Source organism: Lathyrus oleraceus, chromosome 6 (genome assembly GCF_024323335.1).
Source record: "Lathyrus oleraceus cultivar Zhongwan6 chromosome 6, CAAS_Psat_ZW6_1.0, whole genome shotgun sequence".
Lineage (NCBI taxonomy): Eukaryota > Viridiplantae > Streptophyta > Magnoliopsida > Fabales > Fabaceae > Lathyrus > Lathyrus oleraceus.
The window spans coordinates 322,308,769-322,380,857 of NC_066584.1; the positions used below are offsets into that span (position 1 = coordinate 322,308,769).

Genomic DNA, 72,089 nt, shown 5'->3' on the forward strand with positions numbered 1-72,089 from the left:
TTAGGCTTTTCACATAACATTTCTTGGCAACCTTTTGGTCTCCTTGGATGACTCCAACCAGCTCGTCAGAGAGCGAGTATTTCATGTACAAATATAAAGTGGACAAGGTGGCATCAAACTGATTAAAAGTTGGGCGTCTTATAATCATATTATAAGAAGATGAGACGTCTATAAACAGATAGCTGACCTTGATCTGCTTGGCTTGTTCCCTCACTTAAAAGGTGGTCTTCAATGTTATATAGCCTTTCACGTGGACATACTTCCCAGAGAACCCAACTAGTGACCCCTTGAAATCTTTTAGGTTATTAGGGTCGAGGTGAAACCTATCAAATGCATCTCAATATAGGATATTTGTAGACCTCCATTGATCTACCAAAACTCTTCTGATCTCCCAATCATCACACCTCACGGGGATCACCATGGGGTCATCATTATGGAGATGGATACCCGGTACATCTTTCTCTGAAAAAATAAAATCTAGACCTTCGACGTCTTGGTATCACCTTCTTTCGGATCTGTATATTTAATATTTGGCAGACATATCTTCTTCATCCAGAACTAGTATCTCTTCCCCTAGTAAATCCTACTGCAATAGTGTTGAGGGTAGTGGTAGACATCTTTTTTGTGTCGATTGGCTACAAATCGATCGTCCTAAGATGGTGACATGGGTCCTTGTATCAAGATTCAACTTTATTTCATCTCTTTGAAGGTTTCCTTCAGGTTCCTGTAAAGAAAAGTGGTGCCAAGAATGAAAATATCTAACAAATAATAAAATAAGAAGCCTCATTAAAAACTCTTGCACCCTCATGAGGCACAAGGAAAAAGAGTTTGTCCATAGAAAAATAACTTGTCATTAATAGTGACAAAGCTACAATACTCCACTGGTCAAAAATAATAATAAAACAAATAAACAATGATAAAATGAAAGTGCATCATGGGGAATTCCCACCGAGGCTTCAGTCTAATATCTTCTCGTTCTTATAAGGGGGAACCTCTCCACATTCTTTTCAGCTTTAGACTTTTCACATAACATTTTCTGGCTACTTTTTGCTCTCCTTGGATGACTCAAACCCTCCCACCAGAGAGCAAATATTTCATGTACAAATATAAAATGGACAAGGTGGCGCCCAAATGATTAAAAGTTGGACGTCTATAACCGGATACCTAGCCTTGATCTACTTGGCTTGCTCCCCAATTTGAAAGGTGGTCTTCAGCGTTATATAGCCTTTCACGTGTACGAGCTTCCTGGAGAATCCAACTAGTGACCCCTTGAAAGCTTTTAGGTCATTGGGGTTGAGGCAAAACCTCTCAAATGCATCCCAATAGAGGATATTTGTAGAGCTCCCTTGATTTACAAAAACTCGTATGATTTCCCAATCATCACACCTCCCCGTGATTACCATGGGGTCATCGTTGTAGAGATGCATACTTGATGCATCTTTCTCTAAAAAATCAATTTAGACCTCTGACGTCTTGGTATCTCCTTCTTTCGGATATGTGGGTATATCCTTTATATTTAATATTTGGCGGACATATCTTCTTCAGCCGAAACTAGTATCCCATCCCCTAGTAAATCATCTTGCAATAGTGTTTAGAGTATGGTGTATGATCATGTCGCCATCTTCTTTGAATGATTTCTTTCCCTTATTGGATATGGGTTTCATGTGTCGTCACGCCCGCAGAAGTAGAACATGTCTAACCCTTGAGAGGATTCACCTTTGACATACTTTTGAAGGTGTCCCTATTGCATCAGACGATCGATCTCCTTCTTGAGATGGTAGCAATCTTCTGTGTGATGTCCTTTAACCTTATGAAACTTACACCATTTACGAGGCTCAGGTCCCATTTGTAACTAGTGGCATATGGATATCATGCAAGCATATAACCTTCCGTCATATCTGTTTATGACGAGTGTTCAGGGGCGTGAAGCCCTTCACCCTTTCCACCTCACTTGAACGCTACTTTATCCCTAATTGGCAAGGTGCGGTTGTTCTTCTTCGAGTGTTACGAACCTTCGACACTAGGAACGTAAACTTTTACGTCACATGCCTTCTTCTCGGTGTTACTTTCCTCGCCATTTATGTAGCATTCCACTCGTGTGATCACCCCTGCTAACAAAAATGTGGGCCTTTTAGAGAGGAACTCGTTGAAGTTCCCTACTTTGAGGTCATTGTAAAATGCTTATACGAACATTTCTTGGTTCCGGTGGACGACTTTTATGGTGCTCTCGTTGAAACGGGCGAGATATTCCCTTAGTGAATCTAAGGGGCCTTGTCGAATGTTAAACAGAATGGTGATTGACATCTTTTTGTGTCAATTGGCTACAAACTGATGTACGACTTTCTTCACCAGCTCCTGATAGATAACGATAAAAGCTTGGGGTAGTTCCATATACCATCATAAGACTGCATCCTTGAAAGTGCCAGACAAAATCTTGCATTTCAAAGAGTCGGACGCTCCGATGATGGTCATTTGTGTGTTAATGGAGGCAACATGCTCGTAAGGTTCACTATGCCCATCAAGCTTCGCCACTATATTTGTCAAAATACACATATGTGTAGCACCCATATACTGGTAGTAGTGACCAAAAGCTTTAAGGATTTTCGGTGGTTCAGGGCAAGCTCACGGTTGTGAGGAACCCTGATTGGTTGTGTTTCTAGTGTGGAGAGAGCAAACTCACGTGTGGTGAGAAGTTCTGCATTTTTTGGGTGTTTTGCGTGTATCCTGAATTGCCCCCTCAATCCTAGAGTTGAGTTGAGGTATTTATAGAGGCCCTTTAGGCCTAGATTTTGGGACTCCAGGAAAGTAGTAACCACTCCATTTTGACTGGAGGCGTTGTTGATTGTCTACTTCTTAATGAATCATGGCCATGACTTCTTGCACATGTGATTACAGGCAATGTACACGTCATCATCCATGTTTTCTCTCAGGGCAAACCACCTACTACGTGGGGTTTAGGCTTATGCGACGTACTCTAGGATGGGCGCCTAGTGAGGATAAACCCCATGCCGCCCCTTTTATGGACATATACAAATATAACACTACACGACACATATTCAAATCAGATATGTTTCACCATTTGTCTAAAATCAATTTCGTCAATAAACTCGTACTTTTATCCATTGATGATCCTAGAAACTTCTTTAATGGAAATATCAACTACTTAAAGAGTAATAGAGTTTAATCACTTTAAATAGGGGTATCTCTCAAGTCTAATCACACAATTAATCTACTCATTCTCTATTTACTAACACAATGTCTAACTTAACTTAGCGATCATGGTATATTTTGCATGTAATAGTAAGAAGTTCTCCGTAAAATAGGTGGGAGAGATTCGCATAATATAACCAATATCACATCTTTTGTACAAGTGATTCTTCTAATAAATTCCTAAAAAAAACAATAATAATGTTATTTATGGTCAAATCAAGGGTGTGTGTGTTAAGGATCATGCTAACATGTGTTAACATGGATGTGTTAAATAAAAAAATATGTTTCAAATAATCATATAGATTATCTGAGTATTTTGGCTCGTGTTTTATACAATTAATAATTATTTAAACCTAAAAATAATTATATGTTTGACAATAATAATAAAATAGAAGACAAATTAGAAGGAATCTTATAATTGTCGAATTGAAAATGTTCACGGGGGAGACAGACAATGGAGGTGAAGCAAGCAACACAATCTCGTGGATATGCAGGTCGAGACAAAAAAGCACGCAAATTGTGCATCCAAGTACAAGATAAATCGCGTCTTTTACTTAAACGCACAACCAACCTTTCTTTTCCTTTCTTTCTTTAATGTATAGACTTCAAATTAGCAACTTAAGCAAGCATAAAAAGCACCACTCTTTTATTTGACTGCATTGCACATAACAAGTGAAAGTTGAGAGTCTCATGGGTTCTACTTATGTTGTTGCATTACAAATTGTGTTATTTTGTATCTGTTTGGTTTTTGCAAATTCGGTTGACTTCAGCTACCCAGCAGTTTTCAACTTTGGTGATTCAAACTCAGACACGGGTGAACTTACTGCGGCGAAGGGCTTTCAACTCCTCCCACCGAACGGAAGAAACTACTTCAAAACTCGAACGGGGAGATTCTGCGATGGCCGTCTCATAGTCGACTTCTTAAGTAAACTTCTATTCTTTAACGAAAGTTTCTTATTGTAGTGTAACTATTATGTGTTCAGGATAGTTCCACTCGATGCGATTTTGGTTTATTGTTGCAGTGGATGCGATGCACTTGCCATTCTTAAATGCCTATTTGGATTCAGTTGGTTTACCGAACTTTCATCAAGGATGCAACTTTGCAGCAGCAGGTTCAACTATCCTTCCAGCAAATGCGGCGTCGATCAGTCCATTCGGCTTTGGCTCTCAGGTATCTCAGTTTCAGCTATTCAAAGTTCGGGTTCTTGAATTTCTTGCAGGTACATGAAAAGTTAATTCAAATATCTTTACATTACTTCAGTCTCAAAAGTCAAACCAAGTTTGCAAGTTATTTGATTCGTTATGCATAAAGAAAATTATCACAATAATGTTTCAGGCAAGAAGTTTCATAAATATGTCCCGGCCGAAGATTATTTCCAGAAGGGGCTATACATGTTTGACATAGGCCAGAACGATATCGGCGGTGCGTTTTATTCAAAAGATTTAGACCAAATACTTTCTTTGATTCCAACAATTCTACTGGAATTTGAAAATGGAATAAAGGTCGGTGACACCGTGTTTAGCAAAATAACAATGCCATTTTTACGTTCTTGAATTTCAGAGTAGAAAAATAGTTTTGCTGAAGTTAACATTCACTCTCTTATTTGTGATAGCGACTATATGACAACGGGGCTAGGAATTTTTGGATACATAATACGGGTCCGCTAGGATGCTTGGCTCAGAATATTGCCACATTTGGCAATGATGCGTCAAAGCTCGATGAACAAGGGTGTCTTCGAGCACACAACCAAGCTGCTAAAGCCTTTAATCTACATCTGCAAGATTTTTGTGCTAAATTGCAGGGCCAGTATATAGATGTAAATGTTACATATGTTGATATCTTTACCATAAAGTATGACCTCATTGTAAACTCCTCAAAACACGGTAAGTCTAACTAGCAAATTTTCATTATTGTCTCATCGAAATTCAGATTATAAGTCATTTTCCTTTCTAACATGTTAGTGTTAACTTTGGGTGAATGTTTGTTTACAGGGTTTGAACAACCTATTATGGCTTGTTGTGGATACGGAGGTCCACCATTGAACTGCGACAGTCGCGTTTCTTGTGGATTAACAAAGATCTTGAATGGAACCACAGTTACAGCAAAAGGTTGCAATGATAGTAGTGTGTATGTAAATTGGGACGGGACTCATTACACCGAGTCTGCAAATCAATATGTTGCATCACAAATTCTTACTGGAAAATACTCCAACACGCATTTCTCATAGAAGATATCATTCCTTCATATGATTGTAACCTTGTATGACATACAAGCTCTTATAAACAAATCTTATTAAAGACTGAATCAATTGACATTGTGCAAAGTTTTGTGCTTGATTGGAGTTGTATGACACAGTACTCGCGATAACCTTTTTTTAGGGTAGGGTACATGTGATAACACGAACCCATCTGACAACTGATAAATGTTTGCATCGAGTACATAATAACTGGCATATAAAAATAGTGCAACAAATATACTTTTGAATTACATCTACAAGTAAAAAAAAATCTGATCTTATTTATCATTTTTCTCAAACTCAATCTTAACATGAGCTCGTTTACAGGCTTACAGCTGCACATTATAAATCTGAATTCAAAGATTGATAACTAGGAAGACAGATCTAGTTGTGTGGCGATTATTCTCTTATTTTTTCGCTATATAAGCATAGTATTGTACCATAGGAACAACAAATGCAATGACCAACAAACCTCCAACCACAAGAGAGAATTGTCCGCGCTTCTCTTCTGTCTCTTGCTTTGATTTGAAGTTAGACTCGCGTTTGTCGTCTTTAACTAAGGGTCCACCAGGATCTGGAAGCCCATCAATGGCAGCAACTAGCCTTTTAGCTGTGCTATAAATCGCTTCATTGTACTTCTCATCCGTAGCCAATACTGCATACAAAAACCACACATATGGATAGTATTGTGCCCCTAAGAAATGATCATAACATCTACATATTGATTGAAACTTCAAAAGACTTGTAGACTAAACTGATCGGGACTGTGTGCTTTCTGTGATATCTAAAAAAGGATTATCATTGGTTGATTTCCGAAAAATGCAAACATATTCATCATTATAGTTATGGTAGCCCAACGAATCTTAAATCAGACTCTGATACCAAATCCACTAGCCTAAAGGAAGTACCTGGAAGGTTCTCTGAAACGGTAGCATCGAGGATTTTTTCTCCAACGGCTTGAACAAAAGCAGGTCCACCGGTAACAGCTCCTTCTTTCTGACTTGTTACAAGAACCACAATGCCCTTATCGTTTCCCTCTTCCACAGAAGGATACCAACGCTCCAAAATTTGGTCAGCGAACTCAAAAGCATCAGCTTTACTCTGCAACCAAAACCAACCACATAATCAAAATATTCAACATTTTTGTACTGCACCATTTTATGCTATAAGTGCTTAATTAAGCTGTTTATCCAAACACATCCTTCATACTATATAGACATAACTATTTCAAATTGAAACTTAACTAAAATGTAATTTACTTAGCATGTTATTATTGATGAACAGCATAAGCAACACATAGAAAAATGACAAGTTTTTTATGTAACTAACCGTGAGTTTTCTGAGTGTAATAAAATTGATGTGAAAATTCTTCCTTGATTCCAAATCAGACAACAACCGTTTCAAATCAGACTTGGTCACCCTACTAAGAACTCCAGCGTCATCCACCAGATATGAATCTTTGGCTGGCCTCTCATTGATCACATCAAATTCAGACGCTAATGCATTGCCACTATGCAGAACTGGGCTGAAGTTAAGTGCTAAGGTGATAGCTAAAGCTGCAAGACCCTGTTGAGCATGAGTGAACCAAGAAGTCGATGAAGGAAGGGATGGTGGTTTTAGAGATAAAGTTTGATTCTTTTTTAGAGATGAAACAATGGGTTTGCAGGAAAAGACAGAATTTGGTTTGGGTTGAAGAGAAGGTGAAGGTTTGATGTTGAGAAGTGGAGAGAGGGAGTTTGGAGGAAAAAGGGTTCCCATGAGGAAGATGAAGAAGGTTTGGAATGAGGAAAGGTGAAGTTGTTCTTCCTATGTTGTTCCACAACATCATTCTCATGATGTACTTTGATTTGGTTCGGATTTTGAGTGGTCTAAGTTTGTTGGATGTGTTTGGAAGTGGATAACGTCTATTAGCCATGTGGGTCATTTTCAATTTCTCCTACAATCAACATACCAATGTTTACATTAAAAACTCTAAGTAAGAACTCATTCGGTACTAAATTTTTACCTGATAATTTGTTGTTATTTTTTCCGGTTTGTAAACTGTCAGAAGTCAAATTGAATTGGAAGCAAGGGTAAAGTCCATAATTAGAATAAATTAGAACATTATAGTAGAATAAATTAAGGTAAGCAACTAATATAATGATATATTAAAAATGAGTTATTTTAATTTTTAGATTTGTTCCTTAATTAGAACATCCATTCTTGTGTTTAGTCATTTATTTACTCACCTGTTACTTAATTGATACTTAGGCTTGAAAGAACCAGAATATACACTAACATGTGGATTGTAAGGCAAATCATATGTTACTTTTGATTTATATGTTCATTTGATATTGTAATTTGATGTCTTGTGTTCATTTGGCACTGTAATTTAATTTGACGGGTTGATTTGGTATTGTACTCCCTCCGTTTTTTATTATAAGTCGTTTTTGACTTTTCACACGTATTAAGAAATGTAATAATTGTGGTATAAAAAAGAGAAATTATGAAGGATTTTACAAAGTTGTCTTTCATTAATGATATTGGAAAGATAAGTTGATATAATTGAAAGAAGAGAGAATAATAAATATTTAAAGGTATAATAGGAAATATAACATTAATGACTCATTGATATTATAAAACGACTTATATTGTGATACACAATATTTTCCCAAAGCGACTTATAATAAAAAACGGAGGTAGTAATTTAATATATGTTGTTGAACATATTTTGTATGTTTTTTGGATAATGAATGTTTAAAGGTTATTAATGTATGTTTGTTGAATTATGCAAACTGAACGTCAATGAATGTTTGAAGGCTATTAAGAAATGTTACAGTATTTTAATTATGTTAAGTCTATTTGGATTTTTTAATGTTGTTTTCAACTCATATGAATTAAATACCAAGTATGTTTAAATTAGAGTGATGCATAAACATGTACTCAATTTCTAATGTAATTGAATTGGTACAATTAGGTTTCATAGAAGTTTTGTAACATACTTTTATAACATAACATGTTTATGTACACATGTTTAAGTATAAATTATGATTATGGTTTATGTACACATGTTTATGTACAAGTACATGACTTTGGTTTATGTAACACAATTTTTTTACAATAAAAACACATTTCAAGTAGCTAATTCAACTACATAGTTTTGTTTTTCAACTACACAATTAAACTATATCCATACTTTTGTTTTGACAGTAAAATCATACCATTAGTTCAATGGATTCAATTGCATAATTCAACTACAACCCTAACATTATATTCAATTGGCTAATTCAACGGCATAAAACAACATAAATCTTAACTTTATACAAACAATTTATACACTAAAATAGTAAAAACATCAAAACTTAAAGTCTTCAAAATTTTCCTTCACTTCATTGTGTTATTTAGAGTCACATCAAGTTCTCCAAATTCTTGAATTTATGCCTCAATCGTGACTTCTTGTGTTTCAATTTTATGCAATTTCTCTTTATTTAATTTTGTAAAATTTTCAACCTTATTTTTTGCTTCATCATAAAATTGTCCTTGTCATATTCCACTTCTTTAAAGAGCCAATGAAAGAAACCATATACAGTTTGAGTAGAATCTTGCATTAATTTAGAAACCACAATCTAATGTTACAAAACAAGTCCTGTTTTAGAAATATCCAGATTGATGAGGGATTTTAGAATGCTTACATTATAGTGTTGTGATCCTAGAATTATTTTCATAATTGATAATTGTTGTTTCCTTTTGAAGAATGACAATATCCCCCACACCGAAAAATAGGTCTCTATCGCAATTTTGAGTTTGAATAAACCTTCAAATCAAAGATATTACTACTGCATTTGTGTTTACCATATTGTCTCACAATGGAAGAAGAAATTCCATAACTTATTTGTGTATTTGATTGAGATGGTAAGATGAAGTGAAGAATGTACATGAATAACTTATGATTACAAAGAGAAATTATACACAAGATAAACAACAGTGGTTTTGTGTTGGAGGTTATGTCGGTTACAGAGAGAACATGCAGAAACAAAGCACTTTTCCTAATTAAATTTAGGGTTAATTCGTTCATATTTATGGCAAAAAAAATAAGATAGAACGATGATGGTCATGACACATACGCTATCTAGGATGTTGTTCGCTGTTGATTTTGGCGAACAACCTCTGGTTTTTCCAAAAGTTATTGAATTGGGTTACTTGCAGGATCAACCATACAAATCCTATGACATGTGCAAATTTAAATAACTTTGTAACTCTTTAGAACAACCTTTGTATCCTTTATTTGGTTTACGAAGTCTTTCATGTACGAAAGATATTGACTAAAAATGCTTAAGGAAAAGTAAACTTAACAAGACTAAGATAAATGGCGAAAAGTAAATGGCGAAGAATACATTGTATAAAGTAAATGCAAAGGATAAATGACTGGTAAATGTAAAGAAAAATTGGTAAAGAACTTTGAAATTTATAAAATAAAACTTTAAAGAAATGGTGTTTGTTCACACGTACATTTTTGAGATAAGACTCTTTTCTCTCACACGGGTACTTTGAGTATTTTTTGCAGGAATTTTGTACAAGTTTTTTCACCCACATTCTGATAACAATTATCCTATTTATATACAAACAAAATAACTGTCACTAACGAATAAATCCTAAAACTATGACACTTGGCTCTCTGCATGACTTCCTTTCGCCAGGTGCTTCCACGCGTCTTCTGCCAAACGTTATAACTCTTTTGAATTTGAATTTCCGCTTTATGTCGAAACGACGCATCTCCTCAGACTTGTCGAATTGTCAAAATATCATAACATCATCCATACTTGTCGAAGACGTCTTTTCATCTGCAGACATCTTCTTCTGTCGAAATATCGAACCACCAATCTGTCGAAGTGCCGAAAACACTTATCAACTAAACTGTCGAAAAATGCTCTTCAAGTATATATTTCCAGTTTTTTCGTTTTGCAAGCATCTCCATTTGTTGAAAACACTATTCTTCTTATTAATTTCATGGCGTCAAAAATACATGTATACAAATTACCCCCCAGCAAAGATGTTTCGACTACTCTGGAGAAACAATCATTTGTTGTCAACCAATATTTCGATGCCATGTCATTTAATTCCACCATTTCCAAGCTTTTATAATCTCAAGTTCCCAAACAGATTCATCATTACACTTTTTCAAAAACGTCATGTCTAGCCCACGTTTAGACCTTACCCCCATCATTTCCTAAACCTAACATCATGGCCTTTTTCAACTTCCACATCTTCATCATCACCGTTGTGATTCAGCCACGTGTCCCACGATTATCATCAAAAACTCAAACGTTTTTATCATCTTCCCTTATAAATACTCACAACCTATTTTCTCTGAAACCTTTTTACGCTTCAAACTTTCTTCTTCATACCCATTTTCATACTTTCAACTTTCCTGAAAAATTTTCTTTGTTCTTCTCAACAATGGCTCCTCCAAAATCTTCCAGCAGCAAGCACTCCAAGAAGACCCAAGATTCAACTTTTCATCCTGTGCACGAGTTGAATGGACCAATGACTGTTGGAAACCAACAATACGTTCCTGAACCTCCCAATGAGAGAGAGAAGGAATGTATCTACAAATCCCAGGTATTAATTCCTGTTCTTGTTTCTGGTATTTGTCACGCTATGTTAGGTCCACTCCCCAATCCAGATATTAAACCAGATCGTCTGAAAGAATTTTTTCCCACCTATTTCCATACCAAACCCATAGGTGCTGGAGTAAAACCTCAACCTCAAGAGAAAACTGTAGAACAAATTGACCCACAAAGTTCAACTGATGATGGAGAGTTGAATTTAACTTATTTGAATCATGCTAGGATCTTTAGAACTTGTCCATGGTCGAAAGACCCTTCAGACTATTTATCCTGGCTAGATAAGGTTGAAAAGATTAAAGGAGATTTCTAGAAGGAAATAGGTATTTTCGACCTCATTCAATTGTCGAGAGTAGGACCCAACATTTGCCCCAATATGCTTTTAGATTCCCTCTATTTTTAGGACAGTACCTATAACACCTTTCACCTTCCTTGTGGGATGGTCACACCCACTCTCTTCGACGCAGCAACCATCGTTGGCCTTCGCCCCAATGGGATAGATTTCGACCCCACCAACCTAAATGAAGATTCTATAGCTTTCAACACTAGCTTTGCTCCATACTCTTTATTCATGTCTCATTATCATGACAAGGATACCACAGAAGTCTCGGATGTCGAACATATAGCCTTTTTTACTCTATGGCTAATAAAATATGTGTTTTGCTCCCGTTCCCTCCAAGTTGCCAAAAGATTCATCCCTATGGCCAATCAGCTTCACGCAGGAACCAAACTATGCTTAAGTGAAATAATTTTGGCGAATCTTTACGAATCCTTGAGTGAGAGTGTAAATTTTTTGAAAACCATCAAAGACAGATGTAAAATCAATTTGTCACGACCTTTATGGCTTTTACAATTATGGCTCAATGCCACCTTTGAAGCTTCTCTTCCTGTAAAACACGAAGTGAACGAAGAAAAAGTGAAGGACAGGACTGTCGAATGGCCTAGGTTGGTGCAACTAACACCAACTGATGAAGGAATTAGCCTTTGACAGGCTTTCAACGGTTATGTCATGATGTTTGCCAAAAGGTATCATTTTACTTCGACCATGGCACCCTTTGCCAGTAGAAAAATTGTACCTGAATGGTTTACCCAACAACTGCCTTTGGAAATGCAGAAGGATGAGAATATATTTTTGGATGTTTGGGAATCATTTTTAACCCCCATGCTCCTTTTTTCCCATCATAACGTAACCAAAACCCAAATAGCTTTGATAGTCTACCAACCCAATCTCGTTGCTAGACAGTTTGGCTTGATCCAAATAAAACCTCGACCCATCTTCCCAAAGAAAGGATCTATCATTTTTTACAACTCCCTTCATAATGAAGATAAAAGCAAAGAGCTGTCGAAGAAGCTAACTGATGATTCTCTTGATATTCGACCAGTGATCTTTCGACCATCTTTTCTCTGTACTCCTGAGTTTGATGAGTGGTGGAAGGATTATTATTCTACCAGATTTTTTGACGTAACAACCTTCACCACACATTTAATAAATGCTTTTGCTTTCGTGCAGGATCGGACCAAAAAAGGTATTCAAAGACACAATAAAGAAATACAAAAATTTCAAAAATATTTTGAAACCGTGTATAGACATGATGATCTTAGTCGAACCATATGCGAAGCAGCAGTAGAATTAAAACATAAATTGACGGAGAGGTTTGAAAAATTATCATTGCCTTCACATGTTCGACCAGAAGCGTGCTATGACCTGGCTTTCAGCTGTCATCCACCAAGATTTCCTCCTCTACCAACTGCTGAGTTTGGCGTGGCATTAAGCCCTCCATTTCCAGATTGGTTCGTTTGTGGGGACTATATGAAAATTCTTCGTCAACATTACAAAAAACCTGCTGAGCGTGTGGTTCCGACTAAGTATCATCTGGACGATTACCAAGGACACCTTCATATTGGAATAGAACACGTTCGCGTGGAAAGTTCCATTCTTGAAGGTGTTAATAGAAAACATGATTTTTCTTTTGTTATTCTAACTGTATTATCATGTATTTCTTATATTTGTTTCTGATTTTCCTTTCTTTCCTTAGCCGTAAAGATCCCTACCAAGAAAGCTTCCGTCGAAGCGTCACCAGGTGCTGCTAAGAAACCTTCGACAAAGGTACAAACCTCACCCTTTTCATTTATTCTTTCTCCTTTTAAGAAATTAACCGGCTTTGGTTTGCATGACTAGGTAAGTCGAAAGCCCCCACCAGTCCAAAAAAGAAAGAAAGACGAGGAGAAAGAAGAGAAGAAAGTTCCTAATGAAGAATCTGGTGATGAATCTCCAGAGCCAAACCCCCCTCCTCAGAAGAAGACAAAAAACAAGAGGGTCTCTTCCCAAAGACCCATTGTTAAGTCAGCTAAGAAAGATTCTTCAAGTACTCCAACTGCCAAACTTCAATCGAAGGATACAGAGAGTGGGTGTATACATGCGTTTTTGACGCCATGAGATTAGTTGCAGAATAGATCTTTCGACAGATGATGCCATGAAATTAACAGTTTAGTTGATAAGTGTTTTTCGACACTTCGACAGATTGATGGTTCGACATTTCGACAAGAGAAGATGTTTGCGGATGAAAAGACGTCTTTGACAAGTATAGATGATGTTATGGTATTTCGAAAAATTCGACAAGTCTGAAGAGACGCATCATTTCGACGTAAAGCATAAATTCAAATTCAAAAGAGTTATGACGCTTGGCAGAAGACGTGTGGAAGCACCTGGCGAAAGGAAGTCATGCAGAAGAGCCAAATGTCATAGTTTTAGGATTTATTCGTTAATAACCGTTATTTTGTTTGTATATAAATAGGATAGTTGTTATCATAAAAAGTGAAAAAAACTTGTACAAACATTCCTGCAAAATACTCAAAGTACCCGTGTGAGAGAAAATAGTCTTATCTGGAAAATGTACGTGTGAACAAACACCATTTCTTTAAAGTTTTATCTTATAAATTTCAAAGTTCTTTACCAAATTTTCCTTTACATTTGCAAGTCATTTATCATATGTATTTTCTTTTCGACAATTTATTTTTCGCCATTTATCTTAGTCTTGTTAACTTTGTTTTTACTTACGCACTTCTAGTTAATATTTTTTCGACATGAGAGACATAGTAAACCAAATAAAGGATACAAAGGTCGTTCTAGAGATTTACAACGTTATTTAAATTTGCACATGTCCTAGGATTTCTATGGTTGATCCTGCAAGTAACCCAATTCGACAAGTTTTGGAAAACCAGAGGTTGTTCGCCAAAATCAACCGCGAACAAATTGACACGCCCAGTGGGACCAGTGCAAAATCTAAAATTTAAATAATCTTTACTCAAGGTTTCTTCTTCGTTGTATGAGACTAAGAAGCGGTAGATTGGTCGTATCTGACGTAGAAAGGCCTAAACAAACGAGAGTAAGGAAAATGGCGAGTAATCCAAATAATTATAATCCAAATGAAGTCGTCCCAGTATCCAACCCTGTCCCTTCGACAGGAGGCAATGTAAGATCAATCCCTGTGTCAGAGGTTGTGCCTTCGTCAACAGGGTCAATACCAACGGTTTCAATATCGCAAAATGCGCCTAGTTCGTCCATTAGGGCGCAACAAATGCCTGTTGGGACACCTCCTCCTATAGGGAATACTTCTAGGCCTTTTGTGACAAATTTCACCATGCCTCTGCCTGGTAGGGAGCAACCATTTGGAATTCTAACTTCGGTAATGGCAAATTTACACAATTCGCCAGTATTGTATTCTGATGCTATGGCCAATATGTCTTCGCCATTACAAGGGCCGGGATATGGCGGAAACATGAATAGACTAAACTAACAACCACTTTACATGCCAGCGATAACAAATAATTCTGCGCAAGTAATTAGACAACAAATGGACGAGAGTAATCATGATATGGTCCAAATGTTGACACAACAAATGGGGGCGGTGTTTAATCCTCTAATACAAAACACCACCCAAACAAACCAATTGTTGGCAGCGCAAATGACGCGCATTGCTGACTTTTTTGGGGTCCCTCAAACTCGACACAGAGAACAAGTGGTTCAGAATCCAGTGGTGGCGGTCCAAGAGGAGCATACAATAAATCAAATACCGTTAGATAATCCCCAGGCAAACGTCAGAAACCAAGAGGATGTAGTCGAACAACCTCGTGTCGAAATCCCTGTTACATAAGAGCCTAGAAGGATAGTAATCCAGAGAGGCCAAGACGCTGATGCTATGTTGCAACAGCGAATCCGGTATAATAACTTGCCCGCCGAAAACAATTTAGCGACCATGGTCAAAATGATAATGGCACAAAATGGGGTGAAGATGGGATTACAAAGGCCCAGTTACGCTTCCCCACTGTCGGAATATATTCTGCAAGAAGAATTGCCACCAAGATGGAAAGTTCCCAAGTTCACAAAATTCTCAGGGGATACTAGTGAATCCACCATAGAACATGTAGCACGTTATCTGATCGAAACAGGAGAGATAGCCCGTAATGAAAATTTGAAAATAAAATATTTTCCTAGTTCCTTGACAAAAAACGCGTTTACTTGGTTTACATCTTTGCCTGCAAACTCAGTATATACGTGGACCCAATTAGAGAGGTTGTTCCATGAACAATTTAACATGGGACAAACCAAAATAAGTCTGAAAGAATTAGCCAGTGTTAAGAGAAAACACTCAGAACCAATAGATGATTATTTAAATAGGTTTAGGTTGCTAAAGGCTAGATGTTTCACTCTGGTGCCAGAACATGAGTTAGTCGAAATGGCCGCAGGGGGCGTAGATTATGCTATAAGAAAGAAACTAGACACCCAGTATCTAAGGGATATGGCACAATTAACAGATAGGGTGAGACAAGTCGAAAGGTTAAGGGACGAAAAATTCAGAGCGAATAAGAATAAAAAAGAGAGGGTGGCATATGTAGGGGTTTGTCAAGATGATGAATACGACGAAAACGAACCAAGTAACTTCGACGAACAGGAGATTGACTTAGCAGAACTAAAGCAAGGCCCACCATATTCGTGTAAAGTACTGACTCCGTCGAACGGAAACCCAGTCGAAGCCAATGATAAGTTCCCCAAAAGAACTTATACGTTCGACATCACCAAATGTGACGAGATTTTAGACTTATTGGTTAAAGATGGTCAATTAATAAAACCACCAGGCACTGAAGAACCGCCTGTGGAACAACAGAAAAAGAGAGGTTTTTATAAATACCACAATTTTCTGGGCCATAAAACGTCTCGTTGTTTCCTTTTCAGGGATCTCGCTCAAAATGCTATCCGTGACGGAAGGCTGAAGTTTGGTGATAAGCCAAAACAACAGATGAGGATTAATTCGAATCCCATGCAGCCAGTCGAAGCCCATTATGCTGAACCATCCATTGTGAACATGGTGGAGGTTGAAGTTGCTCCTGACGGCAATTTTGAAATGATGGAAGCTGCTGGAGGTTTCGACACTAATATCAACATGGTTGAGACTGCTGATGATCTTATAAAGCAGAACAAAGTTGTAGTTACTGAAGGCTTTGACGACCAGAAAAAGTTGGAAACTACTGAAGGTTTCGACAAAAAGGACAATGACAATATTGCTGAAGATGTTATGGTTCGACAAGGAGCGAATTGGGATTGCTTGGGACAGCCAAGTGGGAAGTACGATTATCTTGCGAAATACACTGTGCCTGCAAGTTCTCGTATCAACATCAACGCAATCCAGCCAACGGGGTGGGGGAATTTACCTTTGAGCAACAATGAAAAAACAACTGAGACAACTGAGAATCTCCCTATCATCAAAAAGAAGGTTACTGAAGACCTCACTAGTGAAAACAAGGCTACTGAAGGCCTTGATCCTGATCAATTGAAGTTAGAGGATGTCGCAAACTGCGTCAACACTATGGGACCTTTTAGTAAAGAGGCTACAAGAATCAAAGCAGAAGCTGTGGATGGTCCTATGAAGTCTGTGATCAGTGGAATTCTGCGTAGGGTAATGGAGGACCCCAAAAGAAATTGGAACAAGTGTTGTTGCAAACATGGTCCCATGAACATATCTTGGTGTTGCTGCCCAGAAAAGGAGTTTGATCAGATACCAAGAGGTGTCGAATGTCGAAGAAGAAAGACTCATTAAAAAAATGAACGAATTAAGCATTGCTGACGGACGAAATGTTGGGGTAAATATGGTGTAAGTGTCTTAGAGAAACCAGGCTGAAGTGGATGAAGATCGTCGCCAAAAGGAGTACCAAAGGCTGGCGTATCCTAAAGAAGAGGAAAATCTAGTGGAATTCATCAAGAGGTGCCAAAAGATGGGGACTGAAGTGTTGTTATGCCCACGTTGCAGTGCAATCTTCGACAGGAAGGCAACAACCAATCTGGAAGCAGTGGATAAAGCTAAGAGAAAAGAAAATTGGGGGACAACAGGATATGACCCAAGAAAGAGTGATCATCACCAATGGAGGCGTGGAGAAAGATACCATAGCACCTACAAATCATCCAACAAAGCAACGGATGACAAATGGGTTCAACCCATTAGAGATGCTCAAGGACAGAAAAAGTGGAGAAATTTTGAAGTTCAGAGAGGCATTTCGATGGAAAGTAAGAAGGAAGTGGAGAAGCACAAGCCAAGACCATACCCTTCAGAAAACTACAAAGGAAAAAATCCCATGTTAAGATCTCAGTGGAGGAGATTCCAGAGGCAGAAGAGGGCAAAAAAAGAAGCTGCAGAAAAAAGCATGATTGGAAAAGATGCTGACAACAAAGATAAAGCAGAATCCAGTAACAATGCTCAGATAGAAAGCAGAGAGGAGTCCTCCCACCAGATCAATCCTGGCAGTGTGGTCGAACCGGTGGTGTCGAAAGAGAAAATGCAAGAAGATGACGAAATAACTGACAACTTCGAATCTGACTCAGAAGCGTCCTTTAATGTGATCTGCAATGTGGTTTCTGTCCTCCCTAAGAGTATGATAGAATCATGGAGATCGAAGACGAGGAAGACGAGATGGAAGAGGAAACAATGGTACATATGCCCGTTTGCTACTACGTCATGAACAATGGTTGCGTCGAAGAGCAGAATGCTTTCTTCGAAAGGCTAGATGATTCCATGAAGGCACATTTAAAGCCTTTGTTTATAAAAGGGAAGGTTGAGAATGTAGGTGTAAACAAGATACTGGTAGATGGCGGAGCAGCAGTAAATTTGATGCCTTATTTCATGCTAAAGAAGACTGGGAAGGATGATTCAGACGCAAAACCTCACAACATGGTGCTGTCAAACTATGAAGGAAAAGTAGGAACCACTATGGGCGTTATCCAGGTGAATTTGACTGTTGGAACCATAACAAGGCCAACAATGTTCATGGTCATTGCTTCAAGGGCGAATTACAACTTACTACTTGGAAGGGAGTGGATTCATGGTGTAGGAGTCGTACCTTCTTCAATGCATCAGTGAATAGCCATTTGGAGGCCAGACGGGATTGTCGCAAACATTGAAGCTGATCAAAGCTATTTCATGACAGAGGTGAACAATGTCAACAGTCAAAGTTTCGACAAGAACCTGGCTCACATACCTCCGTGCAGCCCAGCCGAGTTCGACCTAAAAGCAACAGACAACGCCTACTGCTCCATGTACCTTCATCCTAAACATGGTTTTCAGTGGGACACGTGGCTGAATTTCATTGTGATGATGAAGAGGTGGAAGTTGAAAAAGGCCATGATGTTAGGAAATGATGGAGGTAAGGTCTGAACGTGGGCTAGACGTGACATCTTGGAGAAAGTGTAATGATGAATCTGTATTGGAACTTGAGATTACAAAAACTTGGAAATAATGAAATTAAATGACATGGCATCAAAACACTGGTTGACAACAAATGACTGTTTCTCCAAAATAGTCGAAACATCTTTGCTGGGGGGCAATTTGTATACATGCGTTTTTGACGCCATGAGATTAGTATGCAGAATAGTTCTTTCGACAGATGATGCCATGAAATTAACAGTTTAGTTGATAAGTGTTTTTCGACACTTCGACAGATTGATGGTTCGACATTTCGACAAGAGAAGATGTTTGCAGATGAAAAGACGTCTTTGACAAGTATAGATGATGTTATGGTATTTCGACAAATTCGACAAGTCTGAAGAGACGCATCATTTCAACGTAAAAGCATAAATTCAAATTCAAAAGAGTTATGACGCTTGGCAGAAGACGCGTGGAAGCACCTGGCGAAAGGAAGTCATGCAGAAAAGCCAAATGTCATAGTTTTAGGATTTATTCGTTAATAACCGTTATTTTGTTTGTATATAAATAGGATAGTTGTTATCAGAAAAAGTGAAAAAAAACTTGTACAAACATTCCTGCAAAATACTCAAAGTACCCGTGTGAGAGAAAAGAGTCTTATCTAGAAAATGTACGTGTGAACAAACACCATTTCTTTAAAGTTTTATCTTATAAATTTCAAAGTTCTTTACCAAATTTTCCTTTACATTTTCAAGTCATTTATCCTATGTATTTTATTTTCGACAATTTATTTTTCGCCATTTATCTTAGTCTTGTTAACTTTGTTTTTTCTTACGCACTTCTAGTCAATATTTTTTCGACATGAGAGACTTAGTAAACCAAATAAAGGATACAAAGGTCGTTCTAGAGATTTACAACGTTATTTTAATTTGCACATGTCCTAGGATTTGTATGGTTGATCCTGCAAGTAACCCAATTCGACAAGTTTTGGAAAACCAGAGGTTGTTCGCTAAAATCAACTGCGAACAGTGGGAAATCTAGTTTTAATACTGAGATTCCTGAGGTAAATCCTTATTTCAACTATCTATATTCATCTTCATTGCATTTCTTTCTTCTAACTTAGAATTATTTTCAGAAACAATTGGCTGTCGAAAGAAAACCTACATATAAAAACACACCAAAACCTGATAGTGGTTCTGCTCTCAAAACTGTTAGCTCGACGTCCACTTCTCCGAAGGATTTGACAAAAGGATCAACAATGGAGATGGCGCATACAAAAATTAATCTTGAACCTGAGAAAACTCTGGAAGAGACAGTCCACGAAGAAGAAATCCCCAAAAATGATCATGATAGGCAGACTGTAGCAGAATTCGACGCTACAATGAGTGAAGCTTCTGAAGATGATTCACCTCCTCATCCAGGATTAAATGCTGCAAATGAGGGCGATGACACTGACATGGAAACTGGGGTCGAAGATGACCATGAAGAAGAAACTGCTAAAGATGAGGATGACCAGTCGAAACAACCGGATGCTGGGCAAACTTTAGGGCGAAGCACTCAACCCGCTCCTGACCAGACCAAAGGAAGTGTCGCATCTACTGGTTCGACTGGTTTCTCTCGCGAAGAGCTTGAGAGTCTCAAGGTGCAGAGACCCTTAGAATATCTAAAAGCCATGCTTAGCGCTCGTCACAATTTTCAAGATTCTTCGTAAAGCAGTTCGACTACCTCTGGGCCACTTCTGAAGTGCAATCTCTTGACAACATTTTGACCAAGATTAAGACGAAAATCCTTGATGTTGATTTGTTCAAAGTTTTAGAAGAAAACGCCCTTGCTCATATTGAACTCAAGAAGATTTTGAAACAAATAAACGTCTTGGAAACTTCTGCTAAGGTTGGCAATTTTGTGATGGAGCTGATGACCCTCATCGACTTGGCGACTGCAGACCTTCATCGTCAAAAAGATCTCTCCCAACAAATCTCATAAAATCCGAGACTCAAGTTGCTGAGTGGGATGCTATTTCTACTTCGACTGACGAAGTTTCAAAGCTGCAGCAGCTTTCTGAAACTTATATCAAAGAAGTTGCTGCTTGTGATGATAATATCCAGAAATGGGAGAAACAAATAGCTGTTCTTCAAGAAAAAATCTCCCAAGAGAAAAAACGCAAAGCATCCATACAACAACCTAAGCAAAATGAGATTGACGACGAACTGAAGGTGGGTATTCGACATGCAGAAAGGGCTCAGCAACTTAGTCAAGAGATTGAGACTCTCTCTACTCACAAAAGTCTTTGTGATCATCGACTCCAGTTTCAGAAAAAGAAATTTGCCACATTGAAGGAAGCTTTTGTTAGTATCAAATTGTAGTCGAATTAGTTTACCAATTCTCAGCCCTTTGAGGCTTTCTTTGTAATAACTTTGGTGCCACTTTTGTTTGTCAAAGCTATCACAATTATTTTCACAATTATTCTACTGCTATTTTTACTTCTTGCAATATTGGCTTATATTTTTTCAAATGCTTGCCATTTATCTTTAAGATTCTCTCATCTTTTCCTATCTCTTCAATCTCATACGCACCATTTGAAAAACTTTTCAAAATCTGGAAAGGTCCTTCCCACTTATGAGACCATTTTCCCATTAATCTATCTTTTCGATCCATAGGAAGGATTACTTTCCAAACAAGATCACCAATTAAAAAGGTCTTGAATTTTACTTTCTTATTGTAAAACTTTTCGACTCTTTCTTTTTGTCTCTTTATAAGATCCAGCGCACGCAACCTTTCTTCGTCTAAATCAACTCATTCGTCCATCATCATACTCCAATATATATCTGATGGGATTTCATGATGCCTTTGAACTCTAACTGATTGCAAATATATTTCGACTGGTAAAACTGCATCATGTCCATAGGTCAACTTAAATGGAGTCAAATTCGTTGCTTCTTTTGGAGATGTTCGACAAGCCCACAAAACTTGATCTAAAGTTTTATGCCAGTTTTTAGGTTTTCTCCCCACATGCTTTTTGATCAAATTTATCACTACCTTGTTGGCTGCTTCAACTTGTCCATTGGCTTGAGCATAGTAAGGTGTCAAAGTAAGGAGTTTAAATCCTGTTTCTTGTGCAAATTTCTGCATATTTTTACCAGTGAACACAGATCCTTGATCTGTTGTTATTGTTTCTGGTATCCCAAATCTATAAATTATGTGCTTTTGGATAAAATCTATAACTGCTTCTTGATCTACATTTGCCAATGGTATGGCTTCAATCCACTTAGTAAAATAGTCTATTCCAACCAAAATGTACTTTTGCCCTTTTGAAGAGGCTGGTCGAATTTCATCAATCAAGTCTAAAGCCCAACCTCTAAATGGCCAAGGTTTTATAATTGAATGCAACTCACTTGCAGGAACATGTGGTATACCTGCATGTACTTGACATTCCTGACAACCTTTTGCAAATTCGACACAGTCCTTCAGCATTGTTGGCCAATACATTCCTTGTCGAAATAATAACCATTTCATTTTATGACCTGCTTGGTGTGCGTCACATGCTCCATTATGCACATTCGACAAAGCTATGTAAGCTTCATCTTCACCTAAGCATTTCAACAAGACTCCTTCTGCAGTCTTTTTGAACAATTCGTTTCCAAAAAGTACATAACTTAAAGCTCTGTATTTTACCTTTCTTTCGGCTTTCTGATTTGGGTCTTGTAGATAATCCTTGATGGGCTTTCTCCAGTCTTCAATTCCTGAATCATCTATATTGAATATCTCAAAATTTTCTTCGTCACCATATCCTAATCTTATTGACTCCAAATCTGATGGGGACAATTTGGTAGATATGACTCTTCCTCTGACTTCAATAGCCTTTTCTAACTTTTCCTTCGACACTTTGTATCCAGACGCAAGTTGAGCGAGGTCATTCGCCTCTTGATTCTCCACCCTGGGAATGTGCCTAAAGGCCACATTGTCGAATTCCTTGAGAAGTCTATTGGCTATTACAAAGTATATGATTAAATTTTCTTTCACACACTTATATTCTTTAGTCAACTGCTTTATCACCAGTTCAGAGTCACCCATTATTTCGACTCTTGTTGCCCCTAATTTCAATAATATTTCAAGTCCAACAATCAAATCTTCATATTCTGCTTCATTATTTGAACACAGACTTTCAACTTTGTACTTGAACTTTGTTGGAATTCTGTCAGGAGAAATAATCAACATCCCAACACCAGTTCCATTCTTATGACTGGAACCGTCGAAATACAGTTTCCATGGTTCTAATTCGACATACTCTACATTTTCATCTATAGCGTGGTCAGCTATAAAATCAGCAACCACTTGTCCTTTCACAGCCTTTAAAGGCAAATATTTCAAGGAATATTCTGTCAATGCTAAAGCCCATTTTCCGATTCGACTATGTAAAATAGATTTATATAACATATATTTTATTACGTCAAAATGATAATAAATGTATACATCAACAGACTTTATATAATGCTTTAATTTCATACAAGAAAAATATACACATATACATAGTTTTTCTATAATACTATATCTAGTTTCAGCATCATTTAGGACTCTACTGAGATAATAGATGGCTCTTTCGACGCCATTCTCATCTTCTTGGCACAACATACTTCCTAATGTTTTGTCTGATGCCGAAATGTACAATCTCATACTTCTTTTTTCTACAAGCAGATATTAGAATTGGAGGGCTAGCCAGGTATTCCTTGAATTTGTCAAAGGCAGCTTGTTGTTCTTGCCCCCATGCAAAATCTTCCTTCTTTAGTCGAATTAGAGGAGAGAAGGCTTGCGTTTTTCCACTAAGGTTGGAGATAAACCTTCTGAGAAAGTTGATTTTCCCCAGCAGAGACTGCAGCCCCTTTTTCGTTGATGGCGCTTTCGCCTCCATTATGGCTTTTGATTTGTTTTCATTTATTTCGATCCCCTTCTTGTGGACCACAAAACCTAAGAAATCACCCGCCTGCACACCAAAAGCACATTTAAGGGGATTCATTTTTAAACCAAACTTCCTCATCCTTTCAAAGGATTGTCGAAGATGGTCTATATGACTTTTCCCTGAAACAGACTTGATCACAATATCATCAATGTACACTTGCATGAAAGTTTCAATAAAGTCATGAAAAATGGAATTCATAGCCCGTTGGTAAGTTGCTCCAGCGTTTTTTAAACCAAAGGGCATTACTACCCATTCGTACGTTCCTATTGCTCCGGGACAGCAGAAAGCTGTTTTAGGAACATCTTCTTCAGCAATAAAAATTTGATTATAGCCAGAGTATCCATCTAGCATACTTAAATACTCGTGGCCTGCTGCAGAATCTATAAGCATTTCTGCCACTGGCATAGGATATTCATCCTTTGGGGTAGCTGAATTTAAGTCTCGAAAATCAATGCACACCATAAGTTTGCCATTTTTCTTAATTACAGGAACTATATTTGCAATCCATTCGACGTACCTGGTTGTGCGGATGAACTTGCATTTTAAGTCTTTCGACCTCTTCTTTTATTTTCGACAGAATCTCTGGCGCGAAGCGTCTTGGATTCTGCTTTGGCTTCTTTCCTTCCATTATTGGCAGCTGCAATTCGACCAAACTTCTATCTAAACCAGGCATCTCGTCGTAATCCCATGCGAAGCAGTCTTTGAACTCTTTCAGCAACTGGACTATTTCGACTTTGAATTGGGGGTACATCTTTGCGCTTATGTAGGTTGGTCTACTTTCTGCCCCTAGTCCTAAATTTATTTCCTCTAATGGATCCTGCACCATCATCTTCACGTTAGTTGACACTGGATCTTTTTCGAACCCCAGAGGTTCGTCATCATAAATGGCGTCAAGCTTTTGGTGTTGCCATTCGCCCATTTGGTTGTTATCATAATCTTCTGCAACGTCTCTTTGGGGACATTGTTCGTTGGAATTTTCTTTGTTGGCTTTGACAGCGATATATTTTACTTCGGCCTCAAGGGCCTCTTTGAGTTTGTTTTCGGCTACGTAAGTCGTAATTCTTTTGAGCGCTGATTCTTTACTCATCATCATCAAATTCGCTTCCTTATCCTGTTGGCGCTATATGAGTAGTTCCCCACATGTAGTTTGATTCGCCAATTACTTCTTTGTCCCACTGAAAACCATGTGTAGGATGAAGGTACATGGAGCAGTAGGCGTTGTCTGTTGCTTTTAGGTCGAACTCGGCTGGGCTGCACGGAGGTATGTGAGCTAGGTTCTTGTCGAAACTTCGACTGCTGACATTGTTCACTTCTGTCATGAAATAACTTTGATCAGCTTCAATGTTTTCGACAATCCTGTCTGGTCTCCAGATGGCTATTTGTTGATGCATTGAAGAAGGTACGGCTCCTACACCATGAATTCACTGCCTTCCAAGTAGTAAGTTGTAATTCGCCCTTGAAGCAATGACCATGAACATTGTTGGCCTTGTTATGATTCCAACAGTCAAATCCACCTGGATAACGCTCATAGTGGTTCCTAATTTTCCTTCGTAGTTCGACAACACCATGTTGTGAGGTTTTGCGTCTGAATCATCCTTCCCAATCTTCCTTAGCATGAAATGGGGCATCAAATTTACTGCTGCTCCGCCATCTACCAGTATCTTGTTTACACCAACATTCTCAACCTTTCCTTTTATGAATAAAGGCTTTAAATGTGCCTTTATGGAATCATATGGCCTTTCGAAGAAAGCATTCTGTTCTTCGACGCAACCATTGTTCATGACGTAGTAGCAAACGGGCCTATGTACCATTGTTTCCTCTTCCATCCCATCTTCCTCGTCTTCGACCTCCATGATTCTATCATAATCTTTGGGGAGGACAGAAACCACGTTGCAGATCACATTAAAGGACGCTTCTGAGTCAGATTCGAAGTTGTCAGTTATTTCGTCATTTTCTTGCACCTTCTCTTTGGACAACACTGGTTCGACCACGCTGCCAGGATTGATCTGGTGGGAGGTCTCCTCTCTGTTTACTATCTGAGCATTGTCACTGGATTTTGCTTTCTCCTTCCTGTCAGCATGTTTTCCAATCACGCTTTTTCTGCAACTTCTTTTTCTGCCTTCTTCTGCCTCTGGATTCTTCTCCATTGGGATCTTGACATAGGATTTTTCCCTCTGTAGTTTTCTGAAGGATATGGTCTTGGTTTGTGCTTCTCCACCTCCTTCTTATCCTTCATCGAAGTGCCTCTTTGAACTTCAAAATTTCTCCATTTTTTCTGTCCTTGAGCATCTCTAATGGGTTGAACCCATTTGTCATCCGTTGCTTTGTTGGATGGTTTGTAAGTGCTATGGTGTCTTTCTCCACGGCTCCATTGGTGATGATCACTTTTTCTTGAGTCATATCCTGTTGTCCCCCAATTTTCTTTTCTCTTGGATTTATCCACTACTTCCAGATTGGTTGCTGCCTTCCTGTTGAAGATTGCACTGTAACGTGGGCATAAAATCACTTCAGTCCTCATCTTTTGGCACCTCTTGATGAATTCCACTAGATTTTCCTCTTCTTTAGGACATGCCAGCCTTTGGTACTCCTTTCGACGACGATCTTCATCCACTTCTGCCTGGTTTCTCTGAGATACTTCCACCATATTCACCCCAACATTCCGTTCGTCAGCAATGCTTAATTTGTTCATTTTTTTAATAAGTCTTTCTTCTTCGACTTCACCATTTCTTTGTATTTGGTCAAACTCCTTTTCTGGACAGCAACACCAAGATATGTTCCTGGGATCATGTTTGCAACAACATTTGTTCGAATTTCTTCTGGGGTCCTCCATTACCCTACGTAGAATTCCACCGGTCATAGGCTTCATAGGACCATCCACAGCTTCTGCTTTGATTCCCGTGACCTCTTGAAAGGTCCCATAATGTTGACGCAATTTACGCCATCACCTACCCTCATTTGGTCAGGATCAAGGCCTTCAGTAGCCTTGTTTTCAATAGTGAGGTCTTCAGTAACCTTCTTTTTGATGATAGGGAGATTGTCAGTTGTCTCAGTTGTTTTTTCATTGTTACTCAAAGGTAAATCCCCCCACCCGGTTGGCTGGATTGCATTGATGTCGATACGAGAACTTGCAGGCGCAGTGTATTTTGCGAGATAATCGTACTTCCCACTTGGCTGTCCCAAGCAATCCCAATTTGCTCCTTGTCGATCTACAACATCTTCAGCAATATTGTCATTGTCTTTTTTGTCAAAACCTTCAGTAGTTTCCATCTTTTTCTGGTCGTCAAAGCCTTCAGTAACTTCAACTTTGTTCTGGTTTGTAAGATCATCAGCAATCTCAACCATGTTGATATTAGTGTCGAAACCTCCAGCAGCTTCCACCCTTTCAAAATTGCCATCAGGAGCAACTTCGACCTCCACCATATTCACAATGGATGGTTCAGCATAGTGGGCTTCTACTGGCTGCATGGGATTCGAATCAATCCTCATCTGTTGTTTTGGCTTATCACCAAACTTCAGCCTTCCGTCACTGATAGCATTTTGAACGAGATCCTTGAAAAGGAAACACCGAGACGTTTTATGGCCCAGAAAGTTATGATATTTACAAAAACCTCTCTTTTTCTGTTGTTCCACAGGCGGTTCTTTAACGCCTGGTGGTTTTATTAATTGACCATCTTTAACCAATAAGTCAAAAATCTCGTCACATTTGCTGATGTCGAACGTATAAGTTCTTTTAGGAAACTTATCACTAGTTTCGACTGGATTTCCGTTCGACGGGGTTAGTACTTTACACGAATATGGTGGGCCTTGCTTCAGTTCTGCCAATTCAATCTCTTGTTCGTCGAAGTTACTTGGTTCATTTTCGTCCTATTCATCATCTTGACATACCCCTACATAGGCCACCCTTTCTTTTCTTTTTTTTATTTGCTCTAAATTTTTCGTCCCTTAACCTTTCGACTTGTCTCACCCTATCTGCTAATTGCGCCATATCCCTTAAATACCGAGTGTCTAGTTTCTTTCTTATAGAATAATCTAGACCCCCTGCGGCCATTTCAACTAACTCATGTTCTGGCACCCGAGTGAAATACCTAGCCTTTAGCGACCTGAACCTATTTAAATCATCATCTATTGGTTTTGAGTATTTTCTCTTAACACTGGCTAATTCCTTCAGACTTATTTTGGTTTTTCCCATATAAAATTGTTCATGGAATAACCTCTCTAATTGGATCCACGTATACACTGAGTTTGCAGGCAAGGATGTAAACCAAGTAAACGCGTTTTTCGTCAAGGAACTAGGAAAGTATTTTATTTTCAAATTTTCATTACGGGCTATCTCTCATGCTTCAATCAGATAACGTGCTACATGTTCTATGGTGGATTCACTAGTATCCTCTGAGAATTTGGTGAACTTAGGAACTTTCCATCTTGGGGGCAATTCTTCTTGCAGAATATATTCCGACAGTGGGGAAGCGTAACTGGGCCTTTGTAATCCTACGTTTACCCCATTTTGTGCCATTATCGTTTCGACCATGGCCGCTAAATTGTTTTCGGTAGGCAAGTTATTATACCGGATTCGCTGTTGCAACACAGCATCAGCGTCTTGGCCTCTCTGGATTACTATCCTTCTAGGCTCTTGTGGAACAGGAATTTCGACACGAGGCTGTTCGACTACTTCCTCTTGGTTTCTGACGTTTGCCTTGGGATTATCTAACGATATTTGATTTATTGTAGGCTCTTCTTGGACCGCCACCATTGGGTTTTGAACCACTTGTTCTCTGTGTCGAGTTTGAGGGACCCCAAAAAAGTCAGCAATGCGCGTCATTTGTGCTGCCAATAATTGGTTTGTTTGGGTGGTGTTTTGTATTAGAGGATTAAACATCGCCCCCATTTGTTGTGTCAACATTTGGACCATATCATGATTACTCTCGTCCATTTGTTGTCTAATTACTTGCGCAGAATTATTTGTTATTGTCGGCATGTAAAGTGGTTGTTGGTTTAGTCTACTCATGTTTCCGCCATATCATGACCCTTGGAATGGTGAAGACATATTGGCCATATAATCATAATATAATACCGGCGAATTGTGTAAATTTGCCATTACCGAAGTTGGCATTCCAAATGGTTGTTCCCTACCAGGCAGAGGCATGGTGAAATTTGTCACAAAAGGCCTAGAAGTATTCCTTATAGGGGGAGGTGTCCCAACAGGCATTTGTTGCGCCCTAATGGACGAACTAGGCGCATTTTGCGATATTGAAACCGCTGGTATTGACCCTGTTGACGAAGGCACAGCCTCTGACACAGGGACTGATCCCACATTTCCTCCTGTCGAAGGGATAGGGTTGGATACTGGGATGACTTCATTTGGATTAGGATTATTTGGATTATTTGGCTGACTTGCCATTTTCCTTACTCTCGTTCGTTTAGGTCTTTCTACGTCAGGTATGGCTAATTTACCGCTTCTTAGTCTCATACAACGAAGAAGACACCTTGACTAAAGATTATTTAAGTTTTAGATTTTGCACTGGTCCCACCGGGTGTGCCAATTTGTTCGCTGTTGATTTTGGCGAACAACCTCTGGTTTTTCCAAAACTTATTGAATTGGGTTACTTGCAGGATCAACCATACAAATCCTAGGACATGTGCAAATTTAAATAACTTTATAACTCTTTAGAACAACCTTTGTATCCTTTATTTGGTTTACGAAGTCTTTCATGTACGAAAGATATTGACTAAAAATGCTTAAGGAAAAGTAAACTTAACAAGACTAAGATAAATGGCGAAAAGTAAATGGCGAAGAATACATTGCATAAAGTAAATGCAAAGGATAAATGACTGGTAAATGTAAAGGAAAATTGGTAAAGAACTTTGAAATTTATAACATAAAACTTTAAAGAAGTGGTGTTTGTTCACACGTACATTTTCCAGATAAGACTCTTTTCTCTCACACGGGTACTTTGAGTATTTTTTGCAGGAATTTTGTACAAGTTTTTTCACCCACATTCTGATAACAACTATCCTATTTATATACAAACAAAATAACTGTCACTAACGAATAAATCCTAAAACTATGACACTTGGCTCTCTGCATGACTTACTTTCGCCAGGTGCTTCCACGCGTCTTCTGCCGAAGTTATAACTCTTTTGAATTTGAATTTCTGCTTTATATCGAAACGACGCATCTCCTCAGACTTGTCGAATTGTCAAAATATCATAACATCATCCATACTTGTCGAAGACGTCTTTTCATCTGCAGACATCTTCTTCTGTCGAAATATCGAACCACCAATCTGTCGAAGTGCCGAAAACACTTATCAACTAAACTGTCGAAAAATGCTCTTTAAGTATATATTTCTAGTTTTTTTCGTTTTGCAAGCATCTCCATTTGTTGAAAATACTATTCTGCTTATTAATTTCATGGCGTCAAAAATACATGTATACAGATGCCACGTAGACCCAATAAACTCAATTTATGGAAATTAGATGGTAAGGATGTATGTGAAACTTATTAATAAGTTTAGGGATCAAATTATTCTTTTTAAAGCTAAGGGAATAACATGAACCCTGCTAAATGAAAAGGGACGAAAATGGTATTAAACCAATTAATTACTAAACAATATTGTTTATTGATTAGTATACGTTGATGTAGTCATAAATCTATAACCATTTTCCCGGTATTGTTGGACGAGAGTTCGACCAAAAGTACATGGAAACTCAACCACATTTGAAATTCCTCATTTTGATGTAGGGTGGTAAAACTACAAATATGTATAGAAATAGTCTTGATCGCCTGCTATTGTGAAATGTGGTGTTCGAGAATTACAACCCACACCTAGTCACAAGTGTGCGGGATGACATGTGTTTCTTTTATAGTTGGATCAGATATGGATCCTCTATGGTCTATTAACTACTTGAGCATTACTATGAAAATATTGATGACAAACTTAGCACAACACAGCTGAATGACCATAATTATCACAATTTTAAATCAACATGTCAAGCTTTATCAACTAAAATAATATCAAATTCACCAATGGATATTTTCCTTAGCCATCACAATTTGATCCAAATTTTAACCATATTCTCTCACGTCACCATATTATTGCTTAAAGCACCATTTACATCAACACAACATATGAGCTTTGGAATGACTTACACGAACAATTCACCAAGAGAAATCACTTTCACTTTTTTTTTTAATCTTTTTCGTAACCTCCTCTTAACTAGACAAGGTGACAAGTATCTATCCATTTATTTTAGAGATCTCGATATTTTGTGAGATAAATTGGAAGATTTTTATCCAACACCATCATGTTCTTATTAAATTACTCATTCTTGCAACATTAGTCATGTCGTTCACAATTTTAAGCACAATGAGCATGCTACCTACTTTCTTAAAAGACTCAATTATTCATACAATAATTTTCACACAAGATATAATTATATAGCCTGAAACCTAGAGACAAATAATTACCATGGGGCATTGTACACATGACATTCTATTACTAAAATAGTCGAGGCTCTCAATTTAGGTTTTATCACCGGAGTAGGGAGAGGAGACATTTCCATTTGGTATGATAAATGACTCTTAAATTGTAGAATTTGTGACAAAATTCTTTGGGTGGAAGTGTAGGATAAATGTGCAAGTAGTGTGAAAATGTGAGTGATTTGAGTTTAAATAGACAATTTTAGCAATGATTACAAAAGGTGTACGCATTCATGGTGGGAAGTGTAAGTGTTTAGACCTAATTCCAAGAGTTGTTAAACCCAATGTGTCACGCTTTAATCACGCATGCTCAGAAAATGGAACAACTGTCTCCACTAAGAATCACACGAAATCAAACGACAAGACAACCATTAAATGCTTCAATTATTCAAAATTAGGAAGACAAATTGATAAGATTGCTTATGATCATAACCTTTTTGATTCCTGAAAACTCATTTACTTCAGAAAGCTTCAAGTTTTAGAGTCAGAAAGAAAACAATCTCAGAGTCTAATCTAGAGTTCTAAAGACTTTACATTCTTACTAACATCTTTTCATTATGGACAAAGTTTCATAAATAGATTTTCCAAGATGAATGTGAATCTATCTTTAGCAAGGTTTTTTTTAAAGATATCAGCCCATTGATGGTCTGTATCAATAAATTTTAAGTGAAAAATTCCCTTCTGAACATAGTCACGTAAAAAATGATATTTTATTTCAATATGCTTAGCCCTAGAATGCAAGATAGGATTCTTAGATAAACATATAACATAAGTATTATCGCAGAGAATAAGAATGTTACTCTAAGATATTTGGTAATCTTCGAGCTAACTCTTCATCTAGAGTATCTGAGTGTTGCATCCAAAAGCTGCAATGTATTCAGCTTCAGCTGTTGAAAGCACAATTGTTGTTTGTCTCTTGCTGGACCATGAGATTAAGTTGTCTCCCAAAAATTGGCAACTTCCAGAAGTACTTTTTTTTCAATTCTATCTCCAGCGTAGTCAGTATCCCAATAGCCTACTAATTTATACTCACTTGATTTTCTATAAAATAAACAAAGATTAGTAGTACCTTTAAGATACCTAAAAATTATCGTAACATCAATTAAATGAATTTTCCTAGGATCTGATTGGAAGCGAGCACATAAGCATACACTAAACAAGATATCAGGTCTATAAGCTGTTAGATATAGAAGAGAACCTATCATACCTCTGAAAAGCTTCTGATTTATCTTACTGCTTACCTCTTCTTTTTCTAGAATGCATGTAGGATGCATCAGAGTCTTTGCTAGCTTACATTCTGATAAGTTGAATTTCTTCAAAAGTTCCTTTGTATATTTGCTTTGATGAATATACATGCCTTATGGTATTTGATCAATTTGAATTCCCCAAAAGAACTTCAGTTCTCCCATTAGACTCATTTCAAATTCTGCTTGCATAGACTTAGCAAAATCCTTGCACAATGACGCATTAGCAGAACCAAAAATAATATCATCAACATATATTTGCACAACCAGAATGTCATTCTTGAAGGTTTTTCAAAAGAGAGTTGTGTCGACTTTTCCTTTGGTAAAATTATGTTCTAACAAAAAGTTGCTTAGTCTATCATACCAAGCTCTTGGAACCTACTTTAGACCATACAACGATTTTTTAGCTTAAAAACAAAATCAGGATTTTGAGAACTTTCAAAACCAGGAGGTTGATGCACATAAACTTCTTCAGAAATATAACCATTCAGGAATGCACTCTTAACATCCATCTGATAGAGTATGATGTTATGATTGACTGCAAAAGAAATTAAAAGACGAATAGACTCTAACCTGGTAACTTGAGCAAAGATTTATGTATAGTCTATACCTTCTTCCTGATTATAACTTTGAGCTACCAGTCGAACTTTGTTTCTGATAACTTCTCCTTTCTCATTCAGCTTGTTTCTGAAAACCCATCTGGTTCCAATGACATGGAAACCTTTTGGTTTATGAACAAGATCCCAAATATCATTTCTGGTGAATTGATTCAATTCATCTTGCATGGCCAGAATCCATTCATTATCCAGAAGAGCTTCATCAATGGAGGAGGGTTCTATCAAAGACACCAAATCTATAACAGTTTTTTCAGAATGTCTGAATGAAGATCTAGTTCTGACTGAAGCATTCTTGTCTCCCATAATCAGTTCCTCGGAATTAGAAGTTCTTGATCTACTCTTCTTCTGATGAATTGGATCAACAATTGTTTCTGGTTGAGTCGATTCTTCATATTCTTTAGCCTTGCCTTCTGAGTATTTTTCTTCAGAGACAATTTCTTTAGATTTTGAAAGATTAATCTTCAAATCTGCAAATTTCTCAACTAGCTTTGAATTCTTAGGGTCAAGCTTATCATTGAATCTAACATGAATTGATTCTTCAACAATTTGTGTTTCTGTATTAAAGATTTTATAGCCTTTAGATCGTTCAGAATATCCTAACAGTAAACACTTTTGTGCCTTAGAGTCAAACTTGCCAAGATTCTCTTTAGTATTTAACATAAAGCATTCACTTCCAAAAGGATGAAAGTAAGAAATGTTAGGCTTTCTGTTCTTCCACAATTCATAAGGAGTCTTACCCAGAATAGGTCGGATAGAAATCCTATTATGAATATAACACATTATGTTGACTGCTTTTGCCCAGAAAAGCTTAGCCATATTAGTTTCTTGGATCATGGTACAATCCATTTCTTGTAAAGTCCCATTCTTCCTTTCTACAACTCCATTTTGCCGTGGAGTTCTAGGACAAGAGAAATAAAAGGAAATACCATTTGAATCAAAAAGATTTTCAAAATGTTTATTTTCAAATTAGCCACCATGATCACTTTTGACATTTATTATTTTGCAATTCATTTCTATTTGCACTAGTGAGAAGAAGGTTGAGAACACAAAGTGAGACTCATCCTTGTGTTTCAAGAACTTTACCTATGTCCAACGGCTATAGTCATCAATAATGACTAATCCATACTTCTTTCCATTGATAGAAGTAGTTTTCACTGGTCCAAACAAATTAATGAGGAGAAGTTCTAATGGTCTAGAGGTAGAAACAACAGTTTTAGCTTTGAAAGATGTTTTAGAAAACTTGCCTTTCTGACATGCTTCACAAAGAGCATCTAAAGGAACTTCAGTTTGGATAGATTTCTAACTAATTCAAGTTTATTTAGCTGAGAAATCCTTCTCATGCTAACATGATCTAAACATCTATGCCATACCCATTGCTCTTCGTTAATAGACATTAGACATTTACATTTTGATCTTCAAGATCATAAAGTTTATTTTTGTAAATATTGTTTTTCCTCTTTCCATTAAAAAGGATTGTGTCATCTTTCTGACTAACAACCTTACAAGACTTTTTATTGAAGATGATATCATAACCATTGTCACTAAGTTGGCTAATGGACAATAGATTAGGTATTAGACCATTAACTAAAAGAACATTAGTAATAGAAGGAAGTTTACTGTTACCAATGGTTTCAGAGCCAATGATCTTTCCTTTTTGGTTTCCTCCGAAACCAACAAAGCCTCTAGGTTGAAGTTCCAAATCTTGGAACATAGACCTTCTACCCGTCATGTGTCGTGAGGATCCACTGTCCAGGTACCATGATTGGTGTTTCAGATGAGCTGTTAAGGATGTCTGTAACATAAACGATTTTATCCTTAGGTACCCATTTTTTTGGGTCCTCTTTTGTTATTTTCCCAGAGTTTCTTACAACTTTGGGTCTTTTAGCAGAAGGATAATCATGAGAGATTTGTGCATGATACTTAAGTTTCAGAACTAAGTTCTTATACTTAGTATACTTCTGTGTCTGCGCAGTAATATCAGACTTAGTGTCAGCATGCACGAAATGCACATAGAGAGGTTTTGGTTTAATCTTCTGATTTTTGTTAGGTTTTGTAGTTTATGTACAACCCAAACCTTTCCTGCCATTTCTGCTAACTCCATAGATTAGGGAAGCCATTTTACATAATTTTATGTGTTACAAGATGCTTCTTTAAAAGCAGATTTTACACAAATGAATACTAAATACTTAAAGAACACAGAATACAAAAGATGAGTTCTTCACAAAGAAAAATAACCTGTGTAGTTCAGCAGCAAGAGTGCAAGCGAGAGTTCTTCAAGTTTCCAATGTATGCTTATATAGTATAAGCATGTGATTGTTGGAGGGCAAAATGGGGAAAACTCCTTGAGCGGCTGTCCGCTGTTGGATGAGAAAGGAATGATACCACATACATCCTTTCGCCCACAAATTCAGTGACAGGTTTTATGAATAGTACAGTCCTTGCCCACGAAATAAGGTAGTGGAAAGATTGTTCGATTTGTATTATGTACTATTTGATCACATTTCCATTTGATCTTATCTTCAGATTCATTGGCTTCTGATAAAAGATGATTGAAGCATGGAGTGAAGAAAAAGAGAGTTGGATTCAGAAACTTCAGAACCTTGAGTTAGAACCTTGACATCGTCAGTAGTCTGGCTTGAGTTCTTCAGAGTCTTCAGAATCTTCAGAAACCTCAGTCAAAACCTTGATAACTTCAATCTTCTGTCTTGAGATCTTCAGAATCTTCAGCTACATAACATAACTTCAGAAGCTTGCAATTCTTCAGAAGCTTGTTAATCAGAGTCACATCCAGAAGCAAACCAACTGAGAGAACATTGCAATATCAACATAGTATCTCCTTAGATGCTTCTGATGGGTGAGATAACGCAGAAGCAGAAAGAATATTGCAGCAACAATATTGACATCTTTCAGAACTTCTAATTGTAACGCAAAAGCAAATTTGGAACATAAAGTCCCGAAACTGATGATGTTACACATCATATGATAAGAATCAGAACTGTTTGTTTAAGCTACACAATAACAAACCCTTAGCGTGCCAAAATTATTTTCGCACAAATACAACGTTTTTATCATCAAAACTCAAGGTATAGATGCAAAACCAAATCTTGTTCTAACACATGATACAACCTACATATCATGGATGTCTGTAGTTATGGTACTTGTAGTTTTGACATCATCTCCACCCATATTTCTCGAGACATGAAAATGGAGATGACTAATGTCTTTACTAATGACGACTCAGATGATATTCTTATTTTGGAACCTTCATTTTCAGATACTTATTATACCGAATCAACTCATTCTTGGTTAACTTTGGTGTCCAATCCACCTTATATTCAAAAAATGACTTGGTCTTGAATTTGGAACCTCAAGTTACTTGAAAATATTCGTCATTTTGTTTGGATCATCACGCATAAGAAGTTACATACCAACTATACCCAAGTTACTTATCACATATCAACAGATGCTTCTTGTTATAAACGTGATGCAATTAATGAAACCATCTTACGCACTCTTAGAGATTTCCCTAAGACCATTCAAGTTTGCAACAATTTCACTTTTCCATCTCACATTCATTTTTATGAGGATGATATATATAACTGAATGAAAATTACTGCGGTCGCCAATCACAAACATTTATTTCTCATATGTGGTTGGATGATTTGGAAATCTCGTAACGAAAAACCCTTCAAAGACACCAATCGCTCTCTCTGGAATATTCTTAACCAAATAACTACTATTTTACACTTTACGAAGTAAACTTTTGATGGTTCTAATAAAATATCATCCCATAGACTTGTATCTTAACATCGTCCCTCAAAGAATGTGATAAAGGTCAATGTACATGGTAGTTCCATTGGTAATCCAGAGCCATCTGACTTTGGTGGTCTTTTGAGAAACTCTTATGGAGGTTAGATCATAAGTTTTGCAGGAAACTGTGGTTTCACCTCTAATGTTAATCCCAAGTTTCAATCCATTTCTCATGATTTTGATATTGCTTGGAATTATGATTTCAAAAATGTGATTTATGAATTTGATTCTTAAACAGATGCGAAGTTTATTCAAGAGGATGTGTCTTCTACTCATCTTTATGTGTCTCTGGTGAATTATATTTAATCTCTTATTCATAAAGTATAAGAATTTGTCACAGTCGACACAAAGAAAATATTAATATTAAATTGAGACTCTCGCTTGTTCAAAAACGTGTTCTTTTATTTTTTTTCATTGATAAAAATAATAATTTGTTTCTTTATTTTACTTGTTGAAACTCGAAGTACCTCTCATAGTAGTACTTTATTCTACTCAAATCACACCCCTTCTTTTAATAACCAACAAACAGTCATGATAAGTGTCTCCATGCTCTTTCTTTGATGGCCATTCTTTTATCCACACTTCCCAAACTTGGCAATGCCAATTCCAAATCCTTCATCTCTTTCACCTCAAAACCCATAAACTCTACCCTCAACAACCCCACTTCCAAACGCCACCTTATCCTCCAAACTTCTTTACTCTGCATTGGCATTTCCCTAACTCCTCAACTCCCACCCGCTCTATCTTCTCCTCAACCCCCTTCTTCTTCAACCAATTCCACTCTTTCTAGCATTGAAGATACCGCTTCTTGGTTCCGTTTCTATGGTGATGGCTTCGCTATTCGAGTCCCACCAGAGTTTCAAGATGTCATGGAACCAGAGGTACATTCATTCTGAAACTGTGTTTAGTATCAATCTTGAGAATTCATATTCAAGTTTATAGCTTTTGAATAGGAAGAACTAGTAATGAATGACAGATTGCATTAGGGTATGCTTGGATTGATGAAATAGGGTCATGCAATTGCAGAATAATGACAAATTGAGGGAGAAGGAAAAAACAAATTCTCACCGGATTGAATTGGATTCGATTGGATTGAATTGTGATGATTACAAGTAGTAACGGCTTAATTTGGATGATTACTAGTAATCAATTCCAATTAACAGAAAACTATTATCATTAGTCTAAAATTGCTGATTGATCTGTCTAATGAACCTTCGCGATTCATTTTTCAGAACTTGCATCTTAAAAATAATCATATTAAGGCTGAGCTTATCTTCCGTTTGTTTGTAGGATTTTAACGCTGGAACGTCTCTTTATGGGGATAGGGCAAAGCAGAAGGAAGTCGTAGCACGATTTGTATCTTCAGATGGGTAATTTTTATTATCAAACTGCTAACTCTCTACTTTCATATTATGCACTTATGTATATGTTTAGAAGGAAACATAAGCATGTCGTCCGTGATTGTAACAGATTGGCGACTCTGAATGTTATTACACGGCTGTCGAGTCAACTTAAAATCACCTTTTTACAGGTAAGCAGATAGTCAAGGACATTTTGTTTTTTTCACACAAATATATTCATCCTAGGCACACAAGTCTTGATTTGCATGATTTTAGTTTTCAGAATCTCCTATATTGGCATTCTCTAGGAGAAAATGTGTGTGTATATATCAGCGCGACTGTGTTTATATACCTCAAGCTACTAACATAGATTAGTTCCAGTTGTTGTATTTTGATTCTTGATATAAGCTCAAGGAAGGAACTTACATATTCTTCATTGTAGTAGGTTCAGGATATATCTGGTTTAGGCTCCTTGAAAGAAGCAGAAAGATTATTTATTCCAGGTGCAATTTTGCTTTGACTTCTGCATGGTTTTGTAGAATCTCAATGTTACTTTTGTTCTAAGTATATCTTTATGGTATAATTTTGTTTTAAATGATATGAATACTTCATTGCTCTTTCTCTTTACTCCTATTTCTTGGTTTCGGTGTCTCATTTCTCGCCTACTATGTACATGCAGGAGGGTCAACAGTTTACTCTGCAAGATCAATAAAAGTTAAGGAAGAAGGTGGTTTTAGGTAAGCTCATTTTCAATTGACTTAACTATTTCTACGCACAAATTACATAAAGTAGTTTTCTTTTTTATGATTAATATTTTTGTAAGAAAAAGAAACAAGCTATCCAAGAAAAGAAGGCCTGGCCTATAAATAAACAGCATTCTAGGACATTGTTTCTTCTTTTTTATACTCAAAATGCTAGAATAAAAAACTCTCCACGGGTATTAATCTTTTAAGCAATTTTATGTCATCTGGACCTGTCATTTTGAGTTTCTCTGTTGCACCAAATTCCAAAGTAGCGTCAACTTTTCTAATTTCAGGACTTTCTATTTCTATGAATTTGGTAAAGATCAGACTCACTTAGCATTGATGGCAGGCGCAAGAGGTGGAAAGGTTTGTTACTATGCATTTTACTAACACAACATATCAAGTTGGGTATGCAATGCCTGTATTATAGTACAGGTCACCAACTTTTGCTAGTTGAACCAGTTACCAATACAGCAAATTCTCACATTTCTGTGGTGATACATGATTTGTATCCCTCCTTCGTGTGAATGTTTCCCATGAGGGCGTCAAGTGCAGGATCTCACCATTAAAACTTGTTCAATCCGTCTCACGTGGATTTTGATAGTGGATCCCCCACTTGACCCCTCATGTGAAATCCCCACAAAGGGGATCCAAACCAGTGATACATGCCTATATCATATTTATATTTTTAAGAACATAAAATACAGAAAAATGAATCGTCGTGTCATTTTATTCTATAGGTTATAATTGCTGGTGCAACTGCACCAGAGTACAAGTGGGACACTGATGGTGTAAAACTTCGTTCTGCTGTTATGTCACTAACAGTTCTGTAGCCATGTCTTGAAATTTGGTATGCCAACATTTTTGTATCATGCAACATTGTTCGCTATTTTAAGCTGAGATTTATATATAAACTTGATGGAATATAGAAGATCACCAATTTCCTTGTAATGAGACTATTTATTTTTGTAATGTGTATGTATTCCAAAACATTCTATTATATTCAAAATGTTTCTCAGTGCAACGACGGTTGGAGACATGTTCACCTGCTTCATACTCTAGCTAAGTGTTTATGTATGTCATTAATGTGATAAAAAGTTATCAATTCTTTTGTATGGCAAGTAGTGTTATTTCTTGTCCTAATTCGCTTGTGTAGCATTACGGTTTGTAGCTTCCATATTTATGTTTCTTTCTTAATTTGTAGCTGTTCTTTACTTCTGATGCATGATCAAGTAACTTTGTAACATTTGATGGATATAATTTATTATGGATACACAAAAATTCTCTTACTAATCACTGAGATATGATTCTCACGTATTGGTATCAGCAAGATCGTCTCACCCGACCAAAACATAATACTCCTATTTATCAATGAACACAGACTTAGTCACTTTTTCAATATGGAATATTTGGTTACTTTTTAACCATATTTACAGCATCTAAATAATTACATATTGCAGTGTAAAACTGTTTAATCTTTCTAATCATATGATAATGACGAACACGAGGCAGGACTAAATAGCTTGCACCAAATTACAGATTTATGGTATGATCACTTCTGTGTTGCAACTTGGTGCAAACTAAAACAACTTATGTAGCAATATCAAGTTATGCCAAATTGGTTTACACCACACTGGTAAGGAATCAGAATGTTAGATGACTCTTAAGATTGAAACGCCTTCCATTTCAACCCAAAAAAACAAAAATATAAGACTGGTAGTTAGTTTCACACTCAACAACCAAAGTACATCCATTATACATCATTCATTTATTGAAATTAAAGTTCTTAAAATCTGACAGTTATTTCATAGGTATATATAGAATCAATTGAGCCAATGTTATTAATAACTAACTCCATTTTGTAATAACCATCCTAAAACAGTATGTTTGCTCATCAATTCCTCCATTAATCATAGTAAACATCAACAGATTCAGCATAACTCTACTGAGAAATGAAAAGGCACTCATTCTCAACTTGAGCGAGTGAAAGAATGATTACGATAGATATGTTACCCTCACCGCTTGATTCTTCAACTTCATTTCTAAACACAAGCACTATTGTTGCACTTTGCGTATTCTTTGCACTCCTCTGTGCTTGCATCATCGTAGGCCACCTTCTCGAAGAGAATCAATGGGCCAACGAATCCATCACTGCCCTCCTTCTTGTACAAACTCAACTCATTCTTTACCTTTTCTCCACTTACAAATATGTTACTTTCTATTTCGAAATTTTCTTGAATTGGTTAATTGAGTGCAGGGTTTGTGTTCTGGAGTGGTGGTGTTGTTGGTGACGAAGTTTCACAGTACCAAGATTCTAATATTCAATGAAGATTTGTTCTTTCTTTACTTGCTTCCACCAATCATTTTCAATGCCGGGTACTTATGATTATTATCATCTCTCTCTATTTCTTTATTTACTTCACATTTTATTTCTTTTTGTACGATTTTTAATACCATTTCAGTTTCCAAGTCAAGAAGAAACAGTTCTTCAAGAATTTCACTAGTATTCTTCTGTTTGGTGTCCTTGGAACAGTTATTTCTTTCTGTCTTATATCTCTTGGTAAGATCACTGTTTATCAACCCTCTCGAGTTTCAAATTGTTTTCCGAACCGAAAAAAAGTTGCTTTCACTGCAATTAATGAACCTATGTGAAATGAATAGGATGAATACTCAATATAGTTTTCTATTTCTGCAACTTCTCTAGGTGCCTTTCTACTCTTTAACGGGATTGGTATAACTAACCTCGGCATAAAAGATCACCTAGGTGAGACATCTTCATTTTAACGCAATTTCTGTCTACCTATCTCTTTCGATCTAGTCTTACCTCTTCTGATTGTTCACGAACCTTACATGTGAAGCCATTGGGGCCATACTGTCAGCAACTGACTCGGTTTGTACATTACAGGTATATAATATTCTAACCTCAGCTCAAACATAAATTCACATTTTGATCATTTAACGACTTTCTTTTCCTTTTTGCAATGAAGGTTCTGAGTCAAGACGAAACACCTTTTCTTTACAGCATTGTATTTGGCGAAGGAGTAGTAAATGATGCCACATCCATTGTTCTTTTCAATTCAGTCCAAACACTTAACTTCAGCAGTATCAATGCTATTACAGCTTTGAAATTGTTGGGGACGTTCCTTTACCTCTTTTGCACTAGTACTGCTCTTGGCGTAATTGTAAGTTCAAATCGAAATCTATGAATGATGAGAGTGGTGTCGCAGTTCTATTCTGACTTGCTATATGACGACTTTTCAGATTGGCCTTTTAAGTGCTTATATTATTAAAACACTTTACTTTGGGAGGTATGATTAAAACTCTATAGTGTAACAAGTGCTTAACAAAGTCTCAATGTTGCGCACCTGACGTAATTCTTTTACTTTCAGGCACTCTACAGATCGTGAAGTTGCGCTTATGATGTTAATGGCATATCTGTCATATATGATTGCCGAGGTACAAAATCACTATCTACAAAGACATTTTAGTTGATAATTATACTTCATTATGTTATTTTATTTTTAAAAAGAGGGTTATTGGAAAAAAAAATCCTAACTGGCAAACAGCATCATAAATGCAACGATTCAGATTATAATTTAAAGCTATATACATTTGTGTGGCTTTTTCAGCTTATGAATCTCAGTGGAATTTTGACTATTTTCTTCTGTGGCGTTGTTATGTCACACTACACATGGCACAATGTTACAGGAAACTCGAGGACAACAACCAAGTAAGGACATTATCTTAAACATTTTTATATGTTACACTTACAGGAAAATATTAGCATATATTGATGTTGATCAATCTGTTAAGATCTGAATCTAATGACAATTATGAACATTTTTATCAAAATTGGTTAAATCGTTTCATTATACACGAGCATTTCCCCCTCTCTTTTTTCTGACAGTTATTGAACAACCAGCAATCTAAACTTTATTTTGGTACTGATTGCATTGGATCTTAATTTACAAAATACTTTCGTAATTTCAGGCACTCCTTTGCAACTCTCTCGTTTATAGCGGAAACCTTTATATTTCTATATGTTGGCATGGATGCTCTAGACATTGACAAATGGAAAAGAAGCAAAGCCAGGTAGCTGAAAACATCTCTAGTTCACACTTTAGTTTATTCCCGTTCTTTTCATCAAATATAACACAATCATAAACACTAGCTTTGATTTCAATCATTTTCTAACCACATTATCATCGGAGCAGCATAGGAACTTCAGTTGCTGTCAGCTCAACTTTGATTTCATTAGTTTTGATTGGAAGAGCAGCATTTGTTTTCCCTATTGCAAACATTGCAAACTGCATCAAAACAAGAGAGAGCACAAAAATTGAGTTTCGATCACAGGTTTTTACTGTCTTACTAACACCAACACTACAAATTGAAAGAGTGTTCGATACATGCTAATGTCCAATACCGACACATGTGATAACATTCAATCACATCTATTTTGTTAATTATTACCAGTGTCAACGTATCAGTTTCATGTCATATGTCCGTGTTTGTATCAGTACTTCGTAGATCATGTTGCCTTCTATTTCCCTTAAGTGCTAACATTTCAGTTAACTTCACTGAATTTCTGTTGAACTGTTCAAAATGTCAGTTTATAATATGGTGGGCAGGCTTGATGAGAGGTGCCGTGACCATTGCCTTGTCTTATAATCAGGCAAGCACGTGCTTTAACTTCGTTCTTTGCTGAAAATTCTGTTTAAATCATACATTTGATCTGTGGTGCTGCTTTCAAGTGCAGTTTTCAAAATCTGAGATAGCATCTGCTGAAAACTCTGCATTAATGATCACGTCAACTATAATCCTCGTCTTATTCAGTACCGTGGTGGGTTTTCATGTTGACGTACATAATAAGAATTGCATTAGGATCACATAAATACTAATTCGCCAGTTCTCATTGCCAACGAAAACAAAATGCAAACAGGTATTTGGTTCCATAACAAAGCCTTTGATTGAGGCTGTGAAGTTAAGGCATTCGAAACCAGCCATTTCTGACTCCACTGATAATCAAGAGGATATGAGATTACTATTCCTTGAAAGCAATTGTTCCGGCAACCAAAGCAACGATCAGCCAAATCATAGACGAAGTACACTGAGTTTGCTGATGCGTTATCCTACTACTACAGTTCACTACTTTTGGAGGAAATTTGATGACAAGTTTATGAGACCTGTATTTGGTGGTAGAGGTTTTGTTCCGGTTGCTCCTGGTTCACCACCTGCCGAAGACGAGATTTCTTGAAACACAAGCAAATAGTACCTGTTTTGTTTTTTATTTTCTGGTTTTAGTATGAAGCATTGGAAACCAGGTGGTATATTTGCATCTAAAACTCAGCAGAGAATGAAAACATAAACTATATTTTATGACTATTTGAGGAAAATTTTGTATTCTTTACTTTCATTAGCATTGATTAGAAATATGACATACACTATAGTTTGGCGTAATACATAGTAATCTCGGCCAAAAGTTGTATTATGTATTAATAAATATCTCAAACAAAAAGTATTGCTTATTGCTCCTTAAGTATTGCTTCATAACCCTAATGAAAAATCAAAACCATATTTAGATTTCGGAAATGCATCTGACGCATCTATTCACACACAATTCATTTGTTATTGAGCCACACTTCAATTTTATGACAAAATATAATTCAGAAATGAATCTCATAATACCTTAAGGAGATATATTTTTCAAATTCTAAACAGATACAAAAACAGAAATAAATTAATGCCGATAATTGTTATGATGTACATAAAAATCGAAACATTACATAGATAATTGTTAATATAAATAAAAAATATATTTCATCATAAAATAGGAAATTTTAACATCTTCAAAATATCTTATGTGGATCTCGCAATCTTCTAATCCTATTCGATCGAACCTTTTGTAACGGTGAAATGTACTCCTCATAACCCTAAAATTTTCATCCGTCTTCAGCTCAAACTTGCTGAAATGAATCTTTCATTCGTTGTCAATCGAGGGTGCACGGTATTCGAGTTTCACATTTTTTCAATTGTCTAAGTATTCTAGGAGATTCTCCAGTATAGATTTCAGATCTACAAGAGAGGTGTACTCAGTGACCTTAAATTCTAGTGAGACCTTCGCGTCATTGAAGTAGACACATCTGAGATGCCAATATATTCTCATTTGGTATAATGTGATTTTGTTAAAAATATGAGATGAGAGAACAATATTTATACAAGTTTTAGGCTAATATGGAACTTAGAAACCTGATCATGTCCTAAAAGAGTACCCGAAGATGCATTTCCTGATACATCCTGTTTCGTTGTGTGAAATTCGTGAAAATTGGATGGATTTAGAGATGCATTTCCGAATACACTCATGTTCGTATTTTTTTTTAAATATTTGGGATGTGTTCGAAGATGCATTTCTGAATTTACCCAACACTATTCATATACAACCTATTTTAGAAATATAACTTGTTTTAGAATAAGAAAATGGTGATTTTTTTTGAAAATTGAATCATACATTGAAATCTATAAAAAATATATACATTTGATATCATTAATATAAATAAAAAATTACATACAAAACATGTCTAACCACTCAAATACGTATTTGAATAAAAACTAAATTGAATAGAAATACGTGTCAATATATATATATATATATATATATATATATATATATATATGGGTGATTATGCGTTTGACTGTTATTTATTTGTTTCTTTTTTGATATCGCTCAAGTTGGTAAATTCATGCATCCAATCTAAAAAATAATCCAATTACAACACGAAACCCAAAATTGGATGCCTCAGTGCGAATCCATTAGAGCATATGAACACGAATCTCAAACTCTTGTAAATTTGTAAATTGGTTGTCAACATCTACCTCATTGACATCAACATGTTTGATATCCGTAGACACAATAGGGTTGGCGATAACATCAAGGCACACCATATCTAAGACAAACAATAACAAAAAATAATCAAAAAAGAGTCTGAAATGAACCCTGAACAATTACAAAAACGCATTTCCGTATGAATTCACCTTTACTATGGAAATGCATTTCTAGACTCAACGTAACCTTTTCAGTTCAAAAATCAGATTAATGTGAGCAATGATGAATGAAATACATGAACTTTACCTTAAATTTCAACTTCTTTTGCTTCTTTTAATGTGATGAAACACAAGAATGAAGTTTTATAGAGCAAAAATTGATTGAGAAAGTAAGGATTTTTTAAAGGGTTTTGAGAGAAAATTAAAGTTTAATCATGAAGAAGAAGAACACGCATGGTGCTGTTTTAATAAATTTTCCTCTTGATAATTCCGGAAATGCATCTGCGAAATTGTCACTAACATGCAAATGTGGCATATTTCAAATTTCCGCTTCACAAATCCGGAAACGCATTTCCGGATTTGTCACTAAATCGATAATTTAGAAAAATCCTTCATGGGGTGGGTTCGGAAAAGCATCTCTAGACTAAATTTTTGGGAAAAATATGGGGTGAGACTCAATTAGGACGTATTTTTGTGTGATCAAGGTGCGTCCGAAATACATTTTCAAAATCTGAAGGGCATTTTCGGATATCCTTAGGGTGTTTTTCCATCATTTAGAGTGAGATAAACAATTCCAAAAAAAATAATGAAAGAAAAAAAGAGAACTAACCCACATAATAAGGTTTCAGTCACTTCTCATATCAAAAGCTTATGGACCGAAAGTAAAAAGGCCTTTGTTACGAGTGCAATGCTTTTACCATACTTAAACCTGACACCCCTCAATTGCAATGCTTTTACCATAATACTCTTTGTGATCTTTTACATTTTAAAAAAATATCGTGTTTCCAGATTTTTGAGAAATTTCATAGTTTTTACCGAATTTTGGGGGGACATCATGAATTTTTACTGGATTTTTGGGGGATCTATGAGTTTTAACCGATTTTTGGGGGGAAATTATGAGATTTTACCGGATTTTTCAAACAATCGATGAGTTTTTATTGAATTTAAAAAAAATAATATAAAATCATATTTTTTACTAGATTTGAACTATCGAGAATTTCAAATATATTACCAGAATTTTCAAAAATCTATGAGTTTTTATCGGATTTTTCAAAAAATCTATGAATTTTAATCAAAATTTTCAAAAAATATATAAATTTTTATCGATGAAAGCGACAAAAAAAAGTTTTTTAAACACATGTCACCTCTCTAACTCTCACCAGAAAACCACAAGCTTTTAAGTTTTGTGGTATAATAAAATAAGTTCTAATGTTGATCGTCGTCGACAGTGACACCACCCGTAACTTCATATCACATAGGTTAATTCATAAATTAGAATGGTGTATTGAAGAGACATTCTACTATTAAGTGATTACTACAACATGAGAAGTACTATCATTTTAGAGAGAGATAGAGGGAAAGGCAAAATGTAGTTCCTGCACTAAAGTAAGAGGATCCTCCTCCATTGATTAGGAAGAAGATCCTATAACTCTGGTCTCTCTAACTTCCCCTAACTGTAGGTAAATTTTAAGAGAGAGATGAAAAAGTCATGAAAAAGAGGAGGGAAACAACATGAGAAGTACTATCATTTTAGAGAGAGATAGAGGGAAACGCAGAGTGGAGTTCCTGCACTAAAGTCAGATGATCCTCCTCCCATTGATTATGGTATTGTCTTTCAACCACTGTTAAACTAGTGGTTCGGCCTAATGAGAGGTGCACTTAGCCCAAGGTTTTAAAAATTGATCACGGTCGCGTAAAAGGTTTTTTGATTTTGGTCGATACAAATATCTTGACACTGATTACATACAATGTGAATTAACCATAATTTATTTTTTAATATAAAAATGGTGATACGGTATCGGTATCAGCATTTTTCGATATCTTTTTGTCACGCTCATTTTTGCAGTTGCGGACCATTTTTTAAAATCTAGTTAATCATATCCTATGCGAGGTTAACCAAATTACATGGATCAATCTATTTTTGTAATCACATAATGTATATTTCAATAATAAATTTTATACATATATAGAAGGCAAACATGAAACAAGCTGCGTCACTATTCCTTTTTCGATCACAAAATCAATCCTCTTAAAAACTCCACTCATAGACTTAGGAGATACAACATTGCTATTCATAAGTCTTTGAACTTTCTGTAAAATATCAACGACTTCTAGTGCTAGGAAACCAAAAGTGTCAAAGACAAACGGTATAAATGCATATTGATTATTAGAACACACTATCTCATATTTGACCACTTTACTTGAAGCACCCGACGCAATTTGACTTTGCAAAATGGTTTGAAATTGGTTAAAAACTAGTTTTTTCAAAACCAATTTTACGGCATGCTAGTTTTAAAAAATGTTTATTTACATGTTGATTTTAAGAAATGGATTTTCAAAATGTATCATTAATTATAAAAAATTTAAGTTCTTGCCCTCTAATTTATTTAAGGCTTAATATTCTTAAGTTTGAATTTAAAAAGATTATTTGAGTCCTTCAACTTTTCAAAAAGTATGACATTAGTCTTTTCCATCTAAATGTCAATAAAATTGTCAATTTTTTATTGATGTGGTAAATATTGTGTAACACTGTGTTAGCATGGAATTCTGACGTGCGGAGTTCGACAAAGAGAATATGATACTAAGACAATGCTTATTTAAAAATGAAGACATACGGTGACATGTCTGACTAGATCAGTGTTCGACCATAATGTCGAGTTCGACACATTGGCCATGCATTTTTGACTTAGCATTTTTTCCAAATGATGAGAATGTTTCCCCTCATAACTCGACAAGTTGAGTCATCAACCGTGACAATTGAGATGGGGTAAAAGGATAAGATCGAGTAACTGTTTTTAATCTTATATAAATGTCGATGTCACATGGAAACAAAATAGAAGGTTGAAAACTTCACAGAGGATTACGTGTCGGACAGTGAAGAAATAGCCGTTGTAGGCAGTTATTTTTACATTAGTATATATAGTGGTTCTAGCGTTAAAAATCAGGTGGCAATATTATTACAAAATCTCCATAGAACTCAAAGTACCCAAGCTAGAGCGAGAAACGAGTTTGGGAGGAACATGTATGATTTTGTACACAAAATTTTATTTGTTTAATCAAAATAACTCTTACCTTCTCTTTACTTTATCTTAGACTTTTATCACTTTTCCCAGTTTATTTCATATTGGATTTTGACACAGTCGAAATCATTAATTTCTTTGTTTACCTTCAAACTTTTTCTTGCTACTTTAATGAACACTAAATTTTAAACCTACAACGATAGTCGAACACCTTTTCTTTGAAAATTATGCACGGTTAAAACTATTCAAAACTAAGTGATTGTTTACCCAAAACATCGGTAAACAAATTTGCATGCCCAGTGAGACTCTTTTGTGCAAAAGTTTCAAATTTTTACAACTGTTGTGTTTATTGTGTTTTAAATTGTTCTTCATGCATGAAATGTTTCCAATGTTTATGTGTGTATGTGTTTGAGAAGTGGTAAATCCCTCCTTAAAATAGTGCGTCCACCTTCGAATAACACCTCTACTTTTAACCCTCAGAACAATCGCAAAATGCATGAGAAAAACCGATATGATCAAAGGCTATAGGTGTGGTTGTTTCGACCCCTGTTGGAACAACTGCTTCTACAATATCATCGATTCCAATACCTTCGATACTATCTGATGGGGCGGTTCCCTCACCATATTCAGTGAGTCTCCCAATTAACCTCACGGCCATAAGTCCAACTCTGGAGGACCCTAGGCTACCTTATTGTTGAAAAGTATATTTCCGGAAAATATTTTTATATCGTATCCACAGAGATTTGTTGATATTACCGCCGTTCTATAATTTCAATTGTTGTAAGTTTAAAAAGTAACCAAGTTGTTTTTGAATGAATTGTTATCTCTTGAGTAAAATGACACTAAGACAATAAAATTAGTTTTAAAATCAAATATAAAAGGCTTGGCAAGATTGGAGTTCACTATCCAAATTTCTTATGTTTCCTTACTGACAACTATATGGACTTAAAATTATTGATGATATTCAAGTATCCTCTCAATAACATTTATTTCTAAATGAGATTGTGATAATCACTATATTAATCATTAGACGATTTCTCCACCTAACTATTAATATAACATCTTTAATGTTTGATACAAAAGAAGAGTAGTGTATAAATCTATTTCTACAATTTATTCACTACTTGAAAGCATATTTTAAGTGAAGACTTGAATAATCTTTCTCAACAGTAACTCAAATCTGAATATTCAAAATAGGGCAAAAATATCAATCGTTACATCAATAATCTTTTGTCACATACAAGAGTCAATAGGAATACATAATCAATAAGGGATAGCTACTACCTTCAATCTTTACAAAATAGGGTTTAACTCCTCATCATCATATTTGACAGCAAATGGAATACAAAAATAACCTCTGTTTTTCTTCTCCAACACTTGTGAATGATAATCTTTCCTTTTCTCCCATTGTGTGTTTAAAGAGTTCATCCTTTCCCTAAATGTCTCATTTTGGTCTAAAACAGAAAAGTGCTCTAAAAATGATCTAAAACTATCACACTTAAGTTGGGTTCAAAACATAACAAGTGGCCCAAAATAATTAGGAAGCTTGCTGTCTTCGCAGGGTTCGCGGCGCCAACCTTGGTCGCGGCGCGAACTGAAGCAATTTCAGCTTCTTTGCCTTGCAAGCTTCCTTCAAACCATTTCTTCAAGGCTTTGTTCTTCAAATGCTTCCAAAATGCCCATCAAACTCCTTCCAAATTACGCTCATGCAATCCAATGCTCTCTTGTCCAAAAAATCTACAAAACTAACAATTAAGTGAAATATCTACTCAAAACATAATTAAATTAAACTCAATTGCATATTAATAAATTGTGAGAATAAAAGTGTATAATTCAATAAGAAAATGGTAAAAGGGACCAATAATAATATATGAAAAGTAGTGATAATTGGTCCCTAACAACTCTCCCCAACTTATCATTTTGTTTGTCCCTAAATAAAAGTTTTCACCAAAGTGACCAAAGTAATGAAACAATAGAATGAAACAAGGATTAACCAAAGACACTCAAATGGTTCAAAAGTTTACATCCCTCTCTCAATCCACTTACCTCAATGCTAAGAACAATGGTTGGGTGCAAATGACATACCATGAAATTCAAAGCAATACATGTCAAAATTGAATCAAACCTACACACACATCATAGTAATAATGAATAAACATGAGGGTTTTCTTTCACTCATCCGAACAATTAAATCAACATCAACTCGAATCATGCGGTTATCAAAGCAAACACTAAATCATGTGAAAAATTGAGAATCAAGAGGTCTTTCAAAGGTTGTAATGTGGCTTGGGTTACAAAGAAAGGATATGATTAAGAGAATTCAAAACAAAAATGCCTATCCCAAGGGAGCATTCCCATAAATTCAAACTCAATAACAAATTCCGTTTTTGATCCCAATTTTTTTTCTTTTCTTATTTTTCAACATCCACACAACCATGTGCTCTCTTTTTGTTTTTCTTTCTTTTCTTTTTCTTTGCTCCATAATTTCAAAGGTGACTGATTTTTCTTGTTTCTTTTCACACTTTCACCTTTTCTAAAACATCACTTTTTCAAGTTTTTTTTATCAACTCTTCTAATTTACTCTCCCCAACTTTAGATTTCAAGACCAAATTTATGCAATAATGCTCCCTACTTAGACATAAGCAAAAGAAAAGATTTGCAAACAAACTCGGTTGAAGGTTCAATTGAAACGAAAGAATTTAGGATTCATTTATTCGTAAAATTTTCAACGGAATTTGCACTTATTCAATCAAATGAATCCTAAAACAAGCTCAAAGGGGTTAAACTAAGAATCACTCATCACAAGGTTAGTTGATTCAAAACTTTTTGGCCAAGTGGTTCTTCTTAATAACAAACAATGCCTCTATCATTTTCACAATTTTCACAAAAATAGACTAATGCGTGATTTAGCATGATAAGAATGAATTGAAATAATTTTCGGTCTCCCGCATTTAGTGCACAATGGAAAGCTACCTCACAATTGGTTAAGTTCTACTTTGATTCCAAATTGACAAGTATCTCAAAGAATTTATGATATGAAATTTGCAACACACCATCAAACTATTCATGTTAAGTCTAGAAAGCGATAAAGTGTACCTTGAAATGCTGACAACCAATTCTTATCATCACCACTCGAAGTGTCCTACGCTTCCTTCGTTACAAGCATCACTTGGTTCCTTCAAGCTTAACTTAAGAATAAGAAAAATTAAATAAACAAATGGGGCATACCAAAGTTCATAGAAACACACAATTAAACCTCACAAAAAGATCCATGCAATTAACAAAACCAAATTTTACGGTGAAACGAGAGCCACCAAAAGTACAACCATAATTAAAACATAAAAACAATAATAATAAAAAAAACTACAAATAAAAATCTAATACTACTCAAAACAAAGTCTCAAAAAAAAGTCTTCAATCCTCCTCATCATGTCCACCACCTACGGACCCAAGGACATCTTCCATGTCTTCATCACGGCCCGCACCACTAGCTCGAACGCTACCTCCTGCACCCCCATAAATGCTGGCCTGCCCTCGGGCCAATTAGAATAAGAAGCATACTCCGCCTGCATCGGAAAAGTGCGGGCTTCGGGCGCTAAGAAGGTATTCTGAAACTGCTGCTGCATAGCATCAAATAGGAATGATTGAGACCTCCTAGAAGCCTCAAAATTCTCACAGCAGTAGGTGGCGAACGCCATCTGGTCAAAAGCTGATGTACTGCGGGCGCGGGGTCTAGAGGAAGAAGTGTCTGCTCCTTCAGCTCTATCCATTTGACTATGGCAAAACCTATTCAAAAATGCATCATTAATTACACTGGTAATGGAAAGGTGCACCTCATCCGGAATGGGCACATTTGCCTTTCGACAAAGTCCCATAATCAGCCCCGGATATGTTAGCACACTGGCTTTCCCATCAAACTTGGTTCCATTAGTCGCCACTTTTCGCATCTCCCCCGTGATGATAGTGTAAGAACAAAAATTGTTCTACAACAGATTCCTTGATTTTGATGATAACAAAGGATGAAACCAAAAATGGCACCCTAACGAAAAGTTTCTAAGTGTGCAGGGTTCTAAAGAAAGAAGGAAGAAATCTGATGACGTCATCAGATACAAAACCAGATCAGATACAAATTATCAAATGATCAGAAGTGTAACACCCCGATTAAAATAAGAGAATTATTTAATTGAGTTAATAGTATTTTATTAATTTAATTAAATAAAGTTGAATTATTGGATTATTATTATTATTATTATAGATATTATTTATTTTAATAGTAATTAAATAAATAATATAATTGGAATATGAAGAGTGGAAGGGTAAAAGTGGAATTGGGTAAAAGAGGCCAAAGGAGATAACTGAAGGTTTTCATTTTCACGTATTTTGCCTCAGAGTCAGAAAAGGGAGAAGCGCTGAAGAGAAAGAGAAGGAAGAGGAAAAGGCCAAAGATTGCTCAGGGCTTCCTTCAATCCAAAGAGGTAAGGGGTCTGAACCTTATTAAACAATAATATGCTGAAAATGATGGAATATTGTATGGACGAAATTGGGATTTTAACCGAAGGAAATTCGTAGGAATTAGATGCAATAGTGTTAGAAATTGTGAGATAAAATAGGGTATGATTCGTGTTAGGTGATATGAGTGATTTTGTGTGAAATTGGGACTGTGAACGGTTGAATTGGACAGGTTCGTAGCAGAGAAAACTCATAGCAGATCTGGAAAACTGGATTCTGGTCATACGCGTATGGCACTAGGCAATACGCGTATGGGAGGGCTTAGGAAAGGGAGTTTTGGCGCTGGTACGCGCCATACGCGTGTGATACGCGTATCCCTGGATGTGGTACGCGTATGGGGTATGTCATACGCGTATGAGTGGAAGAGATGAGGTTTTGAACGTGAAATTGGTCTCTGTTGGTACGCGTATGGGTATGTGATACGCGTAACATACGCGTATGAGATGGGCATTACGCGTATGGATTTGGGCAATACGCGTATGGGTATAGGCCATACGCGTATGGGCAGACTTGTGGTTTTCCTGGGCTGTTGTTGTGCAGTTGTTAGTTGTTTCGGCTGAGCAAGGTGACTTAGCTGATGCATGACATACGAGGGATCGATTCCCGTTGTTTTGAGTAGTATAGATATTAGTAGAGTGTGCTAATACTGTGTTTGATTATGTGGCATGATGTGATATGCTCCTGTGATAAAAATGTATTAATGATGATGATGACATGACTATATGATGCTGTTGTTGCTATGTTGATTATGATGCATGTTTGATGTGCATGCATTCATGAAAGGCCGATGCCTAGTGATGAACGGACTGAGTTCCAATGATGTGGTTGACTCCGGGCTTGTTGAGAGGCTTAGTTCCTTGCGGGGAACTCGGATTCTATGGTGATGAATCTGGGAGTGGTGATCCTGTGTTGGTCACAAAATGGGTATACCGAGTCGTGTTGAGTCATACATGGGTGTGTGCATTGCATTTGATATGTTGTTATGTTGATGTTCATGAGTATATTGATTTTGATGATTATGATGAACTGTGTTGGCGTATGCGCGATACAATTATATTTATAATTCTGTCGTGATTGTTTATAATTCTGTCGTTATATTATTATTTAATAATGTGATTCTCACCCCTTCTGCATGTGTTTATGTTCATCTATGATGAGCAATGTGCAGATAAAGAGGAGTAGCTATTGTTGAGGTTGGAAGAATAAGTGTAGAGTTATTCTACAGAGTCGAGTCAAATGCTCTGGTCATGTGACACCGGGGTTATGGGATTCGATAGATAATTGATTACTATTTAAGTTGTTTATGATGACTAAGATGAACGATAATATTTGTGCTGTTGTCCGCTGCGAAATCTTAATAAAATGAATAGTATGTTTTATGTTGTGATGTGATAAGTGTTATGTTATTAAGAAATGTAAACTCTTCTACATGTTGTACTCTGATAATCTATTTAAATATGTCGTTTGGGTAGAAGGGTGTTACATTAGTGGTATCAGAGCATTGTTAGTCCAGTCGAGTCATAATGTGATGTTTTCCCTGTTGGTCGATTAGTGTAGATGACACTGTCGATGCTTAACGGCTGTGGTTGTGTTGTGCAGAGAGTATGGCTGGAGAAAATGACCTTGCGATTGCTGAGGCTCTGGCTGCTATAGCGCAGGCTATGCAGGCGCAGCAGAATCCGCCGGTCGACGAGTTTAAGAATTTGGGAAGGTTTCTGAAGAATAACCCTCCTACATTCAAAGGGCGCTATGATCCAGATGGTGCTCAGAATTGGCTGAGGGAAATTGAGAAGATTTTCCGGGTGATGACGTGTACTGAAGCACAGAAGGTGCAGTTTGGTACGCACATGTTATCTGAAGAGGCTGAACACTGGTGGGATAACACTCGCCAGAGAATTGAAACACCAGGTGCTGAGATGACTTGGGAAAGGTTCAAGACGGTCTTTCTGGAAAAGTATTTTCCTGCTGATGTGCGATGTAAGAAGGAGATGGAATTTCTAGAACTGAAGCAGGGTAACATGTCTGTTGCTGATTACGCCTCGAAGTTTGAGGAGCTGGTGCAGTATTGTCCTCATTATAATGGTGCTGATGCTGAGGAATCCAAGTGTGTCAAGTTCGAGAACGGGTTGCGTCCCGAGATCAAACAAGGCATTGGTTATCAGGAGATTCGCAGGTTTCCTACACTGGTTAATAAGTGCAGGATATTTGATGAAGATAGCAAGGCTAGGACTGCTCATTACAAGAGTCTTAGTGAGAAGAAGAATAGGGATCGTGGCAGTCCTTATGCATCTCCGAATGGTAAAGGTAAGCAGAAGGTGGTAGATGAGAAGAAGCCAAGTGGGGGAGGATCTTCCATAGCTGGTAAATGTTTCAAGTGTGGCGAGCCAGGCCACCGTGCTGACAGCTGTACCAAGAAAGTGCTGAGATGTTTCCGATGCGGTCAGGCTGGTCATAGAGTTACTGAATGTAAGGATGCTGGTCCGACTTGTTTTAATTGTGGCGAGAAAGGCCATATCAGTTCGCAGTGCTCGAAACCGAAGAAGGCGGCTACTGCAGCTCATACTACTGGTAGGGTGTTTGCTCTGAGTGGGGCTGAAGCTCCTAAGGAAGATAATCTGATTAAAGGTACTTGCTTGATTAATAATGTTGAATTGCTTGCTATTGTTGACACTGGTGCTACTCATTCGTTCATTTCGTATGAGTGTGCGACCAGGATTGGTGTGAGTATGTCGTCCCTAGGCGGAAGTATGGTGATAGATACTCCTGCTAATGGTTCTGTGAAGACTTCTGTTGTCTGTCGAGATTGTCAATTGACGATCTTTGAGAGAGAGTTCGTGGTGGATTTGGTGTGCTTACCCTTGCACCAAATTGATATTATCCTGGGAATGAATTGGCTAGGATTCTATGGCGTGTTCATCGACTGCTATAGGAAGACGGTGCGGTTTTCTGAAGTTGGTGAGAATGATGAGGCAAGATTTCTATCTGCTAGGCAGATAGGGGATTTGGTGAAAGATGAAGCTCAGATATTCGCTTTATTTGCGTCTTTGCAAGCGGATAAGAAAGTGGTGAGTGTAGATTTGCCTGTTGTCTGTGAATTTCAGGATGTGTTTCCGGAGGATGTAAGTGATTTACCTCCAGAACGTGAAGTCGAATTTACCATTGACTTAGTACCAGGTACTAGTCCGGTGTCGATGTCTCCGTATAGAATGTCGGCAACTGAATTAGTTGAATTGAAGAAGCAACTTGAAGAATTGCTTGAGAAGAAGTTTGTGCGTCCAAGTGTGTCTCCTTGGGGTGCACCAGTATTGTTAGTGAAGAAGAAAGAAGGTACGATGAGGTTGTGTGTCGATTATCGGCAGTTGAATAAGGTGACTATCAAGAATCGGTATCCATTGCCGAGGATTGATGATTTGATGGACCAGTTGGTTGGAGCTCATGTTTTCAGTAAGATTGATTTGCGGTCGGGTTATCATCAGATCAGAGTGAAGTCAGATGATATTGCGAAGACTGCTTTCCGTACGAGGTATGGTCATTATGAATACACTGTGATGCCGTTCGGTGTATCTAATGCTCCAGGTGTGTTTATGGAATATATGAATCGCATATTTCATCCGTACCTTGATACTTTTGTTGTGGTGTTCATAGATGATATATTGATATATTCTAAGACTGAAGAAGAGCGTGCAGGACATCTGAGACTTGTCTTGCAGGTGTTAAGAGAAAAGAAGTTATATGCAAAGTTATCTAAATGTGAGTTCTGGTTGAAGGAAGTGAGTTTCCTTGGCCATGTGATTTCGAGTGGTGGAATTTCCGTTGATCCTGCTAAAGTTGATGCCGTATTACAGTGGGAGACTCCGAAGTCTGCTACTGAGATACGCAGTTTTCTGGGGTTGGCTGGTTATTATCGCAGATTCATTGAGGGCTTCTCTAAGTTGGCATTGCCGTTGACGCAGTTGACTAAGAAGGGTCAAGTGTATGTGTGGGATGCAGCTTGTGAAGCGAGTTTTGTTGAGTTGAAGAAGCGGTTGACCAGTGCTCCAGTGTTGATCTTGCCTAATCCTGGTGAGTCCTTCGTTGTTTATTGTGATGCTTCTTTGATGGGTCTTGGTGGTGTTTTGATGCAGAATGGTAAAGTTGTAGCTTATGCTTCTAGACAGTTGAGGGTTCATGAGAGGAATTATCCTACGCATGATCTAGAACTTGCAGCTGTTGTATTTGTGCTGAAAATGTGGAGGCATTATCTGTATGGTTCCAGATTCGAAGTGTTCAGTGATCACAAGAGTCTGAAGTATCTGTTTGATCAGAAAGAGTTAAATATGAGGCAGAGAAGGTGGTTAGAATTACTGAAGGATTTTGACTTTGAATTGAGTTATCATCCCGGTAAGGCTAATGTAGTTGCAGATGCGTTGAGTAGGAAGTCTCTACATATGTCTATGATGATGGTTCGGGAACTTGAGTTAATTGAACAGTTCCGTGATATGAGTTTGGGTTGTGAAGTTTCCGCTGATAGTGTAAAGTTGGGTATGATGAAGTTGACTAGTGGAATTCTGGAAGATATTCGGAATGGTCAGCAAGTTGATGTCGCTCTAGTTGATCATATTACTATGGTTAACCAGGGTAATGGTGGTAATTTTGAGATTGATGAGAATGGCATCCTGCGATTTAAAGGTAGAGTTTGTGTTCCTGAGGTGTCTGAATTGAAAAAGAGTATTCTTGAAGAGGGCCATAGGAGTGGATTGAGTATCCATCCAGGTGCAACTAAAATGTATCAAGATTTGAAGAAGTTGTTTTGGTGGGCTGGTATGAAAAGAGATGTTGCTAAGTTTGTGTATGCCTGTTTGACCTGTCAGAAGTCAAAGATCGAACATCAGAAACCGGCAGGTATGATGCAACCTTTGAAGATTCCTGAATGGAAGTGGGATAGCATTTCCATGGATTTTGTGACGGGATTGCCGAGGACGGTGAAAGGTAATGATTCTATTTGGGTGATTGTGGATCGATTGACTAAGTCGGCGCATTTCTTGCCGATGAAGATTAATCATTCTTTAGAGAAGTTGGCAGAGTTGTATATTGAGGAGATAGTGAGGCTGCATGGTATTCCATCCAGTATTGTGTCTGATAGAGATCCCAGATTTACTTCTAGATTTTGGGAAAGTTTGCAGAAAGCGTTGGGGACTAAGTTGAGGTTGAGTTCAGCTTATCATCCTCAGACTGATGGTCAGACTGAAAGAACTATCCAATCCTTGGAGGATTTGTTGAGAGCTTGTGTGTTGGAGCAGAGTGGTTCTTGGGATAGTTATTTGCCGTTGGTGGAGTTTACTTATAATAATAGTTTTCATGCTAGTATCGGTATGGCTCCATATGAAGCATTGTATGGTAGGAGGTGTAGAACTCCATTGTGTTGGTATGAATCAGGTGAGAGTGTTGTACTCGGACCTGAGATTGTACAGCAGACGACTGAAAGGGTTAAGATGATTCAGGAGAAAATGAAGATTTCTCAGAGTCGTCAGAAGAGTTATCATGACAAAAGGAGAAAAGCACTTGAGTTCCAAGAGGGAGATCATGTGTTCTTGAGAGTTACTCCGACGACAGGTGTGGGTAGAGCTTTAAAGTCTAAAAAGCTTACTCCGAGGTTTGTGGGTCCGTATCAGATTTTGAAGAGGGTTGGGGAAGTGGCGTATCGGATAGCTTTACCGCCGTCGCTTTCTAATCTGCATGATGTGTTTCATGTATCTCAGTTAAGAAAGTATATTGCGGATCCTTCGCATGTGGTTCAGTTGGATGATATCCAGGTGAGGGATAATTTGACCGTTGAGGTGTTGCCAATTCGGATAGATGACCGAGAAGAGAAGACCCTGAGAGGTAAGAAGATTGCTCTAGTGCGAGTTGTTTGGGGAGGTCCAGCTGGTGAGAGCTTGACTTGGGAGCGTGAAGATCAGATGAAGGAGTCGTATCCGGCTCTATTTGCTTGAGGTATGTTTTCGAGGACGAAAACTTCTAAAGTGGGGGAGAGTTGTAACACCCCGATTAAAATAAGAGAATTATTTAATTGAGTTAATAGTATTTTATTAATTTAATTAAATAAAGTTGAATTATTGGATTATTATTATTATTATTATAGATATTATTTATTTTAATAGTAATTAAATAAATAATATAATTGGAATATGAAGAGTGGAAGGGTAAAAGTGGAATTGGGTAAAAGAGGCCAAAGGAGATAACTGAAGGTTTTCATTTTCACGTATTTTGCCTCAGAGTCAGAAAAGGGAGAAGCGCTGAAGAGAAAGAGAAGGAAGAGGAAAAGGCCAAAGATTGCTCAGGGCTTCCTTCAATCCAAAGAGGTAAGGGGTCTGAACCTTATTAAACAATAATATGCTGAAAATGATGGAATATTGTATGGACGAAATTGGGATTTTAACCGAAGGAAATTCGTAGGAATTAGATGCAATAGTGTTAGAAATTGTGAGATAAAATAGGGTATGATTCGTGTTAGGTGATATGAGTGATTTTGTGTGAAATTGGGACTGTGAACGGTTGAATTGGACAGGTTCGTAGCAGAGAAAACTCATAGCAGATCTGGAAAACTGGATTCTGGTCATACGCGTATGGCACTAGGCAATACGCGTATGGGAGGGCTTAGGAAAGGGAGTTTTGGCGCTGGTACGCGCCATACGCGTGTGATACGCGTATCCCTGGATGTGGTACGCGTATGGGGTATGTCATACGCGTATGAGTGGAAGAGATGAGGTTTTGAACGTGAAATTGGTCTCTGTTGGTACGCGTATGGGTATGTGATACGCGTAACATACGCGTATGAGATGGGCATTACGCGTATGGATTTGGGCAATACGCGTATGGGTATAGGCCATACGCGTATGGGCAGACTTGTGGTTTTCCTAGGCTGTTGTTGTGCAGTTGTTAGTTGTTTCGGCTGAGCAAGGTGACTTAGCTGATGCATGACATACGAGGGATCGATTCCCGTTGTTTTGAGTAGTATAGATATTAGTAGAGTGTGCTAATACTGTGTTTGATTATGTGGCATGATGTGATATGCTCCTGTGATAAAAATGTATTAATGATGATGATGACATGACTATATGATGCTGTTGTTGCTATGTTGATTATGATGCATGTTTGATGTGCATGCATTCATGAAAGGCCGATGCCTAGTGATGAACGGACTGAGTTCCAATGATGTGGTTGACTCCGGGCTTGTTGAGAGGCTTAGTTCCTTGCGGGGAACTCGGATTCTATGGTGATGAATCTGGGAGTGGTGATCCTGTGTTGGTCACAAAATGGGTATACCGAGTCGTGTTGAGTCATACATGGGTGTGTGCATTGCATTTGATATGTTGTTATGTTGATGTTCATGAGTATATTGATTTTGATGATTATGATGAACTGTGTTGGCGTATGCGCGATACAATTATATTTATAATTCTGTCGTGATTGTTTATAATTCTGTCGTTATATTATTATTTAATAATGTGATTCTCACCCCTTCTGCATGTGTTTATGTTCATCTATGATGAGCAATGTGCAGATAAAGAGGAGTAGCTATTGTTGAGGTTGGAAGAATAAGTGTAGAGTTATTCTACAGAGTCGAGTCAAATGCTCTGGTCATGTGACACCGGGGTTATGGGATTCGATAGATAATTGATTACTATTTAAGTTGTTTATGATGACTAAGATGAACGATAATATTTGTGCTGTTGTCCGCTGCGAAATCTTAATAAAATGAATAGTATGTTTTATGTTGTGATGTGATAAGTGTTATGTTATTAAGAAATGTAAACTCTTCTACATGTTGTACTCTGATAATCTATTTAAATATGTCGTTTGGGTAGAAGGGTGTTACAAGAAGCATCTGAAGTTGAATCACGTTCAAGAAAGTCTAACTCTGAGCAAAACAGCAAAGTATCAGAAGCATCTAAACAAGAAGTAAGCTCTAGAAGTTCTGACTCTGAACAACGGTATGTCTAACTCCAGAAACTCTCAGCGTTATCTGAAGAATCCATCAGAACTCAAAAGAGATCAACATCAGAAGCAAGACTCCAAGATTCTCAGATACACTAAGACTCTGATTATGGAATTGCTAATTATGAAAGAGTAACGTTAAAGTCAAGTAAAGTTTTGCAAATGGATTTCCTAATACAGAAAGAGACGTTAATCTCCAATTTCAATAAAGAAGGTACTATATGTGGTAAGTAGTCATTTCAAGGAGAGAAAGTTATCCTGGCAGAAGCTATTTATGTTATGGCGTAAATTCATTTTATTACTCATCAGTTTCAACTACTACCTCACTGATATATAAAATGGGCTGCAATCAACATTGAAGATGCACAAGCAAAAATTATACTGAAACATCAACGCTCAAGAAAACTCTCTTACTCTCTAAATCTTCACGAAGCTTTTGCTTATAACGTGAATCACCTTGTTCTTACTATTGTAATATTTGCTTTCTTAGAAGCACTCTAGATTACATAAATCTTTTATCTATTGTTTGTTTATTTCCTCAAGTGACTCTGTGTAGTCTGTATACTTGAGAGGACTAAGAGATCTTTCTCTTAGACGTTGTTTGTAATCAATTTTTCAAGATTAGTGGATTAAGTCCTTGTTGAAGGCGAAATCACCTCGGCCGGGTGGACTGGAGTAGCTTTGTGTTATAAGCGAACCAGTATAAAATCCTTGTGTGATTTTCATTTTGAAAAAGCGCTTATTTTTCAAACAATTCAAACCCCCCTTTCTTGTTTTTCTCACCTTCAATTGGTATCAGAGCTCCGGCTCTGTTATTGATTTTCTAATCAAACACTTAACAGTGAAGAGAGATCCAGTACGAGAAAAACTATGGCCCACTCAAATGAAAGAGATAGTTACAATGCTAAGCCTCCTGTCTTTGATGGAGAGAAGTTTGACTACTGGAAAGATAGAATCGAAAGTTTCTTTCTGGGTTATGATGCTGACCTCTGGGACATTGTCACAGATGGATACACACCTCCAGTCTTAGAAAATGGAGCTGAAGTTCCCTGAAATAAGATGTCAGAAGATCAGAAACGTGTCTTCAAAAATCACCACAAGGCCAGAACCATACTTCTCAATGCCATATCGTACAACGAATATGAAAAGATCACCAACAGAGAAACAGCCAAAGATATACTTGACTCTCTGAAGATGACTCATGAAGGAAACTCCCAAGTCAAAGAGACAAAGGCTCTGGCGCTTATCCAGAAATATGAAGCCTTCAAAATGGAAGATGACGAAGCTATAGAGGCAATGTTTTCTAGATTCCAAACTCTTATTGCAGGTCTCAAGGTTCTAGACAAAGGGTATACAACTGCAGACCACGTCAAAAAGATAGTCAGAAGTCTGCCAAAGAAATGGAGACCTATGGTTACTGCTTTGAAGCTGTCAAAGGATCTGAACAATATTAGCCTTGAAGAACTTGTCAGTTCTCTCAGAAGCCATGAGATAGAACTAGAGGAAGATGAGCCTCATAAAAGGAACAAGTTTGTAGCATTAAAGTCCAGACCTGAAAGACGCAAACCTGACAGAACCAAAGCTCTCCAGGCAGAAACTGAAGATGCTGACGACTCTGAACCAGAAGACTCTGATGATGAAGAAGAATTGTCCCTACTAACCAGAAGAGTTAAGCAACTCTGGAAAAAGAGGAACAACAACTTCAGAAGACCAAGACCCAGAGGGGATCGATCAGAATCAACTTCAAAAGGTAAATCTAACAAAGATATTACCTGTTATGAATGTAAAGAAACAGGTCATTACAGGAATGAATGCCCCAAGCTAAAGAAAGACAGCTCTAGAAAAGAAAGCTTCAAGAAAAATACCTTCAGGACAAAGAAAGGACTGATGGCTACCTGGGATGATAGTGAATCTGGATCATCAGAATCTGACTCTGATGAACAGGCCAACGTGGCACTTATGGCTACCACATCCAGGAGTAGCTCAGATGAAGAATCTGAAGAGGTATTTTCTGAACTTTCTCGATCTGATCTAGAATCTTGTTTGTCAGAAACTCTTAGCTCATATCAGAAATTAAAACAAAAGTTTAAAAACATTAAAGGCTGTCTTAAAGCAAAATTTGAAGAATGTAGTGAACTTGAGATGACAATTCTAGCACGAGAAGATACAATCAGATCTTTAACATTAGAAAGAGATGGAGCAAAGAGAAAAAGCTTAGAATTAGAAGAAGCGTTGTCTCAAGCACCACAAACTTCAAATAAAATAATTTATGAATACGAAGAAGCCTTTCAAGAATTTCTGAAGAATGGGATAGATAGGAGTATTATGGCATCCATGATTTATGGAGTAAGTCGGAACAATAAAAAGGGAATTGGGTATGATCCTAAGGAAGATAAAACTTCTACCAGTGACCAACTTAAATCTCCCTTTTCATATCATTACACACACACACAAGAACAAAAATTTAAAAATGCTAGAAAACCCAAAGTTATAAGAAACTCTGGGAAAACTAATCTGAAAGGACCCAAGAGATTCTGGGTACCGAAAGATAAGATTATCTATGTTGCAGATATCCTATGCAGCAAAGTTCAGACACCAGTCATGGTACCTGGACTCTGGATGCTCGCGACACATGACGGGAAGAAAGTCTATGTTCCAAAGTCTGGAACTTAAAGACGCTGGATTTGTAGGCTTCGGAGGAGATCAGAAAGGAAGGATCAGAGGCTCCGGAACTATTGGTAATGGTACTCTTCCCTCTATATCTGATGTCCTTTATGTAGAAGGATTAATGCATAACTTGTTATCCATAAGTCAATTAAGTGATAACGGTAATGATGTAATCTTTAATCAAAAAACATGTAAAGCCATTAATCAGAACGATGGCTCTGTCCTTTTCACAGGCAAGAGGAAAAACAACATTTATAAAATTAATCTTTCTGATTTAAAAGAACAAAATGTTAAATGTCTGATGTCGGTTCACGAAGAGCAATGGGTATGGCATAGACGCTTGGGCCACATTAGCATGAGGAAACTTTCTCAGCTAAATAAACTCGAGTTAGTCAGAGGCCTACCTAAACTGAAGTTTTCTTCAGATGCTCTGTGTGAGGCATGTCAGAAAGGAAAATTTTCAAAAACGTCTTTCAAAAAGAAAAATGTTGTTTCTACCTCTAAGCCTCTGGAACTTCTTCACATTGACTTATTTGGTCCTGTGAAAACAGCATCAGTCAATGGAAAGAAGTATGGACTAGTCATTGTTGATGATTACAGTCGCTGGACATGGGTGAAATTCCTAAAGCACAAGAGTGAGTCTCACTTTGTATTCACCAGTTTCTGTTCCAAAGTACAAAAAGAACTTGACTCTAAAATTATTAGAGTCAGAAGTGATCATGGTGGGGAATTTGAAAACAAAGATTTTGAGGAATTATTTGACTCTAATGGAATATCCCATGATTTCTCCTGCCCTAGAACTCCACAACAAAATGGAGTTGTAGAGAGGAAGAATAGGACACTCCAAGAGATGGCCAGAACCATGATCAATGAAACTAATGTGGCAAAGCACTTTTGGGCAGAAGCTGTAAATACAGCGTGTTACATTCAGAATAGAATTTCTATAAGACCTATTCTGGAAAAGACTCCCTATGAACTGTGTAAAGGAAGAAAACCAAACATTTCATATTTTCATCCTTTTGGATGTTCTTGCTTTATCTTAAACACTAAAGAACATCTGAACAAGTTCGATTCCAAAGCACAGAAAGGTATTATGTTAGGATACTCAGAACGCTCTAAAGGCTACATAGTATACAACACAGAAACCAAAATTGTGGAAGAATCTATTCATGTCAGATTTGATGATAAGCTTGACCCTGAAAAGTCAAAGCTAGTTCAAAGTTTTGCAGATTTAGAAATCACTCTTGCAGGATCTGATAAAACTCCAGAAGCAACTGTCACTCAGAACTCTGAAGAAATTAAATCCCCAGAAATCCCAAAGAAAGTTAAAAGTCGTATCAATGTATCTGAAGATTTGATTCTGGGAAACAAGGACGAACCTGTTAGAACCAGATCTACCTTCAGGACTTCTGAAGATACTCCTCTGGGACTAGTCTCTCTGATTGAGCCTACGTCTTGTGATGAAGCACTTCAAGATAACGACTGGGTTTCAGCCATGCAAGAAGAATTAGATTAATTCTCAAAGAATGATGTCTGGGATCTCGTTCCTAAACCCAGAGGCACTCACGTCATTGGAACCAGATGGGTTTTCAGAAACAAGCTGAACGAGAAAGGAGAAGTCGTCAGAAACAAAGCTCGACTGGTAGCTCAAGGTTATAGTCAACAAGAAGGTATTGATTATAATGAAACCTTTGCTCCAGTCGCAAGGTTAGAATCTATTCGTCTTCTTGTATCTTTTGCTATTAACCATTCTATTAAATTATATCAAATGGATGTCAAGAGTGCATTCCTTAATGGTTATATATCAGAAGAAGTGTATGTCAACCAACCTCCAGGTTTTGAAAATCCAAACCTTCCAGAACATGTTTTTAAACTCAAAAAATCTTTATATGGACTTAAACAAGCTCCCAGAGCTTGGTATGAACGTCTAAGCAATTTTCTTCTGGAACAAAATTTTATCAGAGGGAAAGTTGATTCCACACTCTTCTGTAAGAACCTTAATAATGATCTCATGATATGCCAGATTTACGTTGATGACATTATTTTTGGTTCTGCTAATATCTCTGTTTGTCAAGAATTTTCTGAGTTAATGCAGGCAGAATTTGAAATGAGTTTAATGCAAGAACTAAAGTTCTTTCTGGGAATTCAAATTAACCAAACTTCAGAAGTTACATATGTGCATCAAAGCAAATATATTAAAGATGTCCTAAAGAAATTTGACATGGCTGACTGCAACTCTGCAAAAACTCCCATGCATCCAACATGCATTCTTGAAAAGGAAGAGGTAAGCACAAAGGTTTGTCAGAAGCTCTATCGAGGTATGATAGGCTCTCTTCTCTATCTGACTGCTACTCGTCCTGATATTCTCTTTAGCGTCTGTCTCTGTGCCAGATTCCAATCAGATCCTAGAGAATCTCATTTAACAGCAGTTAAGAGAATTCTCAAGTATCTGAAAGGAACTCCTAACCTGGGCCTGATGTATGAGAAAACATCAGAGTATAGACTATCGGGTTACTGTGATGCAGATTATGCAGGAGATAGAATAGAACGAAAAAGCACTTCTGGAAATTGCCAGCTTCTGGGAAACAATCTGATATCCTGGGCTAGCAAAAGACAGTCAACAATCGCTCTATCAACTGCAGAAGCAGAATACATCTCAGCATCACTGTGCACAACTCAGATGCTCTGGATGAAGCATCAATTAGAAGATCTGCAAATCTTTGAGAGTAACATTCCTATCTTTTGTGATAATACTGCTGCTATTTGTCTAAGTAAGAATCCCATTCTACATTCCAGAGCCAAACACATTGAAATAAAACATCATTTTATCAGAGACTATGTTCAGAAAGGGATAGTAACATTGAAGTTCATTGATACAGATCATCAATGGGCAGATATCTTTACTAAGCCTCTAGCTGAAGATAGATTTCTTTTTATCTTAAAAAATCTGAACATTCAAAATTGTCCTGAATGAATTGTGCCTCTGAGAATGTAAAATGAGACTCTGATGTAAACAAATGTGTTTCTGCCTCTGACTCTGATACTTCTACCAGTTAAGAAGATATCTGAGTTAGAAATCTCCAGGAACCAATCCTTTGGTATTCCTGAAGATCAGATATATCAACACGTGGAGCACTTAACGTCTAACCCTAGAACTTCTAGACAGCTGTCCAGAAGAAGATCAAAGGTGAAACGTTTGAGATCTCCTCGAGCAGTGTGCGTACTGTTGGGATTAGACATTCATTAATTAGCCTTAATCATTTCTCCCCCAAGCGTGCTAACTTGAAATTTGTGCTAACGCTGAATGATGTGTCGTTTTGCATGTGTTTTAACTTAGGGTATTTAAACACTTTTCTCACATTTCACACACTTATCACTCTCACTCACTCTCAAACCCTTTCTAAACCCTCTCTGAAGCATTTCTCCAAACACTTCATCTTCATCAATCTTCATCTTCTTCTTCAACCATGGACGCTCAACAACAACAAGTTTTCAACTTTTCTCAACAAATGGAATCAAGCTCAACTGCTCAAACTTCAAGCATTCCAACTCTAACTGTTACAGAAGTCTCCATCACCCCAGTTTACAAGGAACCCCATGTTCTTGACCGTGCACCCCATATAAACCTAGCAACTCCCTTTGAAGGACTGGAAGTGTTGTGTGAAACTCTAGTAGACTTTCAAAACATGAAGAGAAATGGCGTTGATCTTACTGAAGAACTTCGTCAACAAGGGTGGGAAAACTACTTCCAAAGGCTTTATGGTCCTGTTTACCCACTTCTCATCAAGGAGTTCTGGAGATTTGCAGACGCTGATGACCATTTCATCGTCTCTTATGTTTTGGGGGTAAAGATAGTAATTACTGAACAGTCAATTGCTTCTTTACTAAACATGGAGAGAGATGGAGGTAAAAGGATTTACAACATCAACCTTAGGTCAAGACGCATTGCTGAAGTAATCAATCCAACCATCTTCAAACATAACACTGAAGGAAATCCTTCAAAGAACAAAGAGCTTCATCAGAACCTCAGAGTGTGGCTTAAGATCATTCTGGGAACTATTCACCACCGCCCAGCATCTAACTCCTCTGACTACATCAATGCAGATCAGAAGTGCATTCTGTATTGCATTCACAAGGGTGTGAAGATCTGCCTTCCTGCACTACTCTTTAGATACCTCAGAGACTCTGTCAGGGAGACCAGAAACAACATGAAGCCCAGAACCTACATCCCTCTAGGAAGATTGTTATCTGATGTCTTCATCGAGAATGGGCTGGTAGATCATCTGGAGAAGGCCAAACTGATGGAGGATCTGGCAATAGATACTGGGAAGCCTCTGAACGCCAGAAATCTCAAGAGTATGGGAATTCTGAAGAAAATTCAAGTCAGACCCACTATGGATACCTCCTGGGATGCCTTGAAAGATCAGAGGAAGCTACCCCATGGTCTTGCTAGGTTCTACAAGAATGAACCCAGAGATGCGGTTGCTATCTACCTTCAGCGTCTGCTGGATAAAGGTGTTGACATCTCTGACTTCAGACTCGACAACTGTCTAGATTCAGAAGAAGACTTCGTCAGGTACAAGAGAGGTCTCTCTGAGAAAAAGATAGCATCACGGGCAAAGAAGGCAAGAATTGGAGAAACTTCTAGAAGCAGATCTCCAGCGCCTCTGCAAGAAACTACTGGTATGTCTGCTCCCTCTATTCCCTCTGAACACATTTTGGCTTCTTCTTCTAATCCTCTCCCAACACCACCCATATATACAACCTCTGACACCCCACCTTCTATAACCAAAACTTCACAACCTCCACCAAATGTTAATCTTTCTCACACTACCACTTCCTCTTCATCATCTTCAGCCCCAGAATCACCTCCATATCTTAACCTCTCCTCTGACCAAGAATACTCTGACCCTGACTCTCCAACCTTAGCCCAAATTCAGGCTCAAAACCTTGCTTCACAACAACCAACACAAACACAATCTGAAGCAACTTCACCTCCACCAGAACAAACAACCAACATTACTTCTGAAGACCAACCCTCTGAAACTCAACCCTCTGACCTCCACACCTCTGATATCACCCCTCCAAACACCTCCGCTGAATCTGAACCTTTAGACTTAAACCCTCTTTACGCTTCACCCCAAAGATCTGAACCTCAACCTGAAGTAGAATCTGAACCTCTCACATTAAATCTCAGCCCTCCAATTTCTTCACCTCAAACCTCTGAACCAAACCTTTCTGTACCTACCCTTGAGGAAGCCATAATGCTGGTCGCAGGGGCTTCAGTACAAAAGGTCAAGTCTCTGACCACTAACTCTGAAGTCAGTGATGATCCTGACTCTGTAAGGACACACTGGAACAGAGTCATTGGCTGGATGACCTCTGAGGCTTTTAGACTGAAGAACATCTCTGAACAAGTCAGAAATGGCTACATCAGAGATGCTGAGGCAAGACTTCAGGAAAGACTTGCAAGAGAAGCTGAAGCCAGAAGGCTGGAAGAAGAGAGATTAGCAAGAGAAGCTAAAGAAGAGGCTAGAAGGCTGGAAGAAGAAAGAGCAAGAGAAGCTGAAATTCTAAGGATAAAGGAAGTTGAAGCTAAAGCTCTGGCTGATGCTGCTGCTGCTGAAGCGCAGGCTGCTACTGAAGCACAGCAGGCTCTGACTCAGGGGGAGTCTTCTTCTTCTGTTATCCCTATGGTTCTCCAGACGCTGAAAGAACTTAAGCAAGATCAGAATGAACTCCGTGCCAGAATGGACAAACAAGACACTGTCAACAACAACATTCAGAACATGCTGGCTATGTTGCTTCAGAGAATGCCTCCGCCTCCGAACCCCTAGGCACTTAGGACTTATTGCTTGTTGCTCTGATTTCTTTGTTTCTGATGTTTTGTTTCTTTTTGCCTCTGTTGCTTTGCCTTTTTCTATGAATACAATGTTTTTCTCTTAAATTTTATTTTTGCTATGTCTTTTTGATTCTGACAAAAAGGGGGAGAAGTCATTAATAGCTCTGATGAAAATAATGTCTAAATACCTTAAGCACTCTGCAACATATTTTTCTTAAGAATAAATTTATCTAACTCTAGACTCTAGACTTAAGAAATTGCAGAAGGTATCAAGAAACCTCATTGCTTGGAAGCTCTGGTAAGAACTTCTGAACTCCCTAGCCTATCTCAGGGGGAGCCTCTGTCTATCTGATCTAATATTATTCATGTTTCATCTGCTAATTAAGTTTGTTTTGTCATCATCAAAAAGGGGGAGATTGTAAGAACAAAAATTGTTCTACAACAGATTCCTTGATTTTGATGATAACAAAGGATGAAACCAAAAATGGCACCCTAACGAAAAGTTTCTAAGTGTGCAGGGTTCTAAAGAAAGAAGGAAGAAATCTGATGACGTCATCAGATACAGAACCAGATCAGATACAAATTATCAAATGATCAGAAGCATCTGAAGTTGAATCACGTTCAAGAAAGTCTAACTCTGAGCAAAACAACAAAGTATCAGAAGCATCTAAACAAGAAGTAAGCTCTAGAAGTTCTGACTCTGAACAACGGTATGTCTAACTCCAGAAACTCTCAGCGCTATCTGAAGAATCCATCAGAACTCAAAAGAGATCAACATCAGAAGCAAGACTCCAAGATTCTCAGATACACGAAGACTCTGATCATGGAATTGCTAATTATGAAAGAGTAACGTTAAAGTCAAGTAAAGTTTTGCAAATGGATTTCCTAATACAGAAAGAGACGTTAATCTCCAATTTCAATAAAGAAGGTACTATATGTGGTAAGTAGTCATTTCAAGGAGAGAAAGTTATCCTGGCAGAAGCTATTTATGTTATGGCGTAAATTCATTTTATTACTCATCAGTTTCAACTACTACCTCACTGATATATAAAATGGGCTGCAATCAACATTGAAGATGCACAAGCAAAAATTATACTGAAACATCAACGCTCAAGAAAACTCTCTTACTCTCTAAATCTTCACGAAGCTTTTGCTTATAACGTGAATCACCTTGTTCTTACTATTGTAATATTTGCTTTCTTAGAAGCACTCTAGATTACATAAATCTTTTATCTATTGTTTGTTTATTTCCTCAAGTGACTCTGTGTAGTCTGTATACTTGAGAGGACTAAGAGATCTTTCTATTAGACGTTGTTTGTAATCAATCTTTCAAGATTAGTGGATTAAGTCCTTGTTGAAGGCGAAATCACCTCGGCCGGGTGGACTGGAGTAGCTTTGTGTTATAAGCGAACCAGTATAAAATCCTTGTGTGATTTTCATTTTGAAAAAGCGCTTATTTTTCAAACAATTCAAACCCCCCTTTCTTGTTTTTCTCACCTTCAGATAGATGCCACATCTACTGATTTCCCAATCATGATGTAGTACAAGAGGCATCCGACATCTAGTGGAATGGTGGGGCTATGGCTCCGTGGCCGAATGTTGTTCAATAAAAGCACCAAGTAAGCCCTTGCTTCCAAATTCAGTTTCTCCCTCTTCCAAGACTTTGGAAATCCTTGACCATTCAAATCAAATGTCCTTCCCTCAAGGCACAAGTGGGCACTAAAGGTAGGAAGATCCCAATCATTGGCCATTTCTTTGGCACAATATTCACACCGCCCGTTATCCGCCAAAGTGAGAGGATGACCCAAATAAGCGTTGATTGCATCCCTACTGAAGGTGATGATCTTCCCCCTCACCCTGGTTTGGTAATGATATGCTACTCCTTCCTCCAACTGAAGAGCATTGGCGTAAAATTCACGCACAATGTCGTAGTTGATCTCTGATTCCGGCTCACAGATTTTGCTCCACTTTCTCCTTTCAAAGTTTGCCACCAGCTTCCTATAATTGCCACCCAATGACAAACGAATGAATCTTTCTGACTGAATGGTCCTCTTAATCAGTTTTTCAAACCTTTCCTCGTGCTCATCACTAATGAATCTTCGCACGG

General features: G+C 37.3%; 4 protein-coding genes across 4 annotated transcripts; 3 read left to right on the top strand and 1 right to left on the bottom strand.

The window, feature by feature from the left end:
• Window positions 1-3,678: 3,678 nt before the first annotated feature.
• Window positions 3,679-5,544, top strand: LOC127098036 (GDSL esterase/lipase At1g54790). Its single transcript, XM_051036537.1, has 5 exons — window positions 3,679-4,135; window positions 4,233-4,430; window positions 4,547-4,713; window positions 4,824-5,094; window positions 5,203-5,544. The coding sequence occupies exons 1-5, from the start codon at window positions 3,901-3,903 to the stop codon at window positions 5,436-5,438; spliced, it is 1,107 nt and encodes a 368-aa protein (XP_050892494.1). The 5' UTR covers window positions 3,679-3,900; the 3' UTR covers window positions 5,439-5,544.
• A 164-nt stretch (window positions 5,545-5,708) lies between these two features.
• On the bottom strand, window positions 5,709-7,291 carry LOC127098037 (UPF0603 protein At1g54780, chloroplastic). Its single transcript, XM_051036538.1, has 3 exons — window positions 6,777-7,291; window positions 6,356-6,548; window positions 5,709-6,102 (listed from the first exon to the last, which is right to left on the bottom strand). Exons 1-3 carry the CDS (start codon window positions 7,203-7,205, stop codon window positions 5,855-5,857), a joined length of 870 nt encoding a protein of 289 aa, XP_050892495.1. The 5' UTR covers window positions 7,206-7,291; the 3' UTR covers window positions 5,709-5,854.
• Window positions 7,292-37,320: 30,029 nt separating this feature from the next.
• LOC127098039 (uncharacterized) lies at window positions 37,321-39,968 on the top strand. The gene is made up of 7 exons (XM_051036540.1): window positions 37,321-37,727; window positions 38,137-38,216; window positions 38,317-38,377; window positions 38,632-38,689; window positions 38,866-38,923; window positions 39,223-39,295; window positions 39,670-39,968. The coding sequence occupies exons 1-7, from the start codon at window positions 37,407-37,409 to the stop codon at window positions 39,760-39,762; spliced, it is 744 nt and encodes a 247-aa protein (XP_050892497.1). The 5' UTR covers window positions 37,321-37,406; the 3' UTR covers window positions 39,763-39,968.
• Window positions 39,969-40,262: 294 nt separating this feature from the next.
• On the top strand, window positions 40,263-44,465 carry LOC127098038 (sodium/hydrogen exchanger 1). Its single transcript, XM_051036539.1, has 14 exons — window positions 40,263-41,094; window positions 41,187-41,305; window positions 41,392-41,489; window positions 41,634-41,693; window positions 41,788-41,834; window positions 41,917-42,111; window positions 42,191-42,237; window positions 42,319-42,385; window positions 42,559-42,659; window positions 42,920-43,021; window positions 43,144-43,282; window positions 43,539-43,601; window positions 43,686-43,769; window positions 43,869-44,465. Exons 1-14 carry the CDS (start codon window positions 40,921-40,923, stop codon window positions 44,181-44,183), a joined length of 1,611 nt encoding a protein of 536 aa, XP_050892496.1. The 5' UTR covers window positions 40,263-40,920; the 3' UTR covers window positions 44,184-44,465.
• The last annotated feature ends 27,624 nt before the right edge of the window (window positions 44,466-72,089 follow it).

What these genes read in the sequence shown, in the direction of transcription:
- LOC127098038 (XM_051036539.1), top strand. Translation starts at nt 40,921, where the DNA reads ATGATTACGATAGATATGTTACCCTCACCGCTTGATTCTTCAACTTCA. An exon ending in TTTCTGTCTTATATCTCTTG is followed by an intron (nt 41,490 to 41,633) that starts GTAAGATCACTG and finishes CAACTTCTCTAG; the next exon opens with GTGCCTTTCTACTCTTTAAC. An exon ending in TGGAAAAGAAGCAAAGCCAG is followed by an intron (nt 43,022 to 43,143) that starts GTAGCTGAAAAC and finishes TCATCGGAGCAG; the next exon opens with CATAGGAACTTCAGTTGCTG.
- LOC127098036 (XM_051036537.1), top strand. Translation starts at nt 3,901, where the DNA reads ATGGGTTCTACTTATGTTGTTGCATTACAAATTGTGTTATTTTGTATC. An exon ending in TCTCATAGTCGACTTCTTAA is followed by an intron (nt 4,136 to 4,232) that starts GTAAACTTCTAT and finishes TTATTGTTGCAG; the next exon opens with TGGATGCGATGCACTTGCCA. An exon ending in AATTTGAAAATGGAATAAAG is followed by an intron (nt 4,714 to 4,823) that starts GTCGGTGACACC and finishes TATTTGTGATAG; the next exon opens with CGACTATATGACAACGGGGC.
- LOC127098039 (XM_051036540.1), top strand. Translation starts at nt 37,407, where the DNA reads ATGGCCATTCTTTTATCCACACTTCCCAAACTTGGCAATGCCAATTCC. An exon ending in AAGATGTCATGGAACCAGAG is followed by an intron (nt 37,728 to 38,136) that starts GTACATTCATTC and finishes GTTTGTTTGTAG; the next exon opens with GATTTTAACGCTGGAACGTC. An exon ending in CGATTTGTATCTTCAGATGG is followed by an intron (nt 38,217 to 38,316) that starts GTAATTTTTATT and finishes TGATTGTAACAG; the next exon opens with ATTGGCGACTCTGAATGTTA.
- LOC127098037 (XM_051036538.1), bottom strand. Translation starts at nt 7,205, where the DNA reads ATGGGAACCCTTTTTCCTCCAAACTCCCTCTCTCCACTTCTCAACATC. An exon ending in TTACACTCAGAAAACTCACG is followed by an intron (nt 6,549 to 6,776) that starts GTTAGTTACATA and finishes TTTTGGTTGCAG; the next exon opens with AGTAAAGCTGATGCTTTTGA. An exon ending in CGTTTCAGAGAACCTTCCAG is followed by an intron (nt 6,103 to 6,355) that starts GTACTTCCTTTA and finishes TTTTGTATGCAG; the next exon opens with TATTGGCTACGGATGAGAAG.